Below are 72089 nucleotides of genomic sequence, written 5' to 3' on the forward strand. Positions count from 1 at the left end.
ACAGGCAGAGAGACCGAAGACACTGCTAAGGGGAACAGCAGGCAAGACAGGAGAGGTCTGCTGCGCCATGTGGGACAGTTTCACAGCACTGCACTCAACCCGCTGAGCCATCGGCTAGGCCTCCATTTTTAAGGATCCTAATGTCACATTGGATCCACACAGATAACCCAGGACAGTCTCCCTATTTTTTTAAAGATTTATTTATTTATGCATACAAGAGCTGGGGCACACAGGCCTGAGTTGCAAGGGTGAGAGGATTCACCAGAGACAGAGCGGGGAACAGAACAGGCAGACTGAAATATACTGCTGAGGGGAGCAGCGGGCGAGTCAGGAGAGGTCTGCTGCGCAATGTGGGTAGCTTCCTGACTGGCAGGGGATCAAACTCGTGCTGCAGAGGCTGCAATTGCTTCATAGTGTGGTGCTTAACCCCTTGTGCCACCAGGGAGGCTCAGGACATTCTTCCTATTTTAAGGTCAACTTATTTTCGAACTTAATTCTGTCTGCACTTTAATTTCCCTTTGCCTTGCACCCAAACATATTCATAGGTTCTGGGATTCAATGTGGACAACTTTAGTGGGTAGTATTATTCTACCAACCAGAGAGAGTAGAAATGAAGAAAGCAACTGTAGGACCATGTCAGAAGGAGACCAAGACCACAGGCATGACAGACAGTGGGAGGTTTTCCAGGTAAGCTTTTGGAACTCTATTTCTCCTTGGTCCTCCTGATGTCATTCACAGTTCAGAAGAGAAAAGAGCCGATGGTTACAGTATAAGACATTGAGAGTTGTTTGGAGAACTGTAGGAGCACTTTGCAGGGTGCTCAATCCTGCCTTAATAGCAGGCCCCATAGTCCTCAGCCCCCTGAACACCTCCAGAGACTGGGCCTCTGGCCAGTGGTCCCAAGGCAGAGAAGTGTGCTCAGATGTATTCTCCCTGTACCAATCACAAGCAAGGAAATTGAAACAATAATCAAGTTTCCAAAGGACAGAAGTCCTGGTCCTGACAGTTTCAGTACTGAGTTCTACCAAACCTTTAAAGATGAACTAATACCTCTTCTCACACTCTTCCAAAAAACAGAGAGAAGAAGGTTTCTAAACACACTTTGATACCAAAACCTGACAAATCTATCACAAAAAAAGAGAATTATAGACCAATTTTCTGTGAACATAGATGTAAAAATCCTCAACAAAATCTTAGCAAACCAAACCCAACAGTACATCAAAAGGATCATACATCGTGACCAAGTGGGGTTTATTCCAGGACACAGGGATGGTTCAACATCGAAAATCAATCAATGTAACTCACCACAACAAAGTAAAAAAGATAAAAATCCTATGATTATACCAATAGATGCAGAGAAAGCATTTGATAAGATTCAACATCTCTTTATGATAAAAGTACTCCAAAAGTTGAGGATAGAGGGAACATTTCAACATAAGAAAGGCCAGTTAAGACAAACATACAGCCAACATCAAAGTTGCTGGTGGGAGGGTCATTCTCCTTTCTCTTATTCCTCTTGCTCCAGCCCATCCTTTCTCCCTTCTTCCAGCTTCCCTTTCCCACACCCCTTCTTCTTTTCCTTGTGCATGGCCTCCAGAGAGTGAAGAAATAAGGCTTACAACTACCATCGACATTCTGACATCCCAGTTAATCTAGTTGACTTTGTTTCTGGCATAGTGACCTTGGGACGTAACCAAGGATGCAGACAGCAGGAAGGAGTAAAGACTTTGGGGTGAGTAGAGTTGGGTTGGACCCCAGCGTGCCCTCCCTGAGTTTTCTCTTGCAGTTCTCTGCCTTTCTTGGTGCTTCATTTCTAAACACGGATGACAGAAGCACCAGGGTTTGCAAAATCTGGAGGAGACTCTGTTCTTAAAACATCTATTAAAACATCTATAATCTTAAAGCAATTTCACAGCCTTGTCCTTGGAGCTGAAGGGCACTTAGAGCCCTCCAAATGTTCCAAATGTAGCAGTTCACAAAGGAGGAAAACCAGGCTCAGAGGGACATATGGACTTGTTCAAGGTCACACCACTTGCAGGTGGCAGAGCCAGCTCAGATCTCCTTCCTTGCAGGACTGTGCTTTTCCCACCCACTGTGCTGGCATTTTCTCTCCCTTCTTTCAGAAGCTCTAGTGCCTGTTCCAATTTAATGGGCAATCAGGTCTCTCTCTGCCTTGGAGCCCTGGGGGCCTGACTGTACCCAGCCACCCCCCAGAGAGGCCCAGGAAAGTGTGAGGAAGCAGTGTGGGGGTGGGCATTTTCCAGAAGGAGTGTCAGACTTTATGTGTTCTCCTAAAGCACTAACCGTAAACATGAGTGTGCATCCCGGAACAGGCGAAGATGCGGACATGGCCAGAGTGAGAAAGTGGCCAGAAGATGAGCAGGCGCACGAGTCGGCCACTGGCAGTAAACACTGATTCACACTGGTCTTAGTCTGACACTAAAAACGCTGACTGAGAAGACAAAGTTTGAGGAAGGAGGGCTCTTCTGCTCCATTTCCCGATGCATCTGTCCCCTGTCCCAAAGAGGTCTTCTTTTTCCATACCCCTCCTTAACAACCTCCACCTTCAATGAGAGACAACCTGGGATATGCACTATGAATTACAGGAGTGCATCAATGCGTGTGTGTGTACATGTTTGTGTGCAGACATTGTGCTCATGTGTGCATTGTGTGTGTGCAATGTATGTCTGTGCATCTGGTTTGAAAAGCTGCCCCTCCTCCTCAGGCACACCAACCTGTAGGATGAAGAGAGTTAATTTGTCCACATTCGGGTGCTTCCTGAGAGAGATTTAAAAAGTCCCCTATTCCTTCTTTCCAAAATTTGAAGTCGAGGAAAGAGCTGAGTGGGCTTAATTTATTTTGCCCCAACACCATGGAAGGAAAAAGTGGTCTCTGAAATAAATCTTCTCTCAAGGTCAAGAGAATCCTGGACCAACACACCAATGCTGGCCCTGAGTTACCAGGAAGAATTAGGATGTGAGCTGGAGACCCGAGGCCAAATATCTGTCCTTTGAGCTAATTGGAATTAGACGTCTATGGCTCCTGTCAGGAAGAATTCTGATCAAATCACAAAACACCAGTGAAAGAATGGTAGCATCAAAGAAAACAAAGCTGGTTCTTTGGGAAAAAAACCAACAAAACAGACAAACCTCTATCTAGACTCACCAAGAAAAAAAAATGTAGAAATAAATTAACAAATAGAATCTGAAATGAAAGAGGAGAAATAACAAAAGATATGTCAGAAATACAGACGATCATGAGAGATTACTATGAGCACCTATGCACCAACAAGTTGAAAAACCTAGATAAAATGGAGACATTCTTAGCTATCCACAATCCTCCAAGGCTGAATCAAGGAGAAATAGAAAACCTGAGCAGACCAATCACAAGACTTGAAACAATAATCAAGTCTCCAAAGGACAGAAGTCCTGGCCTTGACGGTTTCAGTACTGAGTTCTACCAAACCTTTAAAGATGAACTAATACCTCTTCTTACACTCTTCCAAAAAAAAAAAAAAAAAAAAAAAACAGAGAGAAGAAGGTTTCTAAACACACTTTGATACCAAAACCTGACAAATCTATCACAAAAAAGAGAATTATAGACCAATTTGCTATGAACATAGATGTAAAAATCCTCAACAAAATCTTAGCAAACCAAATCCAACAGTACATCAAAAGGATCATACATCGTGACCAAGTGGGGTTTATTCCAGGACACAGGGATGGTTCAACATCGAAAATCAATCAATGTAACTCACCACAACAAAGTAAAAAAGATAAAAATCCTATGATTATACCAATAGATGCAGATAAAGCATTTGATAAGATTCAACATCTATGTATGATAAAAGTACTCTAAAAGTTGAGGATAGAGGGAACATTTCAACATAAGAAAGGCCAGTTAAGACAAACATACAGCCAACATCATCCTCAGTGATGCAAGACTGAAAGCTTTTCCTCTAAGATCTGGTATAAGGAAAAGATGCCTCTATCACCACTACTATTCAACGTAGTATCGGGAGTCCTAGCTAGAGCAATCAGCCAAGAGAAAGATAGACGAGGAATCCAAGTAATGAAAGAAGTTTATCTATCATTGTTTGCAGATGACATGACAATATACATGGAAAACCCTAAAGTCCCCACTGAAAATATAATTGAAATAATAAATCAATTGAGTAAAGTGGTAGGTACAAAATCAATGCACAAAAATCAGTTGCATTCCTTTATGCAAGCAAGTCAGTAAAATCAATGCCATTCAGAGTCCCACCCTCTGCATTTTGGAAATGGACACAAGGGGACGGCAGAGCCAGGGGCCTCATATCCCTATCACTACTCCACACCACGGGCCACCATCAGGTCAAGTGAGATGCTACATGCAGGCCCCAAGAACAATTTCCAGAATGGAGCCATCGACAGCAGCACTGGCACTGATGTGATCTGCTGCAGGACTTCCCAGAACTTCGTCTGCTGACAGCCAGCAAGACATGCCTCCTATTGCATTTTCTCTGCCTGGAGACACCTGTAGGTCCTGTCATGGCACACGCATGCACCCAGATGCCCGCCTTTCACATTAGTATGATCTGACCTCTCCATTCCTGCCTCCTTTTGACTTAATACCTTTCAATCTCCCTTATGCCTTAGTTTATAGCAAATATGTTTGGGTAAGGTGGGTAAGGTGCGTAAGACTCTTTCTGGAATGCAGCCTGGTAGAAATAAACACTTTTACTGAGTTGATAAATCACTGAATCACATCAGAACCAAGAGCATGACTTTTAACAATGAAAACCCAGAATGAAGCTGATATTTAGATGGGGCCCCTGTCCCACTTGGCTCAAATCACCCCATCTGGTTTCCCGTGGGCTTGCTTTCAGCTCAGCTCTGAATCGCCCCCTGCCAAGGTGGGGGAAGAGTCACTAATCAAGCTCAACCCTTTCTCGACAGACATCACTCTTGTCCTTCACTGCAGTGAAAACTTTCACATGCTTTACTGATGTGAAAATGGCAGAGTTCTTGCCTTTACAAGATCCCAACGTGTCCAGGGAGACGGAAACCCTTGCCTGGCTGACCCGACATCTGTGGGTTTTGATGTGCGTTCCTCTCCGCTGGCTTCCTGCCTTGCTCCCCATCCTGCCAGAAGGTGAGAAGATGCTGAAAACCCTTCAAAGCTTCAGCACTCCCCTGGTTTTTCTGCAAGGTGACATTTCCAGACTTGAGCCTGAAGAAAGGGGGGAATGGCAGGTCCCGCGCCGCTGCGGGGATCCCTCTGCTGCACATTCTTCCAAGCACGCCCAGCTCTGGCGCCATCTTGGTTTGCAATTGGGCAGCTCCACACCCCACTTCCGTTTGCTCCATAGTAATTTTTTCCCTCTTCACATGCAATCATCATAACTAAATAACAACGTGAATTTTTTTCTGTTATAGAAAAATTACTAGGTACCAGAGTCGTGGTGGGTCCATGAGCTGCGAGCACCTGTCAAAGCAGCAAGAAGGCCACACTCACTGGTTGGCTCTGTGGGAAATATTTCGCTTCTTGCCCAGAGTTGGCAATAATGCTGCTGGGCTTGATGGTGCTTATGTTGCAAAGGAGGAATGCAGAACCCATGATTGCTGAAGAATCTTCCTTTAGGAAAATAAAAATAAAGAACATGATGACATCCCAAGTGAGTCTGGACTCCTGGCAACCTCAGCACTCCTACCAGGATGGTGAGATGCAGTCTGGGGCAGGTATTTCTATCTGGACCCATGAAAGAGAGAGGCCATCTTCAAAAGGTTCAGGATGGAATTGAGATACAGGAGAACCCAGTGAGGGAAAGATGCCAACCAAGCAGAGCAGAGGATAACACCAATGGCAATGGTGGAGGGTGAGCTGGGTGGGGAGTGGAGCCCATGCGAAGGAGCAGCAGTCAGAAGCCAGAAGAATTTGCAGCCAGCCCCATAACTTGGTTGCTCTGTGCACAAAAAATGGGGGCAGGTAATTCTGGTAGAAAATACATGGTCACACGTGGGGTCTTGGATGAGGCTCTGAGGAATTAGGACTTTGTCCTTAGGACAGAGTGATGTCATGAAGGGCTTTGTGTAAAGGGGCACAGACTGATGCAGGCCCCAGAAGATGTGCTCTATTCAGGTCTTAGTGATACAGGGTTCAGGCCAGAATTAGAACTGAGACTCATTGAATGAAATACTCCAATTAGCAAGTCAAAGAGGAAATGGACCCATGAAGAACCGTGTTTCCTTCCACTTACCAAATCCCTGTGGATTAAAAACTCAAGAGAGGATATTTTCCTTTGTTTGGATTTATAACAAAGGTGGGTCTCAGCATGGAACTTGCCTCCAATCCCCCCAAAATTAGGTTAAGTTCCCTATCTCTAAAATCCCACAGTTCTTAAACAGTGAAACTTAAGTATTTTCCCCAAGAACTTTATTCAAAAAACACGATGCTGTCTTGCATTGGAGATGAGCTGTGAGTTTCCTCCTTGTAGCTTTCATTACTGAAGGAAGACTCCCAAGATCTCCATAAATAATTGCACACATGTTCTCATCCATCATTCTGATTTTTTCCCATGAAATCAGGCTCTTCTTTCCTAAAGCTGGTCTTTCTGCAAACGCGGCTTCACTTTGAAATGCCAGTGCACATCAGTCTCCACATCACTTCTCTAATAAAAAGCCTGTGAGCTCAATTTAGAAAACCTAAATAAGGGACCAGGAAAAAAACTAATTAATACAAAGTAAAAATCAAAATCAACAAGCAACTATAAACTAGAGACACACTACGGTGGGGGGCAGTGGGGAGGAAGGATTAGGGTCAAAATAAGGGGGTGCAATTGTATGGGGAATAGAACCAAAATGAAAATGCATACATCGCGCAAAAATGAAAAATGATGTAAGAATTATATAAAATAAAATATTTAAAAAAAAAAAGCCCGTGAAATCAGAATCACTGATGACTGGTCTTCAGTCCTCCTGCAAGTGTCAAGCCCTGTTTAGGGCGAGGCCACCACCTCAGGAATAGAGGGCAAATCCCTCCTGAGACATGGGCCTGAGCTGAAATCTGGCTCCGGTTGGCCGTTGTCTGTGCAGCGGCTTCCTCTTTCACAGATAGTGCCAGCAGCTGGGCTGTGGTTTGCTCTCCGTGATGCGCCCTGAACACGGTTCTGCTGGTTACAAGCTGCAGCCTGTGAGCTCAGGGAGGGCAGCCTGCCTTGCTCACCACCCCCGTGTGTGCCTGCACCATGCTCTTTGCTATATAATCCCCGATCAGCAGGTGGTGGGTGAATGAGAGCAGCTCCCTCTCGCACTTTCCCTGGGCACATGGACCTTGAGCTTTACAAATCCCCCTGCAGTTGAGCTCGGACATATGGAAAGAAAAATCCCCAAAGGACGTCATCCTTGACACGCGTGTTCCAGGCAGAGCTGGGAGCCCGTGGAGAACTGCAGTTTGTGCCACACGCCCACCCGCGTGCAGGGACACCCGTGACATGAGCACGTGGTAGGACACAACCAACACGAGAAGGAGCCCGCTCCATCCACCGGGACGGTGCACAAGCATGACACTCGATGAAAGGGCCCCTTAGTTGTCTCATCTGAGGCAGAAACTGAAACCGCTGTTCATCAGGCCAGGGGTCGCCATGGCAGGGCCACGGGGCTTTCCTGGTGCCTGTGTTCAGTCCCTGATCTGGGAGCTGCTTCTGTAACCATGTTCAGGCGGCCAAGACACCCAGCTCGTCCACCTGCAATATATCCTTTGTGCATGCGTGTGTTCTATTTCAATGAAATGTTTTCCAGAAGGCACTCCTGCCTGGGCAAACACATTCAGAGAATGGCTGACTTTTATGATAACTTGAAACAGACATCCCTGGTCAACAGGAATGGGGCTTTCTACAAGCTGACCATGTCCCCCTGGCCAGGTCACCACACCTGTGTAGCCTCTTCAAGGGGATAGTTTCTAAAAATATCAGTAAACACTCCTTGGAAAAGCAAAAGGCAAGTTATTGGCGGTGGATGAAGAACACTGAGAAGTAATGTTCTCAAAGAAAAATTTTTCATTTTGAAATATTCTCACCTGGGGGTTCTCCAGGGACTGTCCCTCTTAGTACACCCCAACTTTCCCCTTCCTAACTTCACCTAGTGACCTCTGGCCTCAGCCTGGGGCATCTGTGAGGTGTATCTGTTTCCATTCTCCTGGATTCCTTCATTTCACGAAGCTGCATCCCCAGCCTTTTACTGACAGCTATTCCAACCCCTTCATTATCCTTCCTTTCCCTCAATCAATCCATTAGTTCTCTTGTGAACACTTTTGCTCATGAATATTTCTCCTCGCTTAGCAGACCTCTGAAGCCTGGAAATGAACATAGTTCTCGCCAGCAATTAGCCTCCTGAGGTTTCTAGGACTTTGAATCAATTAACTCCAGGAGGCGGAGAGTACTCAAACTTTGCATCACTCATCCTTGGAGCTTTCCAGAACTTCACACCAACAAACCCCAGAGCTTCCAGACCACCCTGGCAACTGGAGCTTGTTGGGATTGTTCTAGGTGAACAAGAATTGGTTGGAATTTTAGTCCATGGTTTCTCCACTGAACCACACAAGAACGTTTGTATATTTGTATATTTAAAAGACAGGAATTCAATGTTTCTACTTCGGTAGCTCTAAAACAAGGAAAGTAGCAACACATATCAGCATCGTGCATGGCAAGTCAGAACAGACACCACATATTTAAGATTTCAATGGGGCAGCAGTCTGGGTTGTGGGAACAACAAAAATTTCAGAAAAACTGGTCAGAGCTCCCCTCATCCACCGATGCAGCCGCCCATCCATCTACCCAGTCACCATCCACCCACCTATCCACTCACTCTCATTCACCTACAGAGTCAGCCACGTGTCACATGCTGGGAAAGGCCTGGAATTCAGCGAGCTTCAGCCTCCAAAGTCACAGAGCTCATGCTTTGCTGGAGACAGAGAAGCGTCCCCATAGTGCACGGGGAGGTGAGATTTACTGGGGATTCACACAGGCCGAGGGCAACTCAGGGAGTTGGAAATGGTGCCTTGATTTGTTTGGAGTGGAGGTGAGGGCAGGAGATGAGGACAAGGACAGTGACTATCCCAAGGGGCCCTTGTGCTTGAGACGGAGGTGACCGGCTGGGCAAGAGTGGAAGGCACCTGGGACAGAGGCCCTTCAGCAAGATGGGGCGCATCTGCACATGGGGCTGGCGAGGGTGGTGAGCAATCTAATGCCAAGCCAGCCAGCCTGACCACAGGCGCAAGGAACACAGGGCTGTGCCCTGCAGGGGCTGTTATCAGGGAAGGTTTTGAATTTCCTGCTGAGGCCTGTGAAAAACTTTATTCTGGAAGCCACGGGGTTTGAGCAAGAGACAACACTTAAGTCACATGTGCCTTTATGAAACTCAGCAACTGCGGAGCAGGAAACAGATGTGGGAGAAGAGATGGACGGAGACTGTGGGAGGCACCCCTGATCTGCAGGCAGGCACAGGTTGGCCACCATTAAGATTATGTTTTCCAGACTCTGTCAGACAGCCTCATGAATAAATTTTGAGACGTTCTCTGGAACCTCCCAGAAAGGTCTTCCAGGGAAGAGTGTATGTGCTTCTTGTTGACTGGAATGCAAACATGATGACGACCCCAAGAAGCTCTCTTGGGCCATGAAGCTGGGAGCCATGCTCAGCAGAGCAGGGACTGGACAGGGAACCAAGGCCCTAGACATGAGCCAATTTGTGACCAAATTCAGGCATAGGGAGGGGGGGAGGCAGCACATGAGCCTGGGTGGCCTCTTCAGGGCACATGGGAGACATGTGAGCTCCCATCTCCCTGCAGCGCCGCCCTCTTAGCATTCGCATGTGTCACAGACCCTAATTGTGCCTAGTTCCCGGGAAGGAGCTGGGGGCTTGGGTCTTTCCTTTGGCTCGCCACTGAAAGGGAACTCTAGGGAACTGATGGGTGGAAACTGCACAAGATAAAAAAGCAGGGCTTGGCAGGGAGCTCAGAGGAAGGTGGGCGCAGCCAAGGTCTCCCAGTAGCCATCCTGCACGCAGATAGAGAGGCAATGTGGAGGGGAAATTAAAGACTCATTACAGCATCCTCTGGGCCATGCATGTCCGCCTGCTGCTCTCATGCTGGGAGATGTCCCCCGGCACAGAGCAAGCCCCCGCCCTTCCAAGCTGAGAGCACAGTGACTATCACAGCCCAGAGGGGAATCAGTGCTGGGGAAGGAGCACCTGTGAGTCCTGCTACCTGCTGCTCCAGAACCCCCAGAGGAGAACTAGCTTGTCCCCCACCACAGAGGGGGTTCAAGGCCGGCTCATGGACAGTGTAGAACAGTCACGGGTAGCTGGTCCTGAGCCCAGCTCGCGGCCTCTGCTCTATTCTGAGCTGCCAGCTCCCTCTTTCATGCCTCCCCATTCTGCACACGCTACTTCCTCTGTCTGGATTCCCTCCCTCCCCTACGCCTGAATTTGGTCGCAGGCAATGAAAGTTAAATAACAGACTGAGCAGGGAGAGCATACCCAAAGGAATCGCAGGGAGACTAAGGATGCTCCTGGCTGGGTCTGCAGGGGCAGTCCCAGGCCCACCCAGGCTAGCAGAGACCATGGCTGTGCCTGCACGACCCAAGGGCCCCAGCCCTGCCACTGGCTGCTGCTCCTGGGGAAAGCCCAGTCTGGGGGAGCTTGATGGACCGACCATATCTGGGTCACATGTCTGGGGACGGCTTCAAGGGAGCCTCAGAGGGTGGCCTCTAGTGTTGACCTTGAAGCAGGAGGCCTCACTGTGTGGGAAATTCAAAAATTACACAGTAGAAGTTGTCTCTGCCTCCCAGGTCCTTCTTCCTGGGACATTAGTCATTCCCAGATGGACTCATGAGACCATTTTTTCCTAAATTGGTCCATTCCCTCACAAATGTGCTTGGGGGTGTCTGTCTCAGGCTCCCCAAAGTAGGCCCCAAGATGAAGACCTGTGAACAGAAGATAATTTATGGACAGACCTAGAGGAGAAACAGGCAGGAGCTGAGGGAGAAGGTCAGGGAGGCTGTGATGCGAGAAACCGCCTGAGGAGGCTGGTTCAGAGTCGCCCCAACCCGAGACAAGGGAGCTGGGCTCTTGTGCGCCCAAGTCTTCAGCCATGTGCAGGGGGCCCTTGCGGTGCCTGACCTGGTGCCCTGACCGTGGGGAAGCAGAACATTCCCAGCACCCCTGGGCTGTCCTCTGAAGACTGGCCAGTCTGGGCCAAGGGACTACAGGGGTCAGGGCACCTGGGAGCGACACTGCCAGGTGGACTTCGGTGAGGACGAACGCAGGACCCTGTATCCACCCACATCTGTGTCCACTCGCTCACTCACTCCGGAGTCCTCTCCGCGGGGCTGGGGAGTCCACAGCAGCGAGAGTCACGTCCCTCCTGGCGCTGGGCCTGCTCTGCTGGGCCCTCGGCAGGTGCCCCCTGAGCTCCGAGGAAGGAGAGACAAGGGTGATGGCACCAAGGGTCCTGCAGCCATTGCCTCTCCCCTCAGGGTCCCCCTCTTGCCAAATCACCCAGGAGCAGCCCCCAATGGTAATGGGAGTCCGCTGGAATCTTTAGACCGAGAGCGAAAATTAATGAATCAACAACCTTAATAGACTTCCAGGCACCCGCCCAAGTCATTCATTAGTGAGGGAAGCAGCCCCACAAGCGAGGTACTGTTCCCAGAACCCAGCGCCCCGCCACAGGGGTGTGGAAGAGCTGGACATGCCAGGAGCGAGGCCGCCAGGGCAGGCGGGGCTTCTGGAAGGCAGCGGTCGTTGGATGCCCAGGACGGGCGTCCCTCCCTCCAGGGGCTCCAGCACTGGACACCTGCATGTCCTAGACCAGCTCCCCGGGAGAAGTGGGGGGCACACAGGGGAGGACCGGCGAGGAGCAGCAGCGAAGCCCAAGCAGAAGAGCAAGTCTCTGCTCTGCCCGGCGGGTCCTCTCAGGAACGCTGTCCCCTGAAGCTGACATCCCCTTGGAGACTCAGCCCGGCTGCGCGTGTCTCCCCCAGTCTCCACTCCCGCGCCCTTTCTTTGCCCTCCTTGGCGCTCTTAGAGCCGGGAACCGGCGCCAGCCCCACACGCCTCGTACCCTCCCGGGATGGCACTCAGTTCGGTGACCCCAGCTCGTCCTGTCTGGTCCCGGGGCCCTCCCGCCGGTGGGAGCCGTCACCCGCTGGGCCCGAGCAGTGCGCCAGGCCAGGGCGCCCGCGGGCATCGCCCGCCCTCCCCACCCCGACCCCGGCAGGCGGGCCCAGCCCTTGCGGGTCAGAAAGCGGGTGGCCACAGCTGGTGCCACGTCACAACGGTTTAAGTTGACGCCTTCAAATACCTCCTGCCTCTCCTGTGCCCTGTGAGGTGAAGACCCACCTCGTCACCGCGAATCACCGAGCGCAACAAGGAGCATGTGGCCTGTGAGGGTCAGGCTGGGCGCAGGAGGAGCAGATCGGGCAGTCGGATGGGAGCTAATACCCCGCGTTTCCTGCGTCTGGCAGAAGGAAAGCTCCTCTCCCCGCCCAGTCCCCAGAGCTGGAGGCAGAGAGAACCTCCGTGTGGGGAGCCGGGACACGACATCTGTGGGTAGCAGCTCCGAGGAGATGGTGCCGCCCGTGCTGCCCGCCGAGGGTGGCAGCCCCGCTCCGCCTGCCGCCCCCACCCCAAGCTGGTGCTGTGAACACAGGGACAGGCCGGGCTTCCGAAGGCGGATGCTGTCATGGGGAGAGGGGACAGCAGCTTTGGAACTGCCAGGCCCGGGGTGAGAATCCCAGCTGTGCGGCGCCCCAGCACTGAGACTCGGGACCCCGCTTTCTCATGTGTGAAAACGAGCCCAAGACCGTCTAGTCATGTCCTTCACATCCTTGCCTCTGGGTGGCAGGACCCTGCGCCCAGCTGCACTCACGACAGCGCCAGCAGACGCCTGTCCCCCGAGGAAAGCGCATCCTGGTGAGTGGGCAGCACCCGCTTCAGCCCCGAAGACACCGCCACTGGAAGAGAAATTGTGTGGTCAGCCTCCTGCGACCGCTGCTCTTGGGTTTCCGAAGTTATAACGTCACCCTGAGAGTGTCCCGCTCGGCAGGACAGCAGGCCACGCCTGCAGACACCGCGACGGCTGTGTCCAGGCCCAGAGGCCCAGGCTCTGCTCCTTGGAGCCCAGGCCACGGCGCGGTAAGATGAGGACGATGCTGCTCTTCCCGGAGCGGGACAGGAAAGGGCACCTGGCGTGGGGCATGGCCACAGTAAGCAGCACTCTGCTCTCCCTCCTCCCCCCCTTGCCATGCTTGCTCCATATACATCACACACACATGCGCGCACACGCATGCACACACACACACACCCTCCCGCTCCCTCTCTCATTCTCTCTCTCTCTTTCCCTCTTTCCTCAAGGAAAGAGGTGAAACTAGAACGCCCCGTGAGGTCCCAAACTGAATGATGCTATATCTGGAAAGTCCTGAACACTGTTGGGAAGGTCCCAGCCATAACTTCAAGCAAATTCTAGCACTTTCTCAAAATACCAGCGAACTAATAGAGAACAGTATATAACACCAGTTCTTACTTCCAAGGGGAAAGAGAGTTAAGACTGATGTTGGCAGGGTCTAAAACACCTTCGTCTTTCCTTCTGGACTCAACACATGGAGAATTGAAGCTGCTTTACCCCTCACAACAAATCATCTAGCGTTAGAGCCAACACAGGAAAGAGGGCAGAACAAATAGATGGGAAAAGATGGGCCCTGGTGTTGTCTGATCTCCTGGATCCAGCTGTGCCTGAAGCCATTTATACTTCAGTGTATCTAGGCTAATAAGTTCCCTGTTGGCTTAAGTTCACTTGGGCTGGTTTTTCTATCGCCTTTATCAAAGAGTCCCAATAAATAAATCAAGTTAGGTGAGGGTCAAAATCAAGCTCATTAGAGAGGAGGCACAGCCACCTGTCCTGGGATGCTCTGAACACGGGGGCAGGTGCCTTTGCTTCCAGGTGAACTTTGTCTCTGATGCTATGCATGGCGGTGGATAAAGGCCAGGAATATTTTAAAGATCAGAGACAATGCACACCAGCAGGTGTCAAAGGCACATCAAAGGTAATTCCTGGGTCATGAGACCCAGAAAATATCTGTGTATTTCTTTAATGACACAGTCAAGACTCATCCTCAGAAAAGAGACAGCTGTGAATGCATCACCCTGTTGAGTCAGCAACAGTCCAGAGAATTACTGAGCCCTGACTTTCCATATAGGAGGAGACTCTTAAAGAGATGCTCTTCCTGGAATTTGCCGGGGGGTGGAGGAGAAGAAAGGGCTGCCAGCCAAGGAACCCAGGTGGGGCTTTACTCTGGAATTCAAAGCTGGCTTCCACGGGCCCTGCCCACTCTGCCCCACAAGACCTGACTCAGTGCAGCACAGGGGTGTCAGTGGGGCATGAGCCCGCCACGGCCATCACAGACCTGTGTCTACGCCCCGCCCTGCCGCGTAGACGCCCAGACACCATGTGAACGTGGCTGAGCCTCTCTAAGATTTGCCTCATGCTCTCCAGAAGTAGACAACATTTACCTTGACCTTGTAGGATCCCTTTGAGACTGGAGGAGATAATTTATTGACTATTCAAGTATTTATTTACTATTCTTCCACTCTTCCTGGCCAGTAGTGAGCCTCTTATAAATACCAGTCATTATCGCTAATAATACAGAGAAACCCTAGGCTTATCATGCTCAACGAAAAGAAGAAAAATCAGATCTAACATTTTTTGACAGTGTGATTATCACTGTTGAAAACTAACAAAGAAAACAGGAAAATAAAAGACCACGCATTAAGAAAGTAACGAGACATAATACCGCCCACCGCTTAACAAAGGTCACCGTTTACAGGTACAGGCATGGATTTGTTTTTAAGGTTTCATTCTTCTTCTTTGTGGGTCTAGAACACCGCATGTCATTTAGGGGAAAAGGTTCACACCTTCTCAGCACCACACCCGCCCCCAAGGCATCCATAGTCCTTCACTATGGACCACTGGGGGGGCCTCATCCCTTATTTGCTCCCCTCATTTGATGTTCCTCACTCTAGTAATATCAATTCTGCAGTTATATTTGTAGGGTTTTTGTTTAATTTTGTCAGTTCCTTTGTTTTCTCTAGATTCCATCTAAATAGGAATAAAATCATCCAGTATTTGTCTTTCCCTCCTTCCTTATTTCACTTAACATAATCCCCTCCAGTTCTACCCATGTTGTCACATATGGCAAGAGTTCATCCCTTTTAGAGTTGAGTAGTGTTGCTTTGTGCATATATACACCACATCTTCTTCATCTCCTCAGCTGTCGTTGGCCCTTAGGTTATTTCCATAACTTGGTTACTGTGAATAGCGCTGCAGTGAATGTAGGGGTGCAGATAGCCCTGTGATTTAGTGGTGACAGATATACCAGCTATATTGCATGGGCCCGCAATTTCATGCCCAGGTCTCATACTTCCTAATGATGGCACTCTACTACTTCTATAGAAAGCGAAGTGAAGTCTATATTTAAGATTTGCCATTTTCCTTCTGTCCTTTTACATGAACCAGAAGCTTGCTGCTGTAGTGGGGAACTATGGGTGTCTTGGTGATGGGTGTGGTGTGGTAACATATACCTGAAGAGGTGTGACCCTGTGCCTCTGAATCACAGACAGTGTTGTAAACCAACGTTACTTCAATTAAAACATAAAGAAGCTTGCCTAGGATCTGGCTTTTCTACCCAAATGCCATCCCATGTATTTTGGGAGCTGAGAACCACCTGATTTGACTGTATGTTTCATGAAACAAGGACTACAGCGCATTATTCCCAGCAGTGTCTCCAGCATCCAGCCAGCATTTTGCACTGAGTCCCTACTAAGTATTTGTTGAATGAATGAATGAATGAATGAATGAATGACTTGGACATCATCCCTATCACAGGCTATGCATAGAATCTGAGTTTATCTCCATGTCTCAGTTCCCAGGCAAGTGTCTGCCTCATAGTTGGTTCCTACTAAATTTTTTGCAAAATAAATGAATAAAGTTAATCCCACTTTCATCTGTAAAATGGGGGTATTTGCTCACAGGCAGGGAAGACAGCTGGTGCTTGTGAAATTTCAGTTCAACTAGACATAAAGAATTATCTACCTATTGGCAGAAGCTTTGATATTACGAGAACAACATGTTGCAAATCAGAAATCTTAGCCTGTACCCAAGCAGAGACAGCAACAAATGACTCCTCCTTGGGTGAGATATAAAAACAGCATCTGGTGGAGCTAATTTTTTCTGTTCCTCTTTGTTGGGGTAGCTCCTCGAGATGCTCTGTTTTAACACATGTGTTTTTTAATCACTCAGCCCTCAGAAGGTCATAAAGAAGAAAAACAGGATCATTAAGGTGAACATAGGTCTCCTCTATTATTACAACCCAAAGCCTCTGTCTTCACAAAGACAAGAAGGGGAGGGCAGACTGGACACAGATGTACGCAGGCCCCCGCCTTCTGCCTGGCCCTCCCAGTGGCTCAGCTGCAGGTTACTGAGGTTACTGCAAATACAGCTTTTGCAGGGAGGGCGCTGAGCAGCTGCCAGGGAGGTGAGCCTCTCTCCTGGAACACCCCCAGGTGAGCGCTGCCTCGGGCCTGGCCAGCCTTCTCCAAAATGCAACTGGATGGAGGAAAACTGCCTGCAGTTCTCTCACTTTTTAAAAATTGTTAGCACGCGTCATGCATGTGCTTGATTTAAAATTTCAAAATTGCTAGATAACTGAAAAGCAAATCAGCAGATGACTGCCCCACCTCTTCCTAGCCCCAGAACGACCAATTGCAACTTTTTAAGTTGCTTCCCTATACTTAACCACCATGTTACCCGTTTATCTAAAATACTAGTACTCTGATTCTTGATTTTCTTCATTTTGGAAATTATCTAAATCTATTGAATAAAATGCAAATTAAATTTCTCTTACATACACCCTCTACTTTTATTTCCCCATTCTGCCTCATCATTTTTTTAAACCACCTTTACTGTTAAATCCAGTGTTTAACTTACTGTGACGATGACAGTAAGTTCATAGTTAAGTTGAACTAAGAGTGGGAGAGAAATTTCTAATGCGGATTTTTATTTTTCAAATAAAATATTAGCTGCTTCATTTCTTGCTTTCAGTGCTGGGAATATGCTTAGTTTTCCATGTCCCAAATATTTTAACAAGATTTAATAACCACTTTTAATACTATTTCTGCAAAAGCATTTTATAAATCTCACTGTCTCCTTATTTCCTGAGGGTTTACTTCCTGCAGCCACCAGCCCCCACCCCCATCTCTTCTGACCTGGCTGTTTACGCAGCGCAGACACAGCGCCATCCAAAGGCTCCTCTTCCGTTCACTTGGGCTGGATCCCCTTCTGGACCTCCTCCTGCTCTGATTTACTCACATATTTTGATGGAGGGCATCCTTCACTAGCTTCACATGAAAAGCTAAATTGAAAATAAAAGTTATAGGACGTGCACGTTGAAAATATTTTTATCCTAACCTCATGCTTGATTGGAAGCACTAGACAAGTTTAGGTTAAGGTTCTTTTCTTCAAGACTGTGAGTGCATTGGTCCATTTTCTTCCACCTTTCAAAGTTGCTATTAAGAGTCTCATTCATACATCCTGTCCTCTCTACCTCTCCCTCTTCCTTCCCAAATCCCCCCCTTTCTTTCTCCATCCCCCCATCTTTCCCCTCTCTCTTTGCATCATGTGTATAACCTTGGGATCTCTTCTTTCATGGAATATAAGTTTATCATCAATTACAAATAAGTCCCAGATTATTTTCCTGCCCTGGTGCAAGCCTTGCTGTACTTTTTTGCCAGTCTTTCAAGTTAGTGTGTGACACGTGCAAGTTCAGAAGGATTTTCATATTCACTTCTAAAAAATTGGAATTTGAGGATCAAAGAGGTTAACTACTTGCCAAAGGGTGAACAGCTCCTAAATTTCTGCTCTTGTTAGCCCACTGTGCTTTATATAGGCTGCCTTCTGCAGACCCTGGGACCCTAGAAATCATCAAGCTATTCTTTAGATGTCCACCAAATACAAAGTTCATTTCTCCTATATCCCATTAGATTTCTCCTCTGTAAAATGAAGATACTCCTCACTGCCCTATTAGCCTTGCAGAGACTGAGGAAGACTCCTGATGACCGTAAAGTGGGTGACCGACCCTTAACCGTCAGCAGTATATGCCCTTGCAGGGGCCACAGTGTGGTCTGTCGTTGTCATTGTCATTATTGGGCAACTATTCAACCCATGTTTGATGTGTCTGGGGCAGCAGCAAGTTACTTGAAAGTTCATCAGCTTTTGTTTGACAAATGAAGGAGAGGCTGCAAGTCTCAGTAAGGAGAAACTGAGTTGGGTCCAGAACCCAACTTTGCCTCCTCCTAGCTATGAGATCTTGGGAAAATCACCTTCCTCAGGCTCTATTTCTTATCTGTAAACTGGGCAGAGTCAAACCTACCTGCCGCAGATGCTGGGAGGTGTATGTAAAATCGCACATGCTAAGCCTGTTATACAGAACCCAACAGAAGACCTTCTCTCCCCAAGTCTCCCTGGCCCTGCTCATTCAGTACAGTCTCCTATTCCCCTCCAAGCCAACCTTGCATGTTGGAGATGAGAAAAGAGACAGTAGTCAAGAGTCCTAAAGCCCAGGGAGGGGGACATTTGCATTGGTGGGGGAAGATTTTTTTCATGATTTTTCTAATAAAACCAAATCCCTTAGGAAACAAGAAGGGAATTAGCTTTCTTTAAGCCAACAGAGAGAGAAATCTTCAGTAGGGTCTATACCTGCTGTGGCGTGAGGGAAGGGTTAGGTTGCAGCTGATCAGCAATAATGTGAATCAAGCATCCATGGACTCGATAACAGCAAGAACACTCACAGATGAGAGGGAAACAAGGGAACAGACACCAGCGTTGTGAGAAAGCAGGTGGGGAGGCAGAGGAGGCGGTGGCTGTCCTTTCAGCCTGCTCTTGATTCCTTCCTGCCATGCAGTAGTTGACCCCGTGTCTCCCTCTCAGGATCACAGAGCGTATTGTTCTCAGAGCACACCATGGTCTTTCACACGCACAGCTTTGCACACAGCGCTCTCTCCTGCTGTGTCCTTCCTTTCCCTGTCTCCTCCAGAGTTTTCTTCCTCACCTTGCAAAAGCTGTTGATACCTCCTCTAGGATTTCTCCAACAACACCCCCCCAGCTTCTCCTATGGCCCTGTCTGCTCACCTCCATTATAGGACTCACTACAGTGCATTTTAGTTTGTTTGCACGTTTCCCCCACTTGACTTTGGACTCCTCAGGGGCAAGACCTGCATCCTATTCATTGGTTTTATATTCTCCCAGCATGTGAGCCAGCTACCTAGGGACACAATTCTGCACCTCGAGAGAATAAATGAATGAAAAGGAATAAGTGAATTCAACAAGCATGACCATCAGGCTCAACAAAACTGTCTTTTAAATTCCTCCTAGACTCTTCTCTCAGTATTCCTAGGCTACAGGGTGAAGGAGGGGCAGGAGAAGGAAGTTTGGTTTAATCATTCAGCTGAGTTATTACCTCCCTTGCAGAATTTCCCTGCATCCCATGCCCGTGCTTCTCCATGCAGCCCCTGGAATATTCCATGGAAATATCTTCCTGAACACATGCTGAGTCCTCTACTTCTCCCTACTGATAACATCTTCTCATCCTTCAGAAATCAGCTCAAGGACCAGGTTCTCTAGGAAGACTTCCTGCCCACTTCCCAACATAATTATGTTCAGATGCAGTCAGCTTGCCTTTAGCCAGCTATTGAGAGGTAATGGCAAGAGAGCAGTGAGTTGGCTTAGAGAAACAGTAGTAGACATGGATGGAAAGGCATGGTCAAGCCAGCAGGGCTTGAAAATGAATGGAGTGTGGGTGGGCAAAGAAGGAGAGTCAATGGAAATACTTGGCCCAAGTTCACACAAGTTGGTAAGGAACACAACCTACATTTGCATGTGTGATTCGAAAGCCCTTGGTCTATATCATCCTGTTATTCATTAGCAACATTTATTCATTCATTTCACAAATACACAGTGACCCCCTACTATTACCAGACACTATTGTTGGATTCCATCAAGAAGCACGACATAAAATGCTTCACACCCACACGGATGGGGCTTGTGCCCTGCAGGTGCTCTCTCTGCTGACCTGGGCTCCTCCCACCTCACTTGCTCCCATGCTGCCCCACATCCTCACTTTCCCCATATATCCAAATCTAACTGTTCCTTGTTTGTGCCAAGCTTATGTTCCTTTTCAAACTAATCCAGCCTTTACTGGTTTTCTCAGAACAGCCTGATGCTAGTTCTAATCTATATTTGTTGGCTAGAGAGTCAAAGAACACTAGAACCTTAGGACAGCCCACACTGAGGCAGAGACGATTGGACCCATCACAGAGTCCACCTGTCACAGGTGATATGGTACTGCCTTCACTAGTACTATGGCGAATACAGCTGCTACTATTACTACTACTGGTACTACTAATAATAATAATAACAACAACAAAGATTAAAGGAAACCATGCTATTCCTACTTTCAAACAACATGGATTCAATTTCAACTCTATCACCTGCTAATCACTCACATTTCATAGACTCTGCTCCACATTTGTAAACAGGATGACACTGCATTTTGCATAGAAACTCTGTGACATAAGTGAAATAATGGATATGAAACACACATATGGTATTTGGCACAAAGGAAGATGCAAAATAAATGATGGCATCATTATTGTATTGTTTGGGTTTTTTAGCTCCAGCTGAATGTAATTGCAATTTCTTGGCAACATTTTTCCTAAAGAATTGGCTTGTCTGAGATACCGGCCAATCTGTTCGACCATGAAATAAATGCTTCATCTGCTCCCAGATCCTTAGATCTTAGGAGCAGAATAAAATGCCAAAGGTGAGGTCAAGGTGGTTACAGAATGCCCTGGATAGGAGCTGTCCGAGGTGCTGAACTCAAAAGGCTCCTGCAGGCGTCCGACCTCCAAAACCTTCCACCTCCTTCCAGGGAAAGGACTCCAGTCGTGCCCCAGCCTCCAGCAAGGAAGCCAGAGAGCAAGGAGATCTGCTCCCCTGGAGTCCTGGCTATTTTAGGTTTAACATTTAAAGATATAATTTGCTGTATCTTTGATATTTGTTAAGGCATTTCACATACTTGAGTAGCCTGAGGGCATTGCAAAGTTCGAAGGATGGAGTCAATTCATTGACTCAAACATCAGGAGAGGCTTTACATTCTGCTCCAGATAAAGACAAAATATTGATTTTTGAGGGGAAAATGAAATGTTTTGCCTTTTACCTAAGGAAAAAACAGAAGTTGTAGATTTTTCATAACTGGGAGAAGTCATCCGGTCTTGAGACCTTGGGGGCTGGGGTTGAAGTGGAAACAGTTCTTGGGGTTTTTATATGTTTCCACATCAGCAACAGTAAATGAGCTGGTCGATGAAGAGCAGCCACAGGAACACTTGAAAGGCCACCTGACCCCAAGTGTCTGCCTTAAGTGATGTCTGAGTTTCCATCTTCTGAAAATCATTCCTTTTGAGAGAAAGCATGGCTCTGGAAACAGAATGCACGAATCAGAAAGGTGAACGATACCTCTGCTGCTTGCTTTGTGCCAGGTGGGACACCTGGATTTGGTTTTCGCATCTGGAAAACAGAGATGATACCGATCCTGTCACGGACCTGAATACAGGATTCCCCACTTATCCATGGGGTCATGTTTGAAAACCCCCAGCAGATGCCTGAAAACACAGGTGCACAGAGCCCTGTATATACCATTATTTCTCCTATACACACAGACCTATGGTGAAGTTTAATTTATAAATTAGGCACAGTAAGAGATTGCCAACAATAACAAATAATAAGAAAGCTATTATAATAATATACTGCAATAAAAGTAATATGAATGTAGTTTCTCTCTCTCTCTCTCTCTCTCTCTCTCTCTCTCTCTCTCTCTTTCACATGTACTCAAAATACCTTATTGCACATACTATTTTCAGACCATGTTGATTGTGGGTGACTGAAACCACAGAAGGCAAAGCCACAGCTAAGAGGGACTACCATGTGTGAATACGGAAAAGCCTATAAAAGCATCTTGTCAATGGTCAAAATAGATTCAACTGTTAGCCAGCATGTTGGATTCTGTTTCTGATAATCACAGAAGTTCTGGAAACGCTAAGATTTTCATTATTCCCCTTTCACAAAAATAAAACCGGGACTGAGAAAGGTAATTAATGTGTCCTTGGTCACCCTGATTTTTGTGGTTGTTTTTCTTGCTGTTATTACTGGATATATCATTAAATTGCTGGGAATTGCTTGTAAAATACAAATGTTACCATTTTGGTTACCCTGTTTTTTGTTTCAGTTCTTGTCTGCCTAAATTAAATTAGTTCTCAACTTTATTGATAATTGAAACAAAAGAATGCATAAAATCTCTTCTGCCTCTACTGGTGAAGATGCTACTATATGTATTATTTATGTCAATAAAAAGCTCTTATATTCAACATGGGGAAATAAATCCCTTTAAGAATGTCATGTTAGGGATTAAGTTTGTGTTTCTTGAATAACTGGTATCCTTTTCTCTTTCAGTATCTTTTTTTCTAGTTGATAAAAAGAGTATTTCAATCCGTGGTATTTCTTTTTGCTTTTCCCACTAAAAAGTGTTAAACCAACTTAACTCTCAAATGACTCAAAATGCTATTTATTCATTCATTAACCAAATACCTAATTTGGTTAATTACTCCCTGGGCAAGGGACTGTAGATACTGCAGTGGAAGTAAAGTTTGTAGAGAATACATATAAATACATCAAATACTGATAAGTAGCATATAGAAAAAGGCATTGAAGTGAATAAAGGTAATAGGTTACTATTTTGTAAGGAAAGATTAAGGAGATGACACCTTTCCATTTCCAGCTATGTCTTTGTTAGTTTGTATCAGACTAACCTTCTCCCTGATGAAAATAACAACAAAACAATCAATTTCCCAGAAAAAAAATCAATTTTTAAAAATATTCTCTTTGAAGAAATTTGAGAGCTATTTAATGTGAAGGGCCAAGATCCGAGAGAGAAGAGAAGAATAGGGAAGTAAGTCCAATATTCTGTCTTCATTTGAAGCATTTGCTGATTCATTAGGGATCACCAAGTTGCTAAGGAGCTAAGAAGAAACTATGCTAAAAGGCTGATATTTCAGTCATCTCAAAATACTGGGGAAACAAAAATTATAACTCTAGGCATATCAAGGAAAGAGGGGACACAGTAAATACCACAGGCTTTCCATGGAGGACATTGAAATTCTATGCCCCAGATACAAAATAGACTTAAAATCTATCAACTCCCACAATCTCAGCTCATCTCATTCCTATACTGGTTCTAATTTTCCTCTTAGAAATCCTAAAGTCCTGCTAGAAGAATACAACTTCATACTAGAGTTGTTTGTTAGTTCTAGAATTTTTTCATATAGTGGTTGCAATTCAGTGAAATTTACTAGGCATGTCAAGAAACAACCAAATTACCAAAACAAAACAAAACAAAAAAAAAGCTGCAAATAGAAACAGACCCAAAGGAGAGCAGAAGTGAATTTATAAGTAACTGTGATTAGTGTGTGCAAGAAAATAAATGACCAGGCAAGAAATTTGGTCATACTCCTCCCCTGGTGGCGCAGGCAGTTGAGCACCACACTGTGAAGCTGTCTGCAGCCTCTGCAGCACCAGTTCGATCCTGGCCAGCTGGCGAGGATCCCACATGGCGAGGCAGACCTCTCCTGTCGTGCCCGCTGCTCCCCTCAGCAGTGCATTTCAGTAGATCTGCCTGTTCTGTTCCCCACTCTGTCTCTGGTGAATCCTCTCACCCTCCTGCGCATCTGGCCTGTACCCCGGTTCTTGGATAATAAATAAATCTTTAAAAAAAATTTGGTCATAAAACTGGACTATGAAAGAATAAATGAAAAATGTAATTATGAAAATACAGTATCTGAATTTAAGAACTTAGGAGATTGGTTCAACAGCAGACTAAGCATATAAGAAGAAAGAATTAGTAAGTTACAAGATAGGCCAGCAGAACATATTCAGACTAACTCAAGGTGAGACAAAAGGATAGGAAACATGAAAAATGAATAGGACACATTTTTCGCATGAACAAAAGACTTACTATCAATTAAAGTTCCAGAAGAAGACAGAGAAAAATGGTTAAAAGCAGTATTTAGGAGACTGTAATGACTGGCAATCTTCCAAAACTAATAAGCTAATGAAACACATCAAGTCACAGATTCTTGAACAAATACCTGAAAGAGTTGAGGAAAGATTCAAGAATACATGTGGGGGAAGAATACACTAGAAATTAGACACAGCAGGAGCAACAAGAGGCCAGATTGCAGTTTGACTTCAAGTGAAAGTAGTAAATTAAGTCAAAGCGGTGACAGTGCAAGATCAAGAAGGGTCTTATAGCATCCTGTACCATCTTTGGCTTTTATTCAATTTGATATGGCATATCATTTTCACAAAAAAAAAATAGTCTGACTTATCTTTGAAAATGAGCAATTACTAGGAGAGAAATTTCTCATTATTCTGACCATTTGTTTTCTATTGTTGCAAAAAAATTACCACAAACTTAATGACTTAAAGCAACACATCTTTACTAACTCATGGATCTGTAAGTCAGACTTCTGGGTGGACTCACTTTCACTCTCTGCTTTGTGTCTCACAGGATAAAATCAAGGCATGGAACGAGACTGGGGTCTTAGTTGGAGGTTCTAGGGAAGCATTCGCTTTCAGTGAATTCAAGCTATTTGTGGGAATTTCGTTCCCTGTGGTTGTAGGACTGATGTCCTTGCTTCCATGCTGGCTGTCACTCTAAGCTCCCAAAGGTTGAAGGTATTCCTTGTGTCAGAGCCAGGTGACATATAAAATTTTCTTCATGAATTGAATTTCAAAATTATTCATCTGGGGCCTCCCCGGTGATGCAGCAGTTGAGCGCTGGGTTGCGAAGCTGCCCGCGGCCCCTGCGGCGCCGGTTCAATCCCCAGCTGCTCCCCGGCCACCAGAGGAGGGTCCCACATGGTGCGCAGACCTCTCCTGCCGCCCACTGCTCCCCTCAGCAGTGTCCTTCGGTCCTTCTGCCTGCTCTGCTCCCCGCTCTGGCTCTGGTGAATTCTCTCACCCTCCCGTGCTTCTGACTGTACCCAGTGCATGTATAAACAAACAAACAAACAAATAAATAAAACATGCCTCTATAAAAAAAAATTATTCATCTGATACTAGCTGGAGGAAACTGTTTGCCTTTAATATTAAAGTGTAACTGAGTATAAATATGTTGTGGGAGTCTGCAGTTCTCAGACTATCAATGCACAGCCAAAAGTTACCATGCAGTAGTCTGCTTCATGTAGAAGTCAGGAACCTTTGACTTCCATGTTGGTACCTTCCCCTCCTCAAGATTGCAAAGGCAAATGTGACTGGCTCTTTCCTCTTATTCAAAACATATCCCTTGCTCTTGCTGGGAAAATCACTGGCATGTTGTTGGAGAATGATATGTCTGAACTTCTTCCTGTGCTGGAGTCTCCAGAATCTCTCCTCTAAAGTTGAGGAGGCTGTGACTAGAAAACAAGCCACCATGCTAGAGAATGCCACTGGTATTCCAACTGTTTAACACTGATCAGGGACATTGAAAAGAAATTGATGTTTCTACAAATAAAAATACCTAAACATCAAAACATGTAAATATTATAGAAGAAAACACTTTGCAAAACATAAATATAAAAAGCAAAGGGAACTCAACTTTATGTACCAAGCAAATTCCAGGTGTAGCAAAAATAATGCTAGTACTAGATTGCTTATCAATTTAAAAACAAAAAAATGGTAAAATGTAAAAACAAATTAATGTTCTAAGACCTTGAGAAAGAAAGTACAAAAACATAAATTATCCCTTTATTTTGTAATTCTTTCCTATGGAATAGCTCACAATGTCACTCCTGTTTAACACAACAGAATTAATAACTCAAAAAACAAGTTTTATTATAATTTTTTTTTAAATTCTGTAAACTGCCAAGGGTTTATAACTGATTTAATAAGGCCCACGTAGTTCATAGGCACATCTTATGGTCAAATAATTTAGGAGATTAATTGCAAAATCCCTTCACAACAGTATCTAGATTAGTGTTTGATTGACTACCTATGGGACAGGGACTTTGAGGGAACATATTTAAAATTATTCCTACATTCCTATTTTTAAAATGAAAAAAAAATGAGACAGAGAGATATTGTAACCTGCCCAATATTAAACGACAAATTATACTTGCTATTGCTTTTTTGCTACTAGCTAAAGGGCTGTGAATAGACTGATAGGGAAGGAAAGAGAAACTAGCCAATGTTCCATTTCAGTATTTAGGCCAAAGATGAGCGTGGCTTCCATGAGGGTGGCAATAGTGAAAAATGTGAGAAACAGTTATCTCTGGATATATTTCGAAGGTATAGTCAACAAGATTTATGGGTTGGATTTGGTATTTGAAGAAAGGTACCAATTTGATATGGTATATACCACTTGAGAAAATGGCAGGGTTTTCCTGAATATACATTAACTGGGTTTGGGAAGTCTGTAGGATGAACAGGTTTGTTGGGGGAAGATCTGGTTTTAGATGTGTTAAATTAAGATGTCTCTTAGGCATTCAAATGAGATGTCTAGTAGTACATAAATTTGGAGTTCAGGGTAAATTGTCAGTGATAGATGATATTTAAAACTCTGAAACTAGATGAGATCACTAAAAGAATAGAAGTATAGTTGAGAAAGAGAGAGAGAGAGAGAGAAAGAGAGAGAGAGAGAGAGAGAGAGAGAGAGCACACGAGCTGGAAGCTGAGCCCTACATACTCAGTATTTAGAGGTCAGAATAAGATTATCCCAAAGGTGATCAACAGGAACTGTCATTCACTCAATCATTCACTTCTCCAAAGAAGACACATAGATGGCCCAAAGCCACATGAAAAAAATGTCCATCACTTATCACACAGGAAATGCAAATCAAAGCCACAATGAGATGCTACTTCCCACCTGTGAGAATAGCCCATATCAAATAATACAGAGCACATGTGGGTGTGGGGAGTTGTGGAGAAAAAAGGAAGCATGTGTATGGATGGGACTATAGACTGGCCTAAGATCTATGGAAAACAGTATGGAGGTTTCTCAAATATTAAAAATAGATCTAGCATGTGATCCAAAAATTCCACTCCTAGGAATCCAAGGGAAGAATATAAAAAACACTAATTTGAAGAGACCCACCCACGTCTACATTCATTGCAGCACTGTTTACTATAGCCAAGTTAGAAAAACAACCTCAATGTCCAACAACAGATCGGTGGATAAGAAGTTCTAGTATATGCACACAGTGGAATACCACTCGGCTATTTTTACAAAAATGAAATCTTGCCATTTGTGACAGCACAGGTGGAGGGGACTATGTGAAGCCAAATAGGTCAGAAGGAGATGACTAGTTGATTCCACTCACATGTGGAATATAAAGAAATAAAACAAAGGAAGAGAGAAAACCAAACCAAAAAAACCCTAGAATCTGTTCATAGAGTTGAAACTACCAGAAGGGGTGGATGTGGGGGGCAAAGGGAAGAGAGGGCCCAGAGGACTGTGGTGGAGGATCATGGGTGCTGTGGTGCTGGGTGTGGTGTCATGACACATCTCTGTGAACCTGGACTTTCACACCACACACAATGCTATAAACCAATGTAATCTCAATTTAAAAAAAAAAATGGAATACCTTCAAGAGTGGTAAGAAATTGTTCATATAGACATCTCTTTCTATATGTTTTATCATAAAAACAATCTGAAAATTTAGGCCTGGGATGTAAAACGATGGAAAGAATACCAGTTCAATTCTAACAAAAGAGGAATGGAGTAAATTACTAACTCATTACTGCCCTTAAACCCATCAGCCAACTGAACTCACAGGGTTAGCAAGTTGTCTGAAAGGCGAGAACATGCAATCTTGAAACCTGGCTCTCTGCAGTAGACCAAAGAAGGAAGACACACCGAGCACCATACAAGCAGTTAGAAAATCAACACAATGGCAAAGCTGGATGTGGGTGAGTGTGAGCCAATAACATGCCAGGAATCATAAACAAAAGAGGAGCTTGTACCCACTCTCAGAGGTTTCAGCCTAGACCTCTACTGGGTGTTTGCAAGAAACTTGGAGGAATGAAGTAGACAAAATAAAGCTTCCCTCCACTGTGCCATTGTGGAGGACTTGGGCAACAGCCCATAAGAATGGTTAAAACTCTACCCAGACCCTATCTTTTATGGACAAAACCCTAAAGATGAGCAGCAGGGGAAGGCAGCAAGTGTGTGGCCCTAAAATAGAGGTGAAGAAACTTCACTGCTTGGAGAAGATTGAAGAATAAACTGTAGCCCTGGAAATGGGTAGAAAACAGCATTGGACACAGGATCCTATATTAATACAAAGAGAAGCCACCAAACACTGAAGAAGAAACATAAAACTCTCTCCCACAGAAGAATCACCTAAGACACAAGACAGAGTTTGGCTGCTATTGGGAAGAAAGGCAATTTCTGGGCCTCCCTGGTGTTACAGAGGTTAGAGACCCAGAGCTATCAAGCTATCACCAGCCACTGCAACATGAGTTCAATCCCTGGCCAGGGAGTTGACCCACATGGGGCAGCAGACCTCTCCTGTCTCCTGGCTGCTCCCCTCAGCAGTGTGTTTCAGTAGATCTGCCTGATTTGGTCTCCACTCTGTCTCTGGTGAATCCTCGCACCCCCCCCCACCTCTGGCCTATATTCCAGTTCTAGTATGTATAAATAAATAAATCTTAAAAAAGAAAGAAAGAAAAGGGCCTCCCCTGGTGGCATAGTGGTTGAGCTCTGGGCTGCAAGGCTGCCCGCAGCCTCTGCAGCACCGGTTCTTTCCCCGGCCGCCGGTGAGGGTCCCACCAAAAAAAAAAAAAAAAAAGAAAGAAAGAAAAGAAGGAAGGAAGAGAGGATCAATTTCCACGAGAGAGTCCAACTCTAAAAGCAGGGTCCTGTATAAACTGAAATTGGACAATAGGATCCTCCCACCACCCACCAACAGCATAGCAAACAGTAACAAAAGCTAGCAATGTAGTACTGTATAAGGCAAGCGTGTGGAGAGTCTCCCTCCATGGCATAAGCACATCTGAGGCTATGCAGCAACATAGAGAAAATCCCTCCAGCTGCCATCCTAAACAGAAGTCACACTAGGGGAGTTTGAAATCACCAGAGCTCTGAAAGTCACCATAGCAACACCTCTTGACTAAATTGACTCAAACCCACACACCAATGGAAGCAGTAGAGGCACACCCATTTCTAGGCATAAATGCTATTTATGTCTAGCCTGGCTGTCCTATAAAGAGTATCTGTTGTTCAACCAAAATTTAACACACATACACACTACTATCAGAAGAAAAATTAATGAACAAAACTAGATTCAGAGTTGACCCAGATGGTTTGCCCTCAGACAGAATCTTTTAATCATTTGATGAATATATCAAAGACTCCTGTGAAAAGCGTACAATATGCATGATCAACTAGGAATTTCAGCATGATAATAAACCATATGAAAGTATCTAACTGAAATAATAGAAATTTAGAAAACACACTATCATGTGAAGAATGTCTTTGATATACTCTTTAATATACTTGACATAGCTGAGAGGGGAATTAGTGAACTTGAAGAAAGCTCAATAGAAATTATATAAAATGAAACACACACACACACATACACACACACAGTAGAAGTAAAAACAGGGAGCAGCTTACCCAGTACCTAGGGACACTATCAAATGTGCTAAGGTTAATGTAGCAAGAATTTTCTGAAGTAGAAGAATGTGAGAACGAAATGTTTAAAATACCTAGAAAAATAATTATCAAGAATTTTCCCCAAGTACTGAAAGTCTTCAAGCCACAGATCTAACAAGTTCAAAAACAATCCAAAAGACAAAGACAATTTTGTGAGCACTTGGTGTTTTAAAACACTAAACTTATCATATTCAAGCTTTTAAAGAACAAAGAGAAAGACTACATAGAGATGCAGATATGAATTACAACAAACTTCTCACCAGAAACTATGAAAGTCAGAAGACAATGTATAAACACCTTTAAAATATAAATAAAAAACCTGTTGGGCCTTCCCGGTGGCGCAGCGGTTGAGCGCTGGGTTGCGAAGCTGCCCGCGGCCTCTGCGGCGCCGGTTCGATCCCCGGCTGCTCCCCGGCCACCGGAGGAGGGTCCCACATGGCACGCAGACCTCTCCTGCCGCCCGCTGCTCCCCTCAGCAGTGTCCTTCGGTCCTTCTGCCTGCTCTGCTCCCCGCTCTGGCTCTGGTGAATTCTCTCACCCTCCCACGCTTCTGACTGTACCCAGTGCATGTATAAACAAAACAAACAAACAAACCAGCAAACAAATAAATAAAGCATGCCTCTATACAAAAAAAAAGAAAAAAAAGAAAAAAAAAAACCTGTTAACCCAGAATTCTGTATCTAGTAAAAATATTTTTCAATAGTAAAATTAAGACTTCATCATAAAAGTAAAAGCTTTAAGAATTCACTATCAGAACACTCTTTGCTAGAAGACATGTGGAGAAAAGTTCACTAGCAAAGGAATATGACATGTCAATGGGGACATTCACCAAAAAACAAAGAGTCTAGAGACTGTTAAAATGAAGATAAATAAAAATAATATTTTCCAATTTTAATAGCTCCAAAATATTGTCTAAAGCAAAATTATCAGCAAAGCATTATGTATTTCTAACATATAAGAGTAAAATATATGATCAAAATAGCACAAAATACAACAGAGAGAAAATGTAAATAAATTGCCTTAAGATTTCGACCCTATATCTGAAGCAACTTAATATTATTGGAACTATATACTGTGAAAAATTAAGGATGTATATTCTTAACATTAGAGCAATCACTGAAACTATTTTTAAGATCTTTAAACAATACACCAATAGTAGGAGAGAGAAAATGTAAACATAAAAAATTCTCAATTCATCCAAAAGAAGATAAAAAGGAGGTAAAAGAGAACATATAGATGAAATTAATAGACATTAATAGAAAATGATTTAAACTAACAGAAAAAATAGATTTAAATAGAAAACAATTAGATTATTATCTAATACATAAGTCACCTGAACACATAAGACAGACATTGTTGGATTGGCTCTGAAAGCAAAACTTACTTTAAAATTATAAGAATAAAAAACATATTCCATGCAAACACGAAAGACAATTAGAGTGCCTATACTGATGCCTAGCCAGGGATAAAAGGAATATTCTATGTTGTTAAATGGGTAAATCCTAATTGTGTGTGCACAACGAAACACAAATGTCGCCTTGTTATTGTTGTCCTGGCTGTGATTATTTTAAGCCATAGCTTAATTGTTTAGTCTGAAGCTAGTGAATACAGGGTTAATAGAGAGTTTTTTTAAGGTGGCAAGAATTACAGCAAATTTGCATGATGAGAAGAGAGTGAATCAGCCGAAATGTTACAAGTGATGACTTAGGAAAAGGGACAATTTGTGAAATGATGCCATTGAGTATACAGGAGGGTATTCTATTTAGGAAAGGAAAATGGAGATTAGTCTTGGATAAAGGGGTTCATAGACAGATTGAGGAGAAAGGGCCGAGAGGTGTTACTCTGGAACTGGCATACAGCTCTTCTCTTCTACCTTCCTCAAAAGCCCCTGCCCTACATTCCCTATGATTTTTTTTACTTTGTCAATTTTAATTTCAAAATTTAAAATAAATCCATTTAGAAAATTTCAAAGAGGAAGTAAAAATCATTGAAATTCTGTTACTGAGAATTGCTTTTCCAATCCAGCTCTGAAACTTGACCATAAAATTTCTTTGTGTTACTTTTCGCCAGTTGTTCAATAGTTTATGCGAAGGAAAGATGAATAATTGTCACCATTATCTGAAGTGTCCCTGAGGTGTCATTATTGTGTAAGAAAATTTAATTTTAAACTACCCGAAATGTTTTTGTTTTTTTTTTTCTTGGAAGGAGACAAGACTTGGGACTGCATAAATACTTGACTTTTTCAGTTCACTCATCCTGCAAATTCTGGATGAATTGAGCGTGGACCAAGTGATTGTGGTGAAGGAAAGTGGAAAGAGAAGCTCAAAAGCACAATACACCCCTGGGAGGCGACTCATCCTGCAGGTGGAGAGGAGGGAACAGCTACAGGCTCCTGCGCCCCTGGGAAGAGGGAAAACCCCTGGGGTCCTGCTCAGAGAACAGCCTCTGCGTTCCTGCGAGGTGCCAGCACAGCGGGCAGACAGCGCCAGGGCAGAGAGGAGTGGCTGTCCCGAGTGAGGCCGGGGTGAGGAGAGGAGACTCTCTTCTGTTTCATTTGCTGAGAAATTGGGGCAAAGATAAACGTTTTCCTATGTCATATGACCTTTCTGCATACCGTGTGGCAACGGTAAACTGTGACACCCTGCAGAGAAAGTTGACATTCTATGGACTGAAATGCCAGCGAAGGCTGCTCCCAGGCCTGATTTCTAAGTTTCCAGGGTTCCACAAGAGCGAGGCCGGCAGGCTGGACAGGGAGGGCGGGCGTCCCTGTGGGAGCCTGGCTTTCCGCTCATCTGGACGGGATAAAAGGTCTCTCTGCTCAGACCTTGCCCTGGGCTCACCGCGATTCTCGTTCATGTGTCAGCTCGAGTGCCAACTCTTTGGCGAGGCTTTCCTGAATCATGCAGTCTACAGTATCCCCGCCCACACCGCAGTCTCTGCTTCTCTTCATAAAACGGATCACCATGTAAAATGATGTATGTGTACGTGTCTCTTATCGAATGCCTGGTCACCTCTCCTATCTCCTCCTTCAACGTGAGCAGGTCATTCACCTTTTTTCCAGACCTCTGCGAGTGAACAAATGAAATAAATAAATGAGCTACCACCACAGACGGTAAGACAGACTGGATTCAAACCTGGCTCATTAGATGACCTTGGGGAAGTTACTCAACTTCTGCGGGCCTCGATGTCTTTACTGGTAAAATACAAATCGTGATTCCTGCCTCCTGGTGATTGCAGAGGTGGAAACAAAGGCAATCAGGACATGTGCAGTGCCGGGTAGTCTCAACACACAGCAGCTCTAACTTCATGCATGAGGGGTGACGCGGTTGGCCAAGGGAAAGGAAATGGACAAGGAGCTTCCCGGGGCCCTCCCATCTGAAAGCGGGTTCACAGGGGTTCCGGAGAGTATTGTGAGAGTGAGGCTTGGCATCTGGGCCAGATGCAACTCAGCTGTCTCAGCAGTTCGTTGTCCTCTTCTCTGAATGACAGGGATGCCACCCGTGGGCTGTTCTGCATTGTGCCATGTGGCGTAAGGACTTGCCATTTTAGGGCTTCCATGGTGAGGATCTCGGCCAAACTTCACCCACCTCTAAGAATCAGCCTGCCCAGACTGTCCAACCAGCCCCCTTTTCCTTGCCTGCTTCCCCCTCCTGCCAGCTGGCCCAACCAGCTGGCCTCTCCCACCAGGCAAGAAGATGATGCCACCCAAAGTTTTCAGACTTTTTCCCAAAGGCACCAAGACAGAGAGGGAGAGAAATGGAATCCTACACCCTTGCGCTATGTTTCCCTTATTGCTAACTTACAATGTTGTTTCCAGAGCTGTGAACGGGGCAGGCCGAATTCTAACTCGGATGCAAACAGCCCCAAGACCGCTGGTCCTTGCCATCTCTTGCCGTCTCTCTAACAGGGGACTGTGTGTTCCTGGCATGGGGCACAGTGAATCTTGCTGTCAGAAAATGACAGATGGATGGATGGATGTGTGGATGGTGGAAGCAAGAAATAGTGTTAGAAAGCTCTCTGGCTCTACGAGAGGGATATGGAGACCTAGTCGCAGAGTCAGGTGGCTCCAAGATGCCTGTACCTTAAGCCACTAGGTCAATAGAGGGAGGGGTAAGGAGACGTCTTTACAACTTAGAATCAGTTATAAACAAAACTAAACAATCACAACAAGTATTGATCTCCGAGCTAAGGGATTAAAGCAGTGAGCAAGAGACAGGGATACACAAAGCCCCTTGTGGAGTTCGTATACTTGTTGGAGCAAATATTTTCAGACTCAGTGAGTATTCTCCATCCACTCAAAGGCCTCCCCTGCTCGCAGCACGCTCAGGAGATGCCCTGATGCCTAGGGGACCTGCACACCCCACTACTCCCCATTCACCACGCAGCTGCTCCTGGGCTCCGGCTGGGCTCCTGCTGCCTCTGGAACACTCCAGGCCTCCTCCTGGCTCAGCTCTCTGACTCTGGCTGTTCCATCTGCCTGAGATGCTCTTCCTCCAGGCGGTCACACAGCTCCGCCCCTCCCCTCCTTCAAGTAAGCTCAGGTATTCTCTGCCGTGACCACCTGTCCGCCTCCCACCCACACTCTCCTTCCTTCTTACCCCGCTTGGTTTTAAATGTAGTGTTTGCATCTCTACAATAATAGAGCATGCATTTATTTCCGTATTATATGCATTGTTTATCCTCTGTCTCCCCCTATCTGTAAGCTTCGTAGGGATGGGGACTTGGTCTGTTTCATTACCTGATGATGTCCTGAAGCTTTCAACTGGTGCCAGCCAGGGCAGGTGCTCACCCTGACTGCTGGGTGCAGGGTGAGCTGCAGGAAGGAGGGAGGAAGGGTGATGGGTGATGATTCACAAAGGGAACCTGATGGGGCCCGGGCAGGTCTCATTGGGGCCAGGGGGTAACAGGTGCATGGGGGGATGTGGGATGAAGTGAGGGGCGGGGAGGGCAAGAGAGTCAGTGATCCTGGAAAAGAACACAGTCGGCCAAAGGTCTGCGATGGGAAGAGGCTTGTTGCCTGAAAAGCAAGAAATTTTAAAATTCTGGAGCACAGAGGGAGCAGGTGTGTGACATGAAATGGTGTTAGTGAAACAGCCGGTCACCTGGCCAGGGGTGGGATCTGGTGCCCGAAAGCAGAGGCACCACACACCCCTCCTCACCCTGACCCAGCCAGGGTAGGAGCCACGGGCACCTGTGGCTTCTGAGCCCATGAAAGGTGGCTGGTACAGTGGGGGACTCCATTTTCTATTTGAATTCATTTTTAAAAACCAAAATGCAATTTAATAATTGAAAAAACTTTTGAGAATGTTTGAAACAATCTGGGTGGCTGTGAATCCAATTTTCTACTGTAAATGTTATGCAATTTAGGTACGAATCAAGTCAACCTACTGAAAAGTCAGTCACAGCAGAGAGCTGGCCGCGTGGAATGCACACTCTCAGTTACCCAGCAGAGAAAGGGTGTGCACGTAGCTCAGGTCTTCATCGCGACTGTGTTGAAATGATAACGTTTGGGATATAGTAAGGCTAAATACCATTCATCACGAAGATGAAGTTTGCATGTTTCTTTTTACCTCTGTTAATATGGATGGCAGGGAGTCTTAAGTTGCGTATGTGGCTTGCACTGCACATCTGTTGGACCGCCTGCCTGCTCCCCTCCAGGAGATTCTAAAAGCTCAGCTTTGCCTGTTCAGGGCTGGTGCAAGGAAGAGGCTCCAGGAGGCTGCCTGTGACTTTCTCCCAGGCAGAGACCCAGGCTTCTCCATCCCAGAATCCTCCCACATTCAGTATTCCCTGGAATAAAGCAAGCACAGGCCTTTGGCAGCCAGCAGCTCGCTACCAGGAAGGTGCAGCTATTTATAGGTTCTGCCATCCATGGGAAGTAATAGTTCCTCTGAATTCTCAGAAGAGTTTGCCTTTCGATTAGAGCCCAGCCTGGTTAGGAACGTGAAGACCAATTTGTGAGTATTTTTAGGTCATCCAATGTACAGCCGAGAGCGCAGGCATTCAGACCCACTCCCCCAGGAGGCTGAGCACAGCTGCAGAGTCAAAAGTGGGCTTTTGCACGAAGGGAAATAATTAGGTTCCCTGTAAACAGGCTCCACGAAGATGCAAGTGCAAGGTGGTCTGCGGGAGGGAGGCTGGACAGGCCTGAGCGAAGGCTGCCCAGCTAGGTGAGCGGCCTGTGCAGGGGGGCTTGGGAGAGCTGCATGGGGATTGAGTTTCCAGTCCATTCACTTCCTCTGACCTTGGGTGTGCTGAGCACTGCTCGGCCTGATTGAGAAAAATCATAAAACTTGTCTCTGAGAGTCCCCACGAGTCAGTTTTCCTGGTTTGGGGTCTCTGGTTTGTCATCTGGGCCTCCATGCACTGGCTTGGAGACATGGGCTTGCTTTTCATCGCTTTCCATACATTTCAGGGAAAGAAGCCACTGGGCTGCTTGGACCTCCACTGTGGTCAGGTCTAGCAGGTCCTGTTGTGGGGCTCTCAGAGGCCACAGCCAGTGGGAAAGCACCATGTGGTGGGTCTGGGGACAGGGACACTGCCCAGCTGCTCTCGGGAACAGAGGTCTGGGCCGCCACATCTGGAAAGTGTGACATTTTTTAAAGTGGTGGCATTTCCTGGCATCTCTGAGACAGTGTCCTGTGGGGGTGGCCTCCCTCGTTCCTTGGGGCTGCCTGAATCACAGGTGCACACCCACACTTACCTGATTACTTATAAAGCAGTTTAGAGCTGGATGACACTGGCCTTGGAGTCGCCACTCCAACATTGTGTTTCTATTCTCAGACAAAGATGCTGAGGCTCAAGAAACTTCTCTGAGCCACAGAGAGAAGGCAAGGACGAGGCGCAGAGGGGGCCGCCCAACACCCAGCCCAGGCTGCCTTGTGTACAAATCTCTCTTCAGCAGTCACTTATCCAAGGCCACAGAGTGTCCACTACCCACACCGACGGATGCTGCCCATGCTCTGCTCTGCCGTGTGTAGGCTCATTCCTTCCTGAAGCAACTGCATGAAACAGGCAAATTAGGAGCATTAACCAGACTTCACAGCAGAAGATGGAAATGAGCTTTTCTCTTCTCTCCACCCTACTGTCCCCTACAATGAGGACAGCTGCCATTTTCAAAGGGTACAATGAGTCAGATTATTCTGTGCCAAGTTTTTATTTCTGCGCCTGAATCACCTCATGTAATGCTCACAACATCTCGCAAGGAAAGTCTTCTTATTCCCATTTTATGGACTGAACATGAAAACGGCTGCTACGCAGCTTGCTCAAGGACGCGCAGTTCAAGCCAGCAGCAGGTGCAGGTGCTGCGTCTTCAGTTCTGTGCTCTTCACCTGTGACTGTAAAAGGGGTACCAAGTACTTACACCCGCAGGGAAGATGGTACCTGCAGAAGTCTGTTAGCATCGAAGGAGGGCGTAAAGTTCTGGACAGCAGCACAGAGAAGGGCAATTAATGTCTCAGGGTAGCTGGAGCCTTAGCTCTGACTGTACAAGAGAGAGGTGCATTAAAAAGTTACATCCTGCATCACAAAACCCTGAGAAATCCAGGACTTGGGAGCACTAGAAGAGCTGGATAAGGAGATGGAACCATGTTTCACTAGAGGGGGCTGGATTTAGGGGAATCAGCAGAAAATTGGGCTCCCTGTCCCCATGTTCTGAGCAGACACCATGGTCCAGGTATGCACCTTCCTACCCTCGCCCACCTTCCCTGCAGGCAGAACACGTGTTCCTTTTAACTCAAGACTTTAAGTGACACCTACTCCACCCCCCTGGATCTCATTGGGAGCGTGGGGTTCTCCAAGCACAATCACTAAAAATAGAAAGAGATGTGATGTGCTCTAATATTTTACTAACAGGTTATGACATTTCAAAACACCGCAATAAAGAAAAGTCTCTAAAAGCTATGAGACCAGACTTCTCATGTTAAGACGGCAGCATACATACATTTCTCCTTCCAAAAAATAACCCCAGTAGCAAGAACTAGAAAGAGCAATGCCTTCCATCTTCGGCGGGACTGAGACATCCTCACACAGGAGCTGGGAAGGAGGCCCACGGGAGAGGAAACACATCACTTCAAGGGGCTGCATCAGCCCAATTTGGCCTTCCAGGCAAGAGAAAGGTTTTGAAACAGAGAACCAGGTGCTGCAGTTGGCGACGGAACAGAGAAGAGTCCATGGAAAGACTGAACAGGAGTGACTTCCATCCATCCCAGCGCCCTCTCCCAGCCTGCCCTGTGTACCGGGACCCCGGAGCTTTACTCTCCAGGAAAACACATTGAGTGCTGAGTCAACACTTCCCTGGAAACATGTTAAAAGCAGAAACATCTCCAGCAGAGCCTCCAATGACGTTGTTCCATTCAACGCCGCTCCTTCTAGCAAGGATGGGGCGCCAAGGGTGACTCCCAGCTGGGGACGTTTTCTGTGGGGCTTTCTTCCCAGACTCTTGGTGTCTGTGCCACATGCACACACGAGTGTGTCTCCCTTGTCTCAGTCAGAGTGGGTGTGGGTGTGTCATGCGCTCTGGGGTGGAAAGACTTGCTGGCCAGCATGGGCCCCTCCTTGCACCCTGAGCTGCCAGGACAGGCCCTGCCCCAAGGTCTGAACTGGAATAAGCAAGTTAGGAAATGAATGAATGAATGAATGAATAATGGATACAAACAATCATTTAATATTAGAAGTGTTTTGGTCTTTATTTAGAAGTTTTGGGATTTGTGTGTGTGTGTGCGTGTGACCAGAAAATATGCTGTGGGAACTTAATTCTTGTTTATTTCAATTAGACTGGGTCACATTGGTTTCCTTATAATTCCTTATATGACTTTTTGTTAAAGTCACAGTCTCCAGGGTAATCAACAATGTTAAGACTTACTGCTCAAGTAAGTGGGGTGAGGAGGGGGATAAGAGGTGGTGGGATCCTTTATTTGAGGATTTTGCATCCAGCATTAAACTTCTAACTCATTAATAATGAAGAGACCATTGTGATTACTAAAACTTAGGAAGCCACCCCACTTGAGAAAAGAGTTCTGAATAAAGAGCAAAGAATACAGAGGTTACAGAATTAATACAGGGAGCATAAAAAATATCAAAAGAAATATAATTAATATCCTCAGAGAAACTAGGAGATATTTTATAACCCATCAAACAAGAAAAACGCAATCATAAAAAAGTACATTCAGAAAATAAGTGAGAGTTCTTGGAAATTAAAAACATGATGACTCAATTTTTAAAAAAATTCAAAATAAGAGCTTGACAATTAAGTCAAGAAAATTTCCCAGAAAGTAGAGTAGAAAAGTAAGCGAAGAACAATGTAAGAGATAAGGCAAGAAAATTAGAAGATCAATCAGCAAGTGGATATCCCTCTTGCAAGTTCCCAGAGAACTCAGAGAAAATAGAAGGGGGGGGGCTATCATCACAGAAAAAAATACAAGAGCATTTCTTAGAATGGAGGCACACCACTTCTGAGAAATCACTGAAAATGACAAAAGTACTAAGTCCAAACTGAAGTATATCACTGAAATTTCAGAGCAAAAGGAAATGCTAAATTGAGGGAAGGGGTGGATTACATAAAAAGTTTGGGAATGTAAATTATATTGGATTTTAAAAAGTACAAAGCCCAACAGTGACTGCCCTCCAGAAGCAGCAGCTCTATTGACACGCCCAGCTGTCTACGGAGTCTCCTGATGCGGCCCACAGGGGCCATCTGCCAGCTCCTCCTCCGGCCCCACTCAGCTTCCCTCGCTTCCTGGCAATTTTCTCTAGATCCCACCCTCTCAGCAAATCATTGGCATAAGAATCCCTTTCTCAGACTCTGCTGCCACAGTTTTCTAGGGAACTTGACCTAAATGAGTGTCTGGGACTAGTTTAGATCTAAAAACTAGGTTGCTATTAAAAAGGACCACACACTGGAAAATCAAAATCAAGAAAAAACTATGAACCAGAGACACTTTTTGGGGGGTGGGGGGCGGGAGGGGAAGGATTGGGGTCAGAATGGGGGGGGTTGCAATTGTATGGGGAATATAAAATTTATTATTTAAAAAAAAAAAAAAAAGGACCACACACTGGATGGCCTAGAACAATAGAGACATAGTCTCACACTCGGGACACTGGAAATCTGAAATCAAGGTGTGAGCAGCTGTGCTTCTAGCAAAAGCTCAGATAAGATCTGTCCTTGCCTCTTCCAGCTGGTGGCCCTGGCAGTCCCGGGCGTGTGGCCGTGGGTGGAGGACCTGGTGCTGCCACCCACCTGGTCCTAGTGTGATGTCACAATAGAACAAATGATAAGCAGAGATTTTGAGATGAAAGAAACAGGACACAAAAATGATCCCAGAAAGAAAACGAAATCCTCCTGTGCACCTGACTCTGGAGCAAACTATAAATTGTCCTAACACTGAAAGTGGTTAGAAAGTTAAACAAACCTGGTGATATAAATTTGTTAAGAGAACGTGTAACTATACAAACATGTTACATCTTCACACATATGTAGACTAAAGAGAAATAAAACAACGGAACTGACAAAGCTAAACCCAAACAAACCCTGGAACTATGACTGCAGAATTGAGGCTATGAGGGTTGGGGGCAGTCAAGGGGGAGGGACTCATTGGTCCCGGGTGAGGACTGTGGGGGCTTTGCTGGTGGGGGTGACTGATGGGCTGACACACCTCTGAGGTGTGACCCTGCTCCCCTAATCATGTGCAATGTTGTTAACCAATGTTACTACCAAAATTAAAAAAATATAAGAATTTTAAAAAGTTAAATCCTAACTCCTTGCAGCAATCCATCAACAGATACGATCTAAAGGTGTGAAGCCAAGGGCTGGAGAAGCACATTATTCAGCGATGCAGAGATACCCACCAAAGCTGCAGCTCAGAGGGTCAGATGCAGTCACCCCCCAGAAACAACAGAGGCAGGGAGAGCAGGCAAGCGCTGCCCCTCTCAGCGTAAATGTGCTGTGTTCTACTCAATTTTTTAAACCGTGTGACCTGTTCGCATTATTAGAAAGGGCCTCAGTAACTCCCAGGCCACTACAGTCAGTGTCAGATCTGGGATTTGACCCCAGAAGTACTCTGTGCGTTAGCCTGCCCCCCTCCGCCCCCCCGTTGGCAGTGACTTCCCTCCAGACATGAAGCGATCGGAGCTGCCCCACCCCGGGAACTCTGCTGCCCGCGTGGGAGCCCGGGGACAAGACACAGCGCGCATCCTTAAAATACGAGAGCGGCCAAACCGAGACCGGGAGGGACACTCCCATTTTATAAAGAAATGATCTTGAATGTAGCTTGGAAGACTTTTATGACCCTTCCAGAAGGACAGCTTGCCCCGGGCAGGACCAGCAAAATGAATTCCTAAGATTGTTGATCCCCAAGGGGCCTCTTTGGACATAGACTCAGGGGACGCGGCTACGGCGGCCACTTCGTACATGGAGAGAGCAAAGGTCCAGGGCCTGGAGCACGGCGGGTGGCGGGTGAGCTTTTTATAAAATAAATGCCATGTTACGGGTCCTCTGCCGTGGTGGTTATCCTCTAACATGCATTAACTTTAAAATGTCCATTTGGGTAGCACCAAAAATAATTTCAAACACCACGGTGGGCCCTGGAGCCTGAAATCACGCTGGGACCAGACATGTGCTCAGCCCCCATCCCGCCGGCAGACCCGTCTGACCCTGCAAGGCGACCTGTCTAGCGCATCCCTGTGTGCTGGGATGCGGCAGACACCTCCTGGCCCACGCCCCCGGAACCCTGCCTGCCACCCCATTCCTGCCCCAGGGGTCTTACTGCAGGCCCAGATTTTGTTGTGAGGCCCCTTCCCGTGCTGCAGTGGAGATCAGTCCCTTCTCTGGGTGGTTCCAACTGGAACAGCAAAAACAGTGTGAGTGGCTGGATCCAGGGCCCGCAACCCACGCTGCAACCACCTTTTTTTGTTTTGGAGGGGGCTGCTATTTCCTGGAGGGTGTGGGTTTGCTAGGACAGAGGGGCAGCAGGTGCAGGCGTCGGAGAGGGGCTCACATGGGACAGCAGTGAGATGTCTGAGGGGTCACCGGCTGTGGTTCCACAGACTTCCCGAGCCTGCTGAAGCTTGCGCTCGGGCTGCGCGTGACTCTCCTTTATCTTAAGAGTACGCCCCACACACACCTGTTCCAGGTTTTAAATTATTTTGACTTCATTACTACCAGCACGCAGAAGAGAAAAAGCTAACACATGGGGTTAACAACCTCCCACCAGGTCCCTGAAGGATTCATCCAGAAGAAATAGTTGCAGGGGCTCAGCGCAGACGCGCAGGAGGGACAGTTATTGTGACTTCCCCTTGCACATCTTTACGCCCTCCATGCCCTCTGACTCCGGAGGACCAAGGAGAAAATTTAGTGCAAGAGCAGGTGGTGGGCAGGAAGCACGGGTCCCACAAACAGGGCAGGGGTAACCAGCCCGAGATGAGGAGTTGCCGACGTGCCTGGTGGGGTCACCACGAGGAAGGTGCAAGTCTTGCTGTCGGCTATCTGTCCCCGCCACGCCTTCTAGAAGAGGTGCAAGGGAGGATGAGAACGCAGAACCAAAACACAGTTGGGCTCCAACACTTCTCTCCGCTACCCCCGCGCCCAAGCTGGGCTGTGCCTGCCCCTTGAGCAAGCGGGTTCCCACCGGGTCCGGGATGGAGGCGACAGAAACAGAGGACCCCCCAGCTGCACCTACAAAGTGTCTGGGAAAGGTTAGTCCCCCCTCTTTCCTGCCCATCCTGCTGCCCTCCCTCCCACTGCAGTTACAGAAACGCCTCGTCTTGGGAGCTCACCCAGAGGCGGCTGGGGTGGGGTCCGGAGGCAGCACGGCCCCACCAGCCCAGTAAGCAGCTTCCTCGACGGGGCAGGAAAGACCCACAGCCCCTTGCTTGGGGCCGCCAGCCGTGTTTTCTCGCTCTCACACCCGCTCAGGCTGTGCGGACGGCTCCTTATTCTTCAAACTTACCCCCCTCCTGGGTGAACGCTCAGACAAATGTGCTTCGTGATTATGGCCTGGCTTGTTTGCTCGCTTGTTTAATCAGTGCTGCTTCCTCCTCCGGAACATGTTTGGGTGTTTCTGACGGCTCTCCCCTACCCACCCTCAGCGAAATGTCCCCTGCCCTGCTTCCCATGTGGGCTACCGGCCCTGGTGTCCGCCTTGATCCCTCTCTGTCCCCAAAGCTGGTGGACCACGACCCCAGCAGGACTGTGCCTGCGTCCACCCGGGCCAGGACAGAGGACAGTGGGGTGGCTGATGTCTTCCCAGACCTTAGCACCTTCCCCGACACTCAGCTTCTGGGTCTCCCCGGAGCACACCCTGACCGCGGCCTCCCAAGAGCTGGGTCCCTTGCTCCAGAGCCACCAGCGAGAGCGGAAGGCCTGGTCTCACCCAGCAAATGCCCACCGGATACTTCATTATCTGTTGCTCAGAACTCGCTGATACCAATGAGCCCCCCAGAGGCGAGTGCCTCGGCGCTGGTCTAAGAACATGCTTCTTTCACTGTAACTCTGTCATAGGAGGACAAACACGAGCTACAGCCCCGCCATTTCTACTAGTGAAGTCATCCATCCTGAAATACAGATTCCCCTACTAGGCCCCAGGGCGGGGAGGTGGGAGGAGGCGAGGCAGAGAAGAGAGAACCCCCCTCAGAAAAGGGCACCAGGAAAATGCCGCTGAACTCCGGGTGTCTACCTAGGGCTGGGGTTGAGGGCACCACCCACCCCCATCCTCCTCCAACCTATTTCCTAAGAAGCGTGCATGGACCACGTACAACCTGTCCACCCCTGCAATGAGCCCAGCCCTGTGCCAAGCAACAGGGAAGTTCAAGTTGAGGACATCTCAGACTTGGGCAGGATTTGCATTATAAATTAATGACCTCACCGTGCTTGCTCACAGTTCTAGAACTTTCATCAACAGCACAGATGCACCTGACCAAGCCCTGGTCTCCTAAGATGAAGCGGCCTCAAGTTCATACTCGGGAGAAACTGGACACGAGCATTCACCCCTCTGACTTGAAGCTGAAAGCTTTTTTCCTTCGCATGCTGTGTTCTCCTTGACAGGTCACTTTCAGCTGGGGCACGGACATCTGGAGAAAGGAAAAGTCGGGAAGATATTCTTAACTGGCAGACGAATCCTCTCCCCTTTACTTGTTTTGCTTCACCTGCAAATGGAGAAAAACCTTTCTTTTTTTTTAAAAAAAAAAAACACCTTGCCTCTGAAAATGTCATCTCCCCATTTCCTTTTTCTCCCAACTCCCTTTTAGTTCAACACCTGGGCATCCAAAGAAAAGCAGACCTTGTGGAAGATTTTAGAAAATCCTGAAGAAGAGAGAGGGTGAATGAGACATGACACGGGCGCTGGGCGAAAAAACGGGGCCCCTCCAGCTCAGGATCGCCCCTCCCCGTGGCCTCAGCCAAGGGACACTTTTCAGATCCTCCCTTTGTCCATCTATAAAATGATGAAATGGATCTTGACCTGCAGAAGGTCGCAAAGCTCCCTCACCCAGCCTCTCCGGGTAGCTTGTTCACAACTGTGACCTCAGAACGTGGACAGGATCTCAAAAAAATGTCATCCTTGCATGAAAAGCCAGGATGTCTAGGGACGCATGGCATTAAGGTCTGATGCCGACAGGTGAACATCAAAAGGTTTAGAAAGCAGTGGATCTAGACACCGAGTCTCATGAAGTGTTCAAGTCAGAGCAACGTCAGCCGAATGCTAACGGGGGCGTGAGGGAACGGCACCGCGGCCACTGGCATTGCTATGATGGTGTGGCTTCTCTGAACGGCATTAATCCCAGCGCTTTGTGCTCTTCCAAATGCTTTCACTTTCTGTGCATTTCACCCAGCACAATAACCTGGGCCTTGGCCGTGGGGCCCCTTCCATGTGTACCTGCCGGAGCTAGGAGCCCAGCGGGCTGACCTTACTCCACGCCCAGTGAGAGCATGTGGCTAGGGAGGAGCTCTAGGCTGTCATACCTGCAGACTCCTAGCTTGGGACTCCGCACCATCCTCCAACCCCTTCCAGTCTCCCAGGAGGGAGTCTGAGGCAGCCAGGATGCCTTGGGAGTAATTTTCCACGAAGACCCTCCATGGGTCCTCCATGAGGACAGACCAATCTATTCCATGATTGTGCAGAGTCTGCCAGCAGCTTTCCGCCCGAACTGTGAGGTCTGGAACATGATGGCCAGGGGACCACTCGCAAGGGCCAATGACCCCACAGGCAAGGAAGTGTCCCATAGAGGATGCTCTGACACCCTTGAGGGAGGGGCCGAATCTGTTTATCTCCTAGAAAATCTCAACCACAGTGTCAAACTGACAACAGGAGTCAGTCTGATTTTGTTTACATTCACAAGAGAAGAGTAATTGTTCTCTGCTCTCTGTCTCCCCATCCCGCAAACATACATGCATGCACATGCATGCACATGTGTACTCTCTCTCTCTCTCTCTCTCTCTCTCTCTCTCTCTCTCTCTGGGGCAAATTCTTTGCAATACTGCTCACCTTCCAAAGTAGAGGCAGATGCTCTAGTCAGCTGAGAGGACTGCAAAATGCAAAGTGTCGTATTTCCCAATTATCCAACCACCAAAATGACCACTTGGGTCAAGGACACTGACGTGTGGTCAAGCCTTGGCGATGAGGAGGGCTGTCGCTAGGCAGGGAATGAATCACTGTTGGTGAACAGCCACTGTGCACTGGAGCTTTTATCTCCACCTTCTTTTTTAATTCTCCAAAGAGTCACAGGAGAGAGTCATTACCAGCCCCATTTTATAGCTGAGGAAACTGATGCTCAGAGAAACTAAATAATTAACCAAGTCAATAGCGGTAATAAGGGCAGAGCAGGACTCGAACCTGAGCCAGTCTGATTCCTGAGCCCATGGTCTCCCCGCTGCACATGCAGTGAGTGTAGCATGATCTTCATGAGTAACAAGATCGGGTCAAACACTCACGCACCCAGCTCCCCAGATCTCCCAAGCAAGAACATGACCCTTTCTTTATGCCACGAGTCTGTGGCGTATCCACTGTGTGCAGGCTACAAATTAAGAAGGACGTGTTCCCTGGGAGGAGATCAGGAAAGGGCGAACCGGATCTCCATATGGGAGACAGCCAGGAATGGAGATTGCCCAAAAGGGTGTGTGGGGTACAGAGGAGAGGCCATCCTATGGGGGGGTGAGGCTCTGTGTGATAAAGGAAGAACACACGATAGCTAAGACATGGAAGCCACAAAGTTCCCACTGATAGAAGGTTGAGACAAAGATGTGGTACGTCCATGCAACAGAATACCACTCAGGGATGAAGAAAGATGGCATGGTACCACTTGCAGCAAAATGGAAGGAACTGGAGGGCATTACAAGAGGCAAAGTTAGCCACAAAGATCAGGACGTCACGGTAACAGAAGCATCTGGAAAATGGCAGACCACCAATAAATGTTTCCCTTCCCTTTCTTGACAGGTAATGTGGAAAGAAGCGGCACCACCCCTCCGGGCAAGCTCTGTGCCCACGCTGGGACCGGGAGCAGACGTTCTCCATCTCTTTCCTCAGGAGACTTTGGCCACCTGGGGAAGCCACCAGATCTTTCCTCGGCGCCCTCTTTCAGGCTCCAGTCTGCAAACCCTACCTGCTGGGTCATCCTGCGGTTCAGAAAATCAAAGTCTCCCAGCCCAGAAATGCCCTCCCTGTGCCCAGTTAGGGATTTCTCATTTCTGCCAATGCTGCTATAACACGTTCACCCAAATATAAACACCCGGACATCGTTAGGAGCCAGCATTGCCGCTTGACAGAAATCCCATCACTCCTCATAAAATGTCACCCCCTGTCGGGAGACGGACCTTCTTTCCGCCAGTCCCTCCTGCCTCTGAAGGAACCAGGAACCAGGTGGCAGAATCTGTCTCTCCCTGCCTACGTGAGAGGATTTGTTCCTCCATGGGGTGCTTGGGGGTGGTTGGGTCCTTTCAGGCGCAGAAAGAAGAGACTGAAGGGGAGATTGTAACGGCGGCAGAGAGCTGACGAACAAGGGAGCCGGAGAGAGGGCCCTCGAGAGGCGTGATGATGCATAATTTTTACTATCAGGCAACGTCTGGGCCAGGCTCTGTCTTGGGCACCTGAAGGCATGTATTTGAGAGCTCGCCTCTGTGCCAGTCATTCCGTCGTGGGCAGCGTGTGGTGGTGGAGTGACCCCGCCACGGCCAAGACAGACACAGCCAAGAAACACCCCTGCAGCAGCAGCCCCACCGGGGCCACCCACCCGGGCTCCCCAGGCGCACAGCTCTCGGCAGGCCGCCTCGAGGCTCAGAGTCCTCTGCCCGCTGCTTGCACTGACCTTAACCTCACCCTCTGCCTCCCCCCACCCATCACTTGCACCCTGCAGCATGGATCCCGACCCCATTCTCATTCAGGTCTCACTGCAGACACCATTTCCTGCAGGAAGCCGAGGGGACTGGACCTGGGGTCTCCAGCAGCAGGAAGCTGCTCTTCCCCTCAGATGCCCAGGGTCCCTGCTGGGCTGGGCCGCACTCCCCGTCTGAGGGAGGGAAGGGTGCTGACTTCCAGACAGCCCAGAGGTGCCAACAAATGATTCCATTTTGCAGCTATTCACCCATCCAGGCTATCAAACCCCAAACACTCGGGCCCATTCGATTAAAACATCACACCTGAGATGCGGGTGACGTGCTAACCCAAGTGTCCTCAGTCACGAGGTATTAGTTTCGCATCCCTGGGCTGAGGCCCTATTCAGGGAGAAGCAGAGCTTGCCCTTCTCTCTGCTCTTCCTCCTCCCTCCAGGCTCCTCTGGCACCCCCGGGGTGGGGGCAGGAGGGAGGAGAAATGGGTGGGAGCAGGTGTCCTCTGACCGCGGAGTAGGCCTCAAGCTCCCTGCTGCGGCCGGTGTCTGAATGCTCACCTCGCCTCATACTCTTCCAGAACCCGCTGGAAACACACCCCAGGGGACCTCTGACCACAGTCCCCACACTGGGCGATGCCACCCCTGTCTGTGGCTTCCATGTCCTCTTAGCCCCTGGCCCCCAGCTGAGCATCCCAGGGCACCTTTTGACCACTGACCAGCTGGCTTTCCTGGCCCCGTCCCACCCCCATGGACCCCAAGTGCCTGAAGTCAGACTCCCCAGTGGACTCAGGAAGCCCTCCCTCCTTGTCCTGCGACCCAGGGGAGGGGTCCGGGTGGCCCAGCAAGCGACTGTCTCCCTGCTAAGAGAAGCCCCTTCTTCCATCCCCTCTGTCTTTACAGACCCCCTAGAAGACACTTGATTATTAAGATGCTCTCCCTTTATCTTCTGACATCTTAATCAGAACCCTCAAGGGAGTGAAGGGCCAGGACCACTAGACCAATTTGGGGCCAGCTTCAGCCAGCTACTCGTAGATTCTCTCTCTTCATTGTCTGGGATCTGTGGCCACTTAACGCCAAAGCCGTAAGCACTTGAGAGTTCAGCCAGAACTTAGGTAACAAGAAAAACACCATCCAAGTTCCTCTTCAGACTCATGGCGTTTTTCCCAGCGGGGCTGCATCCCCTGCTTGAACTCACAGGGCCTCAGCGTCCTGTCCCTCATGTCCCCGGCCCGGAACAACCTGCTACCTCACAGGCCACGGGTTTCCCTCTATCCAGGGGATGACGGGATGGGTAACACTGACCAGTCTGGTGCCAGGAATCATGACAGGACCATGACACACAGCCACAGTGGGTGGGTGTGTTTTGCAGCCACCCTAGGCCGGGCAGGTCCACGGGGGTCCTCGCAGCCTCCAGGAAACCAGCACAGCAAGAAGGATGAGGCACAGGAAGGCCACACCAGGGGAATGACTACTCCATCACCCCAGGCACCCTTCTCTGCTGAGCAGCCCCTCCCTCAGGCTCCCAGGCCTGGAGTCTCCACAGCCCCTGGAGCGACCCTGCCCTTTTACCTTGCCTTCCGGGCCCAGGTGTCCGTAGTCCTGGGGGCCTGCAAGAGCACAGGTGCCAGCCACAAAGGCTGGTGGGGGTGGGCGTAAGCAAGCCTGATTCAACTTATTTACCCAAAAATGCAGTAACAATAATAAAATAATCACGATAACAGTATGGTACCTTTCACTGCCGCAGCCACTCTGCTTCAGCCACCGCCTGTACACCAGTCTCCCCTGCTGAGATGAGCACTGCTAAGGCCTCACTTTACAGATGAGCAAAGTCCTCCCGGAGGAGCAGCAGGCTCACGGGTGCGGGTGTGGGTGCAGGTGCGGGGCGGGAGGGGATGGGCCTGGATCCTGCTGGGGGAGGGGCGGCCAGCAAGGACCCGCCTCTGTCCTTGTAGGTAGAGAAGTGGAGGAATTTGGACTTTGCCAAGACAAGGGGGCACCCTGGGGAGTTCTGAGAGATCAGACCTTTTTCCTGGAAGATGAATCTGACAGTGCATGTTCCCTGCGTGGCCAGACCCGGCTGGGAGGGCCCAGGAGATGCCTCAGTTTTCCCAGCACCCGTGGGCAGCAAGTGCTGGAAGAAAACTTAAGGCATCCTCAGTCGTGACTCCCCTGAGCTCGCAGAGGGAAATGTGGTGCAACCTTCAACTGTAGCTTGCAGAACTGAGCACAGTCTGGGGTGGGCCCTAAGGCCCTTTGGGATGTGTGAATGAAGAAGTGAGTGAATGAGGGGTGAGCGGATCCTGCTTTCCAGGGTCAGAAGGTCAGATCATCGCTGCTGGAGGGAAGGAGGTGGAGTCCAGACTTGTCAGGGAGTTAAACAGCCCGAAGGGGAAAGAGAAGCACTCCACAGTGAACTTTCCTCTCTCTCTCGCCCTCTGCCTCAGTTTCCCCATCTGTCCAGCATGGAAACACAGAGGAGTATTGGACCAGAGGAGCCCCAAAGTCCCTCCTGGCCCCGCCATTCTGAGGTTTGCAGAGAGCAACCTCTGCAGGCTCCACCTCACTGTTTCCCGTGGCTGCTAAACAGCCAGGGGAGAGGTGACTGGCAGGCAGCAGCGGCTTCTGCACCTGGCGCCACAGGCAGCCGTGCCCAGATTATTCTGGGCCGTGTTGTGGCTCCAGGCTCCCTTTCTTCTCTCCACACCGGACTGTTTCTGAAAGACCCTCACAAGCCCTGTACTCTCATGCATTCTTGAAATCTCATCTAATGGGGGCTCGTGGAGTATAAATTAACCCTGAGGAGCAGAGCTGCATTAATCCCTGTGGTGATTATGCATTAGCCAAAGAATTTCTCTGCCTATTTTAAGCAGCTGAACCCAGACTGTCTGGGGTGCTTTTCTATTTTGTCTCTGTTACCAGCCATTCATTTAGATCATCCTACTTTCTGTGTCCTCTCCGCTCCCTCCCCCATCCACCCATTCCAGGGGAGAGGTCTGAGGCCTCATGCCACAAAGGAGAAAGCAGGGGCCTGGGTCCCACACACCACATCTCTCAGGTCCCTGACCATGTGATCTTGGTGGTTGTGCCCAAGATCGGCGGACTCGGCAAGCATAGCCTCCAAGAACCCAAAGACAGCTGATGCAAACACAAAAGGGAGTTTATTACAGACTCGAGTCCAGGCTCACGGCACCTACCAACGCAGCGGCAGATATCGAGAGAGCCCCGAACAAAGGAAGCAGGGGTTTTTTATAGGGTTACAAGCAGGTTTAAAAATTAAATCATGCTGGCAGTTACTCATTGGCTACAGGGATGCGTTCTTCAACTTTGCGCGGCTATAATTCTAAGCTGATTGGTCCGGCCGAGATGCAGCTCCAATTATGGCAAGTTCGCCCTCATTGGTGACCGGAGGGCGAGGGTGGAGTGAGGGTCGAAACTGTCGAAACTATCTCTGGAATGCAGTCGTCATTCTCGGGACAGCAAAACCTAAAATTCTAAAATGGCAGTTACACGCAAAATGACAAAGCAATGGCTAAGAATACTTATGCCTGGTTCCACATTGGTCAACTCACTCCACATCTCTGAGTCCCAGTGGCCTGAATTGTACCATGAGAACAGTGGCGACCTGCCAGCATTAGTGAGTTTAAGAAACAACAATTGCAGAGTACTGCATGCATAGCCAGTCCTCTCCCCACGCCTTGCCTGTGCTAATATGACCAAAGCTGAGAATGGCTGGTGCAGAAAGTCACTTGCAGTGGGAAATAGCCAGAAAAGTTTCAGCTCCGGGCTCATGCTCCGTGACAGAAAATAGAACTAGTTATTATTCTGAGTGCTTTCATGAGGTCTTCGAAACCGAGGAAAGCAAAGGCTCTACTGTACATTCATCAAAGGTGTGTTGTACCTAATTGAGGACTTTCTGGGAAAGAAACCAAGGCCTGACTGCTCACCTTGCCCACCCCTGCAAGCTGGAGTCAAGCTATTTTCCAAATCAAAAATTTTAATTATAGACTTGTCTTGCGAGCAGGCAGGGCCTTTTTCCTGAAAAGTTCAGAAGCACAGCAGCTCTGGGGACAGCAGCTCCCGGGTCACATGGGCCCCCAGTCCTCAGGGTGTGCACCCCACTTCCTGCAGCTAACATGGGAACCAGGGCCGGAACCTCTCACTGGGTACCCGCACGACTGCACCCCACATGGCTACTACCCGACATCATGCTGTTGTGCATTATGTTCCCTGTGGAAATCGCAACAATTCTGAAAACACTGAGCAAAAAAGGATGGCACCTGCCTGACACCTGAAGTTGGGCAGGATTAGAGTCTCTCCTGACATCACGAACTGCACCACTTGGGACTACCATGGACAGGGTGGTCCTTCACCTGCCTCAGCTCGGGGCTCCACCTGCCACACATAATCTGGAAGCCCCGTGACAGCCTAGATGTGAGGGAAGACTGGAGGAGACCGTCCAAGCTTAACACCTCAGGACCTCATAGCAATAGGTTAATAAGTGAGCGCAAGCTCACACCTTTCTACATGACACCCCCCCCCATGAGCCTGTGAGTTAGGAAGTGCTATATTTTTCCCTCTTTTAGGATTTGGTTTTGTTTTCTTAACTACTTCTAGGAGGCAGGAACAGCCTTGGGCAAGGTAAGTGGCTGAACCCAGGTCTGGTAGGACTGGCCGCTCTGACACTTGACGCGGGTGACACCAGCTCCCTCCATCCAAGGTGTGCGCTCTTTATGTAGACACTGGACAAACTCTGGGGTCCATGTCAGCACTGCGGTGGATGCACCTGTGCTTCTGGGGTCGCTGTACAACGGCCATGCCCACCTGACGCCTGAGCACAGTCCGGCGTGGACATGGCCACACACTGCAGTACAGGAGCACCCTGCCGGCCTGTGCAGACTTGTATCTGCTGCCCTCTGACCTGCGACAGTCTTCACATGGATCCTAATTCCCATGGAGTGAAGCAAGGAAGACCCAACTTCCTCGCAGGCAGCTCCCTTGGCAACCAGAGACCCTTCCCCAGACCAGGGTCCTTTGCCTGCAGGCAAGGCAGCCAGGTGAATCCCTATAACCCTTGGGGCCCTCCTACCACGTCATCCTACAGCCAGGGATTTCACCCCTCTGCCACCCGCAATGATGAATTGACCAAATGCACCAATTCTTTTGAAAAACCAATAATTAGTTCTTCATTTGGCTTTGATTGTGGTCATGTAATACCATAAAATTTACCATTTTAATCATTTTTCAATGCTTGTCAGTGGGGACCACCCCTCCCAGACTCTGAGGCCACACTTGTCACAGGCACGGCAGGCGCTGGGCTATAGAGATGAAAGGGACCAGGACTCCACTCCACCCCAGCCGCTCCAGCCTAGGGTGCAGATGTGAGGACCACACCTGGCTGAGCAGGTGCACGACGGGGCGAGCAGTTGGCCCTGGGGACAATGCATGTTGGAGCCCTTTGGCCCAGGGGTCCTCTGCTGGCATGAGGTCTGCAGGCAGCCATGGTGCCCGAGGGAGTGGGTGTGGCCTGAGCCAGAGAGGGGCAGCCTAGATGGGCAGATGGGGACAGGCGGGAGAGAGATCTGGAGGCAGAACAGACAGGCATAGGGTGACAGACAGGAGGGGAGGTGTAGGATTAGGTAAAAAGCATCAGGCTTTTCTGCCCTCCCGCCATTAGGATAGATGAGGGATCCCTGTGGTCCTGAATGCATGCCTGATGGCGGCACCTGCAGTGGGTCCACCTGGGCTGAGAGACTGAGTTTCATAAGGGCGGCGTCAAGGGGACACCAGCAGAAGCCGAGAGAAGAAGAGAAGCAGAGAGAACACCAGAGAGAGCCCAGAGAGAGTGAGGATCTGCTGGGGGCTGGGAGGCCTGCCAGCCTCCCGGGCCCCCCAGCACCCCTGCCTGCCATGTGCCTGGTAAATCTAAATAAAAGGCCTGCAGAAGCCACTGAGGGCTCTGACTCCTCCTTTACTGGCTCTGCGGGATCAGAAAACCTGCTCCGTGTCCTGTCCTGCCCCTGCAGGAGGGAAAGCGCACTGCCAAGCAGGCCACAGGGCCTGAGGGGAGCCTAGGCTCCAGGCCCTTTTCTGCTCTGACTTGTGTGACTCAGAAGCCCAGGCCCTTCCAGGCAGCTCCCTCCCTCCCACTGCTGCTCCGTCCCCTGCCTTCCCTTGATCCCCACCTCTCTGAAGAGGAAGAGGGTCCCCACGGTTCAGGCCTGGACCCTTCCTGCACAGGGCCCTCCCACCAGGAAGGCTCACGGGGCTCCTCCAGCTAACGGGTGTGGGGGCCGCTGAGTGGGACCCGGTGACTCACACTGAGCAGATAATGAGCCCCGGTGACAAGGGACCGAGCGTCAAAGGAGACGAGCCCCCTCTCTTGGGGCTGGGGCTGGGGCCCGGCGTGGGATGGAGGCTGAGTGGGATTGACAGCTCCCCAGGCATCAACCCCCAGCACCCCAGCCCCACTGCCCCCCGCGGGGAAGTCTTGCTCTTGTAAAGGTGCATTTGCCGTTAAAACAGTCGCAGCAGGAAGCCCCTGGAGGCTCTGTCCTGACTTGGGCTGGCTCACTCTGCCTTCCGGAACAAGTCCTGTCTCGACAATTAAAATATCAAACTGTGGTCACTGGCTCTTTCAAAGTCAACCTGCCCGCACCACAGAGCCGCCTGACCATTGAAGGCCAGCCCTGAGCGTCAGCGTTGCCAGGTGGGGGGCGTCCTCTGCAAATGGTTCCTTGCAGCCTGGTATTTAACACACCACGTTGTGAAGACTGTAGTGTGAATCGATAGGCCAAGCAGCAGGAGAGCAAGACCCTGGGAGGAAGTGGCCACAGGCCGGCACAGGCTTCACCTGCCTGGACATATCCCAGTGTAACTCCGAAAGGGGCCTCAGCCCCGGCCCTGCAGGGAGGCGGTGGCAGCTGGAAGCTGCTGCCCTAACCATCTCCTAGTGGAACTACGGCCAGAAGGAGACCAAGAAAGGACTGCGTGGAACCTCAGGGCCAGCAAAGCAGGGTCAGTCCCACCCCAGGCCCACGGGGCACCAAGGTGGTGGAGGGACCAGAATCAGGGAGAGTGGCCACAGGCAGGGGTCTCCAGCCCCACCGAGGACAGCCCCGTCGGGGAAGTGCCAGACTGAGTGTTCCGCCCTCAGGCACCCCCTCCTCGAATTTCCTGCCTGAGCTCCGGACAGGACAAACCTCCGAGTCCATGTTGGGCTTATTGATATATTCCACACAGCCAGCCCCGCAGCCCCACGGCACGACGTCTGGCCTCACACTCCAGAGGCTCCTCGCCACAGGCGGAGGGAAGGGGACGGAGAGGGTGGGGGTGGAGCAGGCCGTGGATCCCCTCCCTGATACCCCAACGAGGTTCTTAGAGATGAGAAAGCAAGGGGACATCTTCAGTGGAGACGCCTCGGTGGCCTCTCTGGACCCAGGTCCCCCTCCCTCTCCATGACAGCGCTGAGGAGACTGAAGCTGCAGGTGTGCAAGAGGCCAGCTGGGCTAAGCCACTCGGAGTGTCCATCCCCGGGGCCCAGGACAGGACTGGCTGTATGACTCTCCCTTGACATGTGGGAAATGACAAATCATCACCTTCTGGATATGACAGCGAAGAGCAGAAGCCCAAAGATGCGGGGGCCACCATCTGGGGCCATGGAGAGAGCCAGCGTGAGGGTGAAGTAGGCACCCCCGAAGGCGGCGTGGAGAGACAGAATGAGGCCAGGCGCCAGTGACGTCAGCGAGCTGCTGAAAAAGCCTCTCCACCACGACGCAGCTCTGCCTCTGCTGCTCAGCTAAATGGCAATGAATTCCCAGTCGGCGTTGGGTTTTCCCCTAATCACAACCAAAATGTCAATAGCTGTGTCCTCCAAGATGGAACACAAACTGACCTGGGAGAGCCCGGCAGGTCAGGTGCTGCTCCTCAGCATGGGGATGGCCGTGCCTCCTGCCATCACGGCAGAGACCTGCTGCTGCATGACTTCTGGACACGGATACCCATAGAGTGACCACTACTGTCAGAGAGAGCATGACGTGGCCTGTCTAGAGCACGGGTGTGGAGCCAAGGAGAACGGACTCAAGTCCCACACCCTCGGCTGACGAGCTGTATGAATATGGGCGAGCACGCGCTAAGCACCGGATTCTAGAAACTGGCAAGAACGAAAAATGTGAGTCTCAGCACCACTGTAACTGTGACAGAAACGAGGTCCACTGGGGAAGGATCCCCCAGAGGATTTAGACTGTGAGTGCACATCCCCAGTGCAGAAGCCACAGTGCCCCGGGTAGAGGACGTCATGTTTCTCATTAAAAAGAATATCCCTCTTTGTAAATGGGTGTTCTGATATTTGGTTTGAGATCTCTCTCTCTCTCTCTCTCTCTCTCTCTCTGTGTGTGTGTGTGTGTGTGTGTGTGTGTGTGTGTGTGTGCGCGCGTGTGTAGCAGGGAGAGGTATTTGGTTCATGTCAGCTCATCACTGACACTCCCCCTGCTGTGCTCCAGAATTCTTACTGAAGAACCTGCAAAAGACCTTTCTGAAGTCAAATCCAGGAGGACAATGTCACCGTGAGGCTTCCTGACAAGCAGCCACTGAGTGTCCTCCTGCCACCACCACCCACTGCCTTCACCCTCAGGCCCACTGATCTCAGCCACCTGACCAGGGCAGGGGAGTGGGTGCTAAGACACCTATAATTCAAAATGCAGATTCCCCAACCTAGATATTCTGAGAAACTTAGAGATCGTAGACACCACAGGGCACCCGTGGCCAAAACGCATGCTGGTGTGACCTCTTCGAGACCCTTCCATGATCCATTGAGCAGTGCATGACACACCAGAGCCGGCCTTGATGCTGGGGATGATCTAAGCCCATTTCAACACTGAGCCTCTCTGAGCTGCCCAGCAAGGTGGAAAGAAGCAAAAAGTGACTGTCAGGAGGCCCTGAATCTTGAAAAGAGGCAGAAGAGAGGGGATCCTGAGCATCTTCACTTATATATTTATTTGACAAGCATTTGTTTTTGAGCATCTCTTATTACAAGAATCTATACCGGGAAAAGAATTTGCCATTACTTCATTCAACAAACATTTATTGAGCACATATTTGCCAGGTCCTACGTGGAGAGATAAAGATGGTGAGGCAGGAGTCTAGGCCATTCCATTATCCCCACAGCACAGTGTTTCTAAAAGTGTAGACAGAGAAGACAAGCATGATACCAGTTTTTTTTTTTTAATTCTATAGAGCATTTTTGCTTCTGCACAGATAAGACATTACATAACTAAATTACATAATAGGAAAGTCATTCCCTGATTACTTTAAGAATAGAGTCTCAAATGCCATATGTCTTTGATATCTTCTTAAAATTTAGCAATTTCCCTTTCTAACAGAGAGATAGAGAGACATGAATAGAGAGAAATTGATAGAGACAGACAAAAACCATTGTTTTTGTTATGCCTGGTTTTATTCTCTATGTTAACCTCTCTAGTAATGATGGTTTTCAAAGAAAAATGGAAAACAACAGGATAGTTGGCACATAATTATGGTGAAATTATGAGGTGGATACAAAAGATTGAATTTAAGAAAAATAAGAAAATAATATTGTATTATTATTTATCAATTTTAGGGGCTTTCTCTTCAAGAGGTCTCACTCCCATGAACTCTGAAATCATCATGTAACTTTCAGGTCAATAATATTGGGGCAGAAGTAGCTTGTCATTTCCGGAGCAATTATGAAGTTTGTCATATCTTTTCTTCCTCTTCTATAGGACAAAATATTTCACATAAAAAACCTGCCCCACAAGCCTGGATTTGGATTGAAAACAAAATGAAATAAAACTACAAAGAAGCCAACATTACCAGAAAACATGAATGAGGAAACAGCTTTTTTCTTGCAAGTCACAGATGGTTGGTTGTTAATGCAGCATTATATAGCCCATCCTGACTAATACAAAAGGCCATGGCAGGATCTGATAAAGAGATGCTCTTAGTTCAGAACAATCTACACCCACTATTGGAGAACAACTCAGAACTCTAGCCCCAGTTCTGCATGTGCTATTGAGTTTCACATATTCTTATCAAGGCACATATCAGGAGGCCCACAAGTCAGAGGAAACCCCACAGAGGCTGAGAAACCCCATGATACATAACATGAGATCAATATCATTGGTAACGTGGGCCAGATAATTGGATGGTTTTGAAGTCTTTGGATCAGGGTAAGAGAATAAAAGGAAATTGTATGTCTTAAGCACAACTATACACCAGGGGTCCAGTGACAGCACTCTGAATGCTTTCTCTCACTGGATAATCTGATATTATCTCCCATTTTACAGATAGAAAAATTAAGATTGTGTCACATAAAGTCATCCAGCTCTAACTGATGGAGTCAGGACTCGACCCAAAGACTTTTGAATTGGATTCAGTTATGCTGATTTTCTTGACTTTGCTATAAAGCATTCACAAGATAAGACTGGAAAAATTCCACCAGCTACACACATTTTCATCACATCCCACGTCGATATTTATTGGAAGTGTGGAATATGAAGGCATCCATTAATGAAATTAGATTCATCGTCACATTCATCATCTTTTTTGGCTTTACAACATCCAAATTGAATCTGGGAAGGAGCTGACAGAATTTATCAGGACTAGGATAATTCAATGAATGCTGTAGTGGGGTTTCTCAATAGTCTATGATGGCCGAGTGGCGCAGCGATTGGGGAATATGCAGCCATCTTTCTAAAGCTAGGAATTAAATCTTCAACCACGATGGGATGGCCTAATATTAGCTAAATCCAGTGAAATGACATTCAAATAATACTTAATCATAGATAGAGCTCCCAGAGCCGCTCCAACAAGTCTTCTCCCCTTCCTTGATTCTTCTCAGCCTTCATTCTTAAGCCTGGAAATAAATATATCAATAGTGTTCAATTAATTCACTACTGAAGTAGGGGAAATATGTAAAGAAAAAGAAAAGGAGGAGGGGAAGGAAGAAATGGTGAAGAAAAGTCTGAAGGAAGAAACTGGAGGTTAAGTGATACCCTGCAGTATGCAAGGCACCTCTCAAGGCATCAGCTTGCATACATCTTCTCCTATAATTCTCAGAGCAGTCTCTATAGATTGCCCACCACCACCACCACAAACACCAATTATTAATAATCTTTCTGGGACAGATAGGATAAAAAAGAGGTAAAAAGCATTTAACAGGGCAGCAGATTTAATCTCTTGGCCTTTGGGAGCAGAATGTCCAAGAGAAGAAGTCATATTAGTGATGTAAACTGTCAAACAAAACCTCATGGAAAGCAAAGCAAATTTTCCCCAGTCCCACTCCATAGTCTCACTGCTCACTACACCATACGTGTTTGTAAAGTATATTTTTTCTGCCTATGCTTAAATGCCCATAATAGTCTACAGGTTTAATTTCTTCATTGAGTAGTCAACTTTCATTCAGTAGGTATTGAATTAGGGCTTCTATAACCCAGGTGTCAGGAATAGAACAGTGCACAAAGAAGAAAGAGAAGGAGAAGAGGTGGAGGAGGAATAATAAGGACAAGAACAAGAACAAAAAGAGAAAGAAAGAAGGAAAGGAGAGAGAAAGAGAAGGGAAAATCCTTCCCTGCTGGAACTTACAGTCTAGTGAATGGAAACAAAAATTAAACAAAATAATATGTAAAGCTTAGGATATTTTAGGAAGTTTTAAGTGTTAGGAAGAAAAATAAAGCGGCAAAGGGAAGTTAGGCATGTTGGCAGGAGGTGGGGATACCATTTTAAATAGAACACTCAGGAAAGACCTCACCAAAAATATGATATTTGAGCCATGACATAAATAGAGTGAAGGCATCATGCCAAAATCTGAAGGAACTGCGTTTCATGTAGAGAGATGTGCATAGGTCCTGAGGTCTGACTGTGCCTGTGGATTCAAGGAACAGCAGGAGGCCAAAGTGGGGAAAGAGCAGTGAATGGGAGAAAGGGCAGTAAGAGGAGACTGGGTCAAAAAGCAATGAGACAGATTTGTGGGTCTCGTAGACCTTCTCGGCTTTTACTCAGAGTTGGAAAGCTGTTGATGGGTTTTGTGCAAGGGAAATGCATATTTGGATTAGTATTTCAACAAGATGCTTCTTATTGTTGAATTAAAAATTAGACTGTAAGAGAGGATAGGTGGAGGGCCTCCCTGGTGGCGCAGCTGTTGAGCGCTGGGTTGCAAAGCTGCCCGCAGCCTCTACAGTGCTGGTTCGTAACCCGGCCACCAGGCGAGGGTCCCACATGGCGCAGACCGCTCCTGCTGCACCCGCTGCTCCGCTCAGCAGTGTATTTCATCAGTCTGCCTGTTCTGTTCCCCGCTCTGGCTCTGGTGAATCCTCTCACCCTCCCGCACTTCTGACTGTACCCAGTGCTTGTATAAATAAATAAATTAATTAAAAAAAAAAAACTAAAACAGAGGACAGGTGGAAGCAGGGTACAAGCCAGGGCTATTGCTTAATCCAGGCAAGTTGCCTAGGAGATTTGCAACCTCGCCTTGCTATTTCTACCTTATTTTTGAAATTTATTTCTTCTTCATCGCAACTGTCTCTATCACAGTTATCATCACTCACCTTTGCTATTACAATGGCTTCTTAACTCACCTCGCCGGCTCTACTTTGGTTCCTGAGATAGGATAGGAGAAGCTCTGAGATAAACAGATAAAAACTGGAACGTTGGTGACTCACCAAAATCAGTGACTATTCCCACATACACCCTCCCCTGATATAAGTCAGACTGGCTTCTTCCACCTTTTCACTGTATCCTCTGAAACATGTAGCCTCCAAGCACTTCATAAAAGTAGAAGAAAGACATAGAGGATATTAGGATTGTAAACCTTAAAAGTGGCTTACAATTCTCTGTCCACATCCATTCGGCTAGAACCCCATTACATGGACCCAACTCACTTCACAGAAGCCTGGGAAGTGGAGAACAGCTCATGAATATTCAAATGTGCATCCACTTTCTCTGCCACATATCTCCATCCTTATGCTCTTTCTAAAGCATAACTATCAGTATGTCCCTTTCATGTTCATAACTTGGTGATGTACCCACAACCAGCCAGTTTATCAGGATGTATTTTGTATTTCCCTCTTCTTCCAGATGATGTCTTTTGTGAACAGATATTCTTGCCTAAGCTCTTTATCCTTTCTCCCTCAGCCAATAAAACCATACCATAACAATAAATAGCTTTAAATTTTTATTGATTTTTTTCTTAATTAGCTCTTATGGATTGCCCAGGAGTTTAGATTTTAAAACATGGGTAGTTCTAAAATTAAACATTACCACCATTAACACTTTTCAAGTAATCATAAAGCCTACAACCAGCATCCACTTTAGAGAAGAAAGGATCAAGACTCAGAAAACTCCAATGGAGGGTGGGAACCAAAGTCTGGATTCAAATGTAGATTTTTGCTGCTTTAAGTAAATGTAGGAATGAGAGTATAACTCATTGTGGGGACAGGGGTTTAAGGACAGTCACGAAGCTAGGATTGCCTTTGAGCTTGTCCATTCTCCCTTCTGTGCCTACTCAACATATGGCAGCTTCTATCAGATCTGAAATCCCAGAACTCACCGGCATCTCAGTGACAGGATAGCACAGCTGCATAAAGAGAGGGGCTAAAATAAAATTCCCCACTATTAGTTTCATTGAAAGATTCTTTCTCCCAAGGTTTCAGATGTAATACCTCTGTCAATGGTCCCTTTTAATCATATTTTTATGAGTTGGTCTTCCTAGTAGACTACGAACTCCTCTATGACAAGGGTCAGATCTTATTCATCTCTTCATCTTTGACATAATGAAGTCCAAGGTCCTAATCCTGGGAATCAGATCTACAAGCTGTGGCTTCCTTCAACACTGAGTGTCTGCCTCTGCCCAGAACGTTAAGCCTGAAGATGTGGTAAAACATAAATCACTTTCATGGTTGTGTACAAGGGCTTCCTGAATGACCAATAGGAAACCAACAACTCCATATTCCTTTCCTTCATGCCTTCACTTCCAAACCCTTACATACATTCTTGAGTCTAATATTCCAGAAAGAAGGAAGTTGCATCCATATAGACTCAATACGACCATTAAAGTCACTAGATTCTGATTTAGGTGATCAGCGGCCATTTCACTATGGAGTCATGTCCAACAGTTGCTTACCATAATCTTAATTTCTCCATATGTAAAAAAGACAGTTATGCCAAAGAATATTGGAGGCTTTTTCCAGCTCCCAAATTCTATGCAGACCCATTTAATGTTGTGTAGAGGCCACCTTATTAATTCAAACCTAGAGATGAAATCCTCCTAAGTATAGAATTATTTACCATTTGCAGGAAGAACTGAACAGAACTCAAGCTGTTCAAGTTTCCTTCTTCATGGCCAAGCACGATTTCCTTGCAAAAGTTTTGGGAAGGATTTTTTAAGCTTCCAAAGAGGCTCTAAAGACTTTTTGGACATTGATCTGTACTGTATACCATATGGTTTGAATTTAGTAGGAAGAAGTCAAGAACAGACAGAGCGAATTACTTGTGCCAAGCACCCAGTAATTTAGAAAGTTCCAAGAAAAATGGATGGTTCAAAAATGCCAAAAAACAATTGGAGGCAGAATGGGCATATCCAAGAAGGCAGATGAGAATGAATCTTCCCAAATCCTAATATATCAGACTTTCCACAAAATAAACTGTCCTACAACTTAGTGGCTTCAATCAACAACCACTTGTTTAACTCATCATTCTCTGGGTCAGTAATTTGGTTCAGGGAACCTGGTCGCTTTTTCTCTCTTGACTGAACTTTCTTTCTGCAGGGATTTGGCTGCAATGATACATTTAAGCTCCACATGGACTGTCATGGACCATAGTTCAGGATTTTTCAGATATTGGGGGCAAAGGACCCCAAGAGAGCCAAGTGCCAACAAGCAAAGGCCTCTCAAGTCTTCATTTGTTTTTGACCCATTAGCCAAACAAATAATAGGGATAGTCTACCTTCAAGGGGTGGAGAAAGATTCTTGATTAGGAGGAGCATTTAAAAAAAAAAAATCATGTAAATACGAAGATACAGAGAGGGTAAAGGTTTTTGGCCAGTTTAACAATCACTCAATTTTAGAATCTCAACACATAAGCATTGGTTTAAATTCACTGAGATTTCACCTGGGGAAGTAAAGATGGAGGTGGCAAGGATGTTGGAATAAATAGGGTGTTATGAAATCATGTTCACTTTTTGCAAGTATTTAAAGAGACATTATGAATTAGAAGAATCGCATATGTTCTGAATGGGTTCAGACAGGACTATTATGACTAATGGACACAAGTCACATGATACAAAAGGAAGAACATTTTAATCATTAGAGCTTCCCATATCTGAAAAAAGGGCACTGATATTGAGCACCTCCTATGAATTAAATATGATGCTCCTCAAAAATGCATTCCTTACCACATTATAGATGAGGAAATAAGTCTCAGAAGGATGAAATGACTATGTTTAAGTTCACAGAGTAGAAATGGTAATGCTAGGATTTGAACTCAAATTTCTTTAATACCAAAATCCATGCTCTTGATACCATATCCTGTTGCTTCTAGGGCCTTTCAGGTTCACAGAAACAGAGATGCACCCAGGTTCAGACATTTGTCAGGAGACTTGGTGAAGCACAGCCATGCCAGGAACACCTCAGCACCCCCATGAGTCCCTCACCCATCACTTCTCTCTAGCCTTCTGCCTAGTTCCCTTTCCCCTCCAAGCCCTAGAAATCAGGCACCCCAGCCCCCACTGAGTTACATTATTTTATGGCTCAAAAATGCATTCAAGTCAGTACAAAGCTGATCCTTTCCCTATGATATTTGTATTTTAAAGAATCTCCTGGACACCAAGATGTCATGAGGAGAGCAACTATTTCCTTAGTACTTTGTATTCCACTCCTCATCCTCACCAAAACCCACTAAGTCAGGATGATTTTTCTACAGGCAAAAATCTAAAGCTGAGGATACAAATCCAGGCCTAGCTAGAATACTAAAATCACAACACCCCCCCCCCACAAACACACACACACTCTCTCTCTCTCTCTCTGTCTCTCTGTCTCTCTCTCTCTCTCTCTGTTCCCTTTGAAAGAGTAGATGAGTAGATATTGGAAGTCTTCCAGGCAGGATGGAAGTGGATGGGCTGAGTGGGATTTCTGAATTATACCACATTCTACCAGAGTTGGTGCTTGACAAATTCTGGCTATTGACAAATGAATTAGATCTGATCATTCTTCCCAACAACTCTAAAAGGGCTTCCTCTTATTTTCAAGTGAAGCCACATTAGGTGGCAGCATTAGCTTCAGGTGTGTATCATTGAAAACATGTGGCTTCACTACCAGAAGCTTGCCACTGAATTTTCGATTCTATGGTTTACCACACAATTTTACCTGGTCTTTACCCCCTGACCTGATTTACACAACCTCCCTCCACTCCCTTCCCAGAAACCACTAATTTGTCTTATAGTCTAATTTATAGTTGTTTATTGAGTTCATTCATTTGTATGTTTTCTCTGTACACCCCATATGAGGAAATCATTTGGTATTTGTCTTCATCCATCTGATTTATTTTACTAAGCATAATATGCTCTATTTCCATCCATGTTATGGTAAATGGCAGGATTTTATCTTGGTATAGCTGAGTAATATTCCATTCTGTATATATACATCACACCTTCTTTGTTCATCTGTTGATAGACACTAGTTAAAATCTTAAAGGCATTTATCTCAGAATTAGACTTTCTTTGGAACTACACAAGACCCCAAATGGCCAAACCATTCTGAGGAAAAAGAACAAAAATGGAGTTACCACATTCCCCAATTCCAAACAATACTACAAAGTCATAATAATGAAAACAATATATTAGAACAAAAACAGAGATAAATGGAGCAGAACTAAGTCCAGAAATAAAACCACATGTATGGACAAATAATTTCCAATAAAGGAGGAAGCAAGCAAAGTCTCTTTAATAAACAGTGCTGGGAAAATGGGACAGGCACATGCAAAGGAATGAAGCTAGACCATTACTTAATGCCATACACAAAAATCAATTCAAAATGGATTAAAGACACAGATGTATGACCTGAACCAATAAAATATCGACTGTATAGAAGAAAGATAGGTGATATGGTCTTTGACATTGACCTTGGAGATATGTTTAAAGACTCAACTCCTAAAACAAAGGAAACAAAAGCAAAAATAAACAAATGGAACTTCATCAAACTAAAAAGTTCCTGCATGTGAAAGAAATCTGCAAGAAAATGGAACTGCATCCTACTGAATAGGAAAAGATACTTTCACACCATACATTCCGTAACAGGTTAATATGAAAAACATATAAAAGAACTCCGAAAACTCAACAACAACAACAAAACCCAACTAAAATATGGGCAGAGTCAGAATAAACGTTTCTCCAAAGAACACACAGAGATGACCAACAGGTACATGAACAAATGATCATCATTTCCTATTAGGGAAATGCAAATCAAACCACAATGAGGTATCACTTCACACCTGAGAAAGGCTATTCTTCAAAACCAAAGCAGTAAGCGTTGGGAAAGAGGTGGAGAGTGAGAGGCACCCTTTACACTGTTGTTGGGGATGTAAATTGGTTTTATGTTATGGAAAGCAGAATACAGCTTCTTCAAAAAACTAAAAATAGTAATTCCACACAAGCTAGTTATCCCAATTCTGGGTATTTACCCCCAAAACACACAACAAATCTAGTTCAAAGAGATATATGCACCCCACATTTATTGCAGCATTATTTACTTACAATAGCCTAAATCTTTTATCACAGAAAATTTCAAACATATGTTAAAATAATGCAAAAAGCAAGAGGAGCCACCATGTACCAATCATCCAGTTTCAACAATTTTCAACATATGGCCAATCTTATTTCTTATCACATTTCTATCACATTTCATTTTTAAGGGGGAAAGTTAGAGTTCTGAAGACAGACCAGCCTTGCTATTCTACAATTGGGTAGAATACAAATAAGGGTTAGGACTAGGGTCTCTAGTGCCAAGTTCATTGCTTTCCCCCAAAGGTCAGCCTCATCCAGGGTATCAGGATGCATGCATGTTGCCTTCCCCCATCTCTGCCTCCGCCAGAGGAGAAAGAAGAGGTCAATTAGGACTGGATTTGGCCCCCATCCAGGAGGCTCAATGGACTCTGTCAGTCATGCCCTCCTCTGACCTCCTTACTCTCTCAAGGGTAATTAACCAACCAAATGTGTTCCCTCTGCTGGGCCTTGACATCCAAATAATCACATCCCCACCCCCACCCCACACAACTGCTGGCAAACAAATCACTCCTGTGAGGCTCTACCCAGTCTTCCAATGTCATGTCCTTTGTCAACTCAGTTCTTATTTTAAAATCTTGGTGCCTGGGCTTAGGAGGAACCTAGAGCCTTTGTAGACATTCCTTTGCCTGTGTTCCCATGGCATATTTCCTGGTGAGAGTGAATATAAACCACTAGGGGATTACATAGTCTTCCCAAATGGAGGCCACCTGTCGATACACAGGGGCTTGGTACAGGGAGGGGCCCCTGAAAGCCAGATAAGCTTCTTCTATTCACACCATATTCACAGCAATAAGCTTCTTCTATTCACACCCATATTCACAGCAATCATCGAAGTTAGAAGGCCTAAACTTTAAAACCAACCCTTGAAAATTGACCATAGATCTGAGGCCTCCAGGGGGGAGTGGAGGAGGGAGGGAGAAGGGAAGGGGTGGGCAGAAGGGTGAGCAGACTGGACCGTGGTGGACGACTTCGGGGCCTTGGCGATGGGAGAGCCATCGCAAGCTCACCTGAGGGGAGAAATCCTACATTGTCAAGATATTAACAAAGATGTGAAGCAATGGTACTTCGCTGAGAAAATAAATACAACATGCCTTTCTAACCAAATAGACAAATTGACACGAAAAATTATTTCGCTCCAGTTTTCCCTGCTTTAGAATTATTTCCCCATTTTAGGTGAAGTGTTTGTACGTGTCCTCTTCGTGTTCACATTTTAAGCTGTTTTTCTCATCTAATCGTTTGAACTCATAGAAAAGATTAACCCTTTGGGCATCCCTGGTGGCCTGAGGGTTAAGTCTCAGCACTATCACCGCTATGGCCTTGAGTTCAATCCCCAGGCAAGGAGCTGAACTACAGCTTGAATATTGCAGACCTCTCCTGTCTCGCCCGCTGCTCCCCTCAGCAGTGTCTCTCAGTAGATCCACCTGCTCTGCTCCCCACTCTGTCTCTGCTGAATCCTCTCACCCCCCAGCACCACTGGCCTACATCCCAGCTCTTCTACACAGAAATAAATAAATCTTTAAAAAAAAAAATTAACCCTTTATCTAAAAAAAAAAAAAAAGTTAGAATGTGAGTCCCAGGCAGGCACTGGGCTAAGCCCTTCATAGGTATTGATTCATTTATTATTTTCTCTTTTAACTGTCTATTGAAGTAATGTTAGTTCATTACACTGTATGTTTTAGGGGTACAAGTTCATAGGCTCTCACCTCTACAAATGTATGTCGTCACACGTGCCCACCAGTCTTCACTGTGACCGTGAAGTACGTGTCATTGTGCCCTCTATTATGAAGAAACTAAGGCACAGAGAGAGAACTTCTTGAAGGTCATACAGTCACTCAGTGGCAGGACAATCGCACTTGTGATAGTGGAGAACCTTCGAAAGGAAGCACTACTTTTGTAGGTTCATTATTGAAGGAAACTTTGGAGAGTTGAGTAGGAAAAAGTATTCAAGGCATCAACACTGTCGACCAGGATGCAAAGAGCTGAAGGAATTTAGGAAAATGAAAAGGGCGGAACAGAATATCTGGAGAGGAACAACATCTGCAAAGTCTCTTCTTAGTGACATCACCTCATCTTGACAGCGGCCCTGACATGGGGTTACCATAACCCCTCTCTATAAATGAGGACAAGGAGCTTCACGTGTATGACTTGCATCTAGGTCAGCTGGAGGCGACTCCAGACTCCAGTCTTTTCCAGCCCATCATATGAGCGAATTAGGGCCCAGGGGGGTCAGCGGGCTGTCCTCACCCTGGAAGCCCACGTGAGCGGGGACTCTGCCCCTTGTCCAGAGCAGCCCTAGCCATGGCTCATTGTGGTTGTTCTGGTGTAACTAGCCATGATGTCTTCTTTCCTTTTCAAACACGTTTCTGTTTGGATGAAGAAGTTATAAAACCTCCCTAACTCGGAGCGACACCTTCCTGGGGGCTGGATCAGCAAAGCAGAGCCGTCAGTTCCTGCAAACCCACCTCCAGGGAGCCCGGCTGAGAGCTGCACTGACAGAGAAGAACTTCCGATGAAGCTAAATTTAGGACAACATGTGGAGAGACGCTTTCCAGTTTATTCCTCCCACTCTCACCTCCAGCCCCAACTAATTGTGGTACAAGTCATTGTTCCCTGCGTGGAAGTTTCAGGAGGACGGGAAAAAGGAAAGGGGAGAAGAGCCATCAGAACTGGCTTGGGCCCGCCCCGGCTTCCTGCCTGACCTCGTCCAACAGTGGGGACTTAGGACTCTCTCAGCCGACCACTTGCCCCCTCTCTTCTACTGGGGAGACCCAGGCCATGTCCAGGGGTTGACACTTTAAGGACAATGTCCCTGCCTTCGCCCTGATAATCAGAGACGCTTTCTGAAACACCTCATCTGCCTGAGCCTCTCAGGTGGAGCGTGCAGGAGCCTGGAGACAGCAGCTGAGAAGGCCTGGAAGCCCCGCACAGCCACGGAGGGAGACGTGCGCCCGGCTGTCAGGGCAGCGGTGCATGGTGCAGGAGCAAAGCTCGACGGACAGACCTGATGTTGAGCCTTATCCCAGGCGGGCTGCGTGCTCTGGAGGAAGACCCCTCCCTGCTGGGATGGAAGGCTGGCATTCCCAATCTCAGAATTGTGAGGATTCAATTTCTGTTCTTTTGGCCACCCAGTACACAGTATCTTGGTACAATGGCCTGAACTGACCACCTTTGAAATAACCTGAAATAACCACCATTGTTGGCTCACAAATGAACGGGCCAGGCGTGCATCTGACTGATCTGAACTGGACTTCCTTTGATCTCAGCTGAACTTATTCACCTCAGGTCATTACCATGTCAGTGGTAGGCTGGATGGTCTAGAATTAACTGGGCAAGGGTCATTCCACTGTGTGCCATGTGGCTACTCTGGCTCCAGCAGGGTAGCCCAGGCTGGTTCTGGTGGTGGGAGATGTATTGGGCCTCTTGATTGGCTTAAAATAGACCAGCATCACTTCTGCTACATTCTATTGACCAAAGCAAGTCACAAGGATTTCCATACTCAGGATACTCATCACCTGCTTGGATGGGGAGAGAAGCAAGATCAAATTGTGAGAAGCAGACTATCAGGACCCCTTGCAATCAGCCAACAGCAAAGCAGCTGGTTTCACCCTCACAGGTACCTTCAAAATAGATGGTGATGACCAAACCAGGAGTCCATTCTAGACTCAACGTCCAGATCACAGTTCTTGTCAGGCTACCTTAATCCTACATTAAGGAAAACAAAGCCAGTTTTGATGAAGCCACACAAACATCTTCATGCAAACTTCGTTACGTCTACAAATGGATGGAACTTTATGTTCCTCTCCTTCATTATCCAAGGCCTCGTCAAGGCTGCTGAAGAGGTGGCAGCAACTTTATTTTGCTACTTTCCAGGATTAGTTCTCCAGACTTGGAGTCACCTCCCTAATTAGTTCTAATTAGAATCCTGGTTCACATTAGGTCGCAACAAATCCTAAAGTTGAGTTATTCAAAAAGGATCCAGGAGGCAGTGGCAACAAAAGCAGCTTCACGGTTACCTGCTTGCCAGTCACTCTGCCTCACCTGAGTGTCAGGTGACCAACTTTCAATTCCAGATACAGACTGACCACAACAGAAAGGCAGGCCCCTGCCTTCAGTGAGCTTCAGGCCTCTGTGGCAGGGGCCGCAATTTCCTTCACTCTCTGGAAGGGGTGGCCCAGGATGGCATGAGAACCAGCAGGCTTCTCCACATTGCTACCCACAGAGGTCTCTTCAGGAGCTTCAGGCATCCCTAAGATCCCCACTTTGACTTTCTCAGAGCCCTATCCTCAGAGAACATGTCACTTAGTAGGCCCCAGCTCATCATCTTGCCTAAGTCTGCCATTTCATACAAGGGACAATTGAAGTACTGAGAAGAAAGCTGTGTAACCCAGTTTATATGGAGCTGGTGAGCAACAGAACCAGTGCTAGAACGTGGATGAAGGCTTCATGGTACAACAGAAGCTGCTTTAGATTTAGTCTGACCTAAATTCCACTCACAGTTCTATCCAGTATATACTGTGTAACCTAAGACAAATACCCAGCCTCTCTGTGCTTTATTTTATTAATCTTTTTAAAAGGCCTGCTTTACCCTTCTAATGGGGCCATTGTGGTATTTAATGAGAAAACATATGTTAAATACCTACCAGACTTGCTGGAACATAGCAGGCACTCAGCAGAAGACAACTATAAACTATTCCAGTGCAGGGATAGAGGTTGTGATAGAAAACAGGACCTATGATAGTCTCTAAATAGCATCATTTCTTCCTGAAATCCATTGCTGAGCTGAGTCTCCTTGTAGAATGCGTTCCATAGAGTAAGGATTGGGTGTACATAACTCGCCGCTGTATTCCCAGCGTCTGGAGAGGCGGCATCATTTCTTTGACCAATGGGTAAATTATTCTTTGGTCACTGGAGCATTAGATTTTCAAATGTGGTTTTTCTCTTCCCACAGACTAGGTTACAAACTCCAAAGATCAGCCATAACTCGGGTTCCCTCTCCAGTCTTCAGCTAAGTAACACGTAAAGAAGCAGGCAGTGTTGCTCATATGCTAAGCTAAGGGCCTCAGACCAGAGAGTCCTGGATGGAAGCGCCAGCTCTGCTATCCAAGGGCTCTGAATGTTCAGTTGCTATTTATTCTCTTGGCACCTCCATTTTCCATTTATATGATGGGAGTGATCAAAGTGTCTTCAAAGGGTTGGTGTGAGGACAGAGCAGGGATGCTTGTTTAGCTCAGCGCCTGACACAGAGCCGGGCTCCATCAGTGAGCCCTCAGCTCACACAAAGAAATATAGCACCACATCCCAATCTCCCTCTCAGTGGGAGGGGAGGCCGGCTGGCCTATTAGGCATTCCAGGTGGGCTCTTCTAAGAAAATAGACCGTGGGGACCCTCTCAAGTCTCTCTGCCCCGCTGTGCCCCCACACCAGCTCCGAGACAGAACCCTAGTCTATTACCCAGTGGCCAGTGGTCACGGGTATTTATAAGCCAGCTAGAGAAACAGAAGAAAGCTCATCAGCGATGGTACCAGGTGGTGCAGGCACTACCTTCTGTGACATGTCTCCTGGAATTGAGGTTTAAAGGAAACATGTCACCGTAGAGCCTCCTCATTGACATTGACCAGCAGGAAGCCAAGAACCAATAATGGCCCAAGGCTAATGACTCCTGGGTTTGCATAGTTATGTCTTTTCTTTCAACCTTATCTCACCTCTTTCTTTTTTCACTATATCGATTCTCATAGAAAACTTCAAATACTTGTGAAGTAAGGGTAGATATTAGTCGAGCCCTACTCCCATGCATGCTTTCACAACCCCAGGTGGGGACGGCATCATTATCTCTGCTTTACACACACAGTAAAGAACCCCAGTGGGGCTAAGTGACCTTCCCAAGGCCTGACCACTACCACTGTCCTCGGGGCAGAGCGAGATGCAGACCCACGTGAGTCTGGTCCCGGTGCCGCTTCCCGGCGACAGCACGAAGAATTTCCTGCTCCAAGCTCTCTCTCTTTTTGACTCTTCTGGCCTCCTGCCCTCACTGCAGAGAACCACTTCTGCATTTAGGATGATCCCCTGGGGGTCACTTCTCAGCAAAGGAATTATGGAGTCAACGTTCATGACTATATGGGCAGCTCTTGCGCGACACAGGTCACCACGTTCCCAGGTCAAAGGATGAAAAGTGACCTCTGAGCCCCAAATGGGACCAGAACAGCAGCCAGCTCCTCCCCTCAGCACTCACACTTCTTTCTAAAATCCGGCCCCACCTCCCCAACGTGGAGTACGTGAAGGATGCTGCAGTGACTGCCCGTCCTTCCCTGAGGACCTCCCAGCCCATGGCAGAGCATCGAGGAACTGGAGGCTGGCTGTCCTCCAGGGCCACAGCAAGACGGTTCCCAGGAAAGGCACGGCATGACCACTAGCACACCGGGGAGAATAAACAGGTGCATCGCTGAACACGGACACCACCGGCCTGTCCAGAAGTAGGGCTCTGGGAAACTGAGGCCAGGATGGGAGAAGAGGTGGAACCACCATCTCTCTCCTGAGGACTCGGCAGTCCCTCTGCAAGAAACACGCACTGGAAGACTACACAAGGGGGGCTGCTGCCCCTGTGCAGCCCGTTTAGCGGGCCTCAGCCTCGGTTTCCCTATCTGTCAACAGCTGGTGAGAAGACGTGGCAGCAGGGCAATGAAACAATGCAGGGAGGTGCCACACCCCTGCCTGCATGCAAGGAGGGCTGCACACAGTTCTCGGGAGGCAGTGGCAGTGGTGCTTCTGGAAAAAAATAATTACTCAAAATGCTTCTGGAGTCACATTTTGGCAGGCTCACCCCATCGGAAAGTTCAAAAGGAAAAGGACTCCACTGCCTCATAAATAAATCCAGGATCACCTTTAAACGTACAGTCGGCCGGGCCTGCGGGCGCTTCTGGGTCATTGCAGACGCCAGCTGTGAGTGCTGACACCAGGAGACTGCGCCCTCGGCCTCGTGCACATCCACGGCTGACGAGGCCGAGATGGGCAGCCATGCCCCCGCCGTGGGATGTGTTAGCTGCTCGCAGTTGGGCTGCGTTGGTAGAAGTCTTCGGTGGCTGCATTTCACTCGGTCCCTAGCAGCCGGCAGGATGAGGCTGCTCGTGACCTTGGCTAGTCACTA

Source organism: Talpa europaea (genome assembly GCF_964194135.1).
Source record: "Talpa europaea genome assembly, chromosome: 3".
NCBI lineage: Eukaryota > Metazoa > Chordata > Mammalia > Eulipotyphla > Talpidae > Talpa > Talpa europaea.